This window comes from Diceros bicornis, unplaced genomic scaffold, assembly GCF_020826845.1.
Source record: "Diceros bicornis minor isolate mBicDic1 unplaced genomic scaffold, mDicBic1.mat.cur scaffold_92_ctg1, whole genome shotgun sequence".
In the NCBI taxonomy this organism is placed as follows: Eukaryota; Metazoa; Chordata; class Mammalia; order Perissodactyla; family Rhinocerotidae; genus Diceros; species Diceros bicornis.
The window spans coordinates 1,808,207-1,869,154 of NW_026691812.1; the positions used below are offsets into that span (position 1 = coordinate 1,808,207).

General features: G+C 45.8%; 1 long non-coding RNA gene across 2 annotated transcripts; it reads right to left on the bottom strand.

Annotated features, from left to right (window-relative positions):
* Nucleotides 1-32,452: 32,452 nt before the first annotated feature.
* On the bottom strand, nt 32,453-59,262 carry LOC131403848 (uncharacterized). Of its 2 annotated transcripts, none has more exons than XR_009219569.1 (3): nt 58,678-59,262; nt 52,324-52,386; nt 32,453-32,615 (listed from the first exon to the last, which is right to left on the bottom strand). It is a non-coding gene; the product is annotated as an uncharacterized LOC131403848 (long non-coding RNA). The 2 variants fall into 2 exon arrangements; XR_009219568.1 differs by having other exon boundaries at nt 32,454-32,612; nt 58,678-59,254.
* Between the last annotated feature and the right edge of the window lie 1,686 nt (nt 59,263-60,948).

A 60,948-nucleotide genomic window follows, 5' to 3' on the forward strand; every position in this document is an offset into this window, starting at 1 on the left:
TTCTGGGTGTTCCCCTGTCCAAAGCAACAGGCACCTTTGATTACTGGCATCCACGTCCACAATGGGAGCTGCTCAGAGGCGGGAGGGGACCCTGAGATCCTCTCATGATTCTTTCAGCTACTGTGGCCCCAGCACTCACCCTGAGCAGGGCCCATGTTAGTCCTGAGGGCAGTGCTGAAAGCACCCACATGGTCTCTGTCCTCCAGGAGCTCACAGCCTGGAGGTGGAAAGGACAAAATCATGAACAAATCCATGTGAAAAAGAAGAGAAGGTGCTACAGAGCAACGAAGCAGGGTGCTGGAGGAGGGAGGGCCTGGAGCCCCTAGGTGGGGGTAAAGGGCCCCCCTGGGGACATTTGTGCCCTGAGCAGAAGGACAAGAGGAGCCAGCCCTGCATCTGTCTGCAAACAGCGTGCTGGGGGGAAGCTCAAAGGCACAGAGACTTGGAGGCAGAAGAGGATTTGACGAGAGAGGAGGTGAGAAAAGAGCCAGTGTGGCTAGAGTGAGCTGGGGAGGAGAGAAGTGAGGGAGAGAGGATGGCAGGGCCAGACCCAGGCCTGGAAGGAGGTACTAGCTGTCTATGCTGGGTGACAGCATTAGCCTCACTTAGCACTTACGAGACCTATCATTGAGCATCTGACAGTGTCTCTACCAGGGTCCAGGCTCAGGTCAGCTGGGAGGCTCCCCGTCAAGGTCTAGCAGGAGGCTGGGGCTGTGTTCTCAACTGAAGCTCGATAGAGGCAGGAGCCATCTCGGAGATCATTCACAAGTATCGGGGCAGTGGTAGGATTCAGTTTGGATGGGGGGTTTCAGGCCTTTTCTGTCTGTGGGCCGGGACCCTCTGCCAGTTCTTTGCATTAGGGGGTGTCATAGGGAAGGAAGCTCATAATATCTGATATGGCTTCTCCTGAATAGTGGATCAGAGAGACAGAAAGAGGGAGAGAAAGAGAGACAGTGACACACAGAGATAGAAAGATGGGGAGGAGAGACAAAGAGAGTAGACACAGACAGAGACAGGGAGACAAAGAGAGAGACAGAGAGACAGGGAGAGACCAAGAGAGATACAGACAGCCAGAGACACAGAGACAGAGAGAGACAAAGACAGAGAGAGAGAGACAGAGACAGAGAGATAGAATGAACACAGGAGAGACAGAACCACACAGAAGTCACAGACTTTTCATTAAGCTGACCGTGGAAGTGACATCCCATCACTCGGCCCTATTCTATTGGTTAGAAGCCAGCCGCAAAGTCCATTCTCATAGAGGAGCGGGGATTACATAGGATGTGTGCCTAGGAAGTGGGAACGCTGGGAGCCGTTGTGGGGGCTGCCCACCACATAGGCTGAGATGACCACCACTCAGGCACTTGGACCTGAGTCTAAACATAACAGGAGGCCCTGGAGGGTTGCGAGCCAGAAGGAGATGATGTCTGAACGTCATTTCATTTCAACTCTCCCTAGGAACACTGGAAACAGGCAAGAGGGGAAGTGCCTCTCCCAGACGCCCAGCAGACCCAAGCCTCTTTGCGTTGTATTCTCTGCCACAGCCAGCCCTTTCTGTAATCCTTGCACTGCCAAGTCTGTGCAGGAGCTACGTGTGGGAGCAGCCCACGGGATTCACAGACTCTGAAGGGATCTCTAGGTCTATACACCTGATGACATCCCTAGGAAGTAGATGCTAGAATGACCCCCACTACAGAGAGGGACATGAACACAGGAGAGACCCTGAGAGGGGAGGCCCTGAGAGGCGCAGGGTTGTCCAGGGTGACATCACTGGCAAGAAGCAGGAGCGGGACTGAATTCAACTCTGTGTCCTCAAAGCTGGGGCCCTGGTTGCGTCCAGACCTCCCCAGAGGCTGTGGGGTGGACTGTGTCAGTGTGACTGTGTCTGGACAGGGTGTGGAGATGGAGAGTGAGCAGTCAGCAGCCCGGGGGGCCCTTAGGAAGGTCTTGTGTGAGGAGGAAGCTTAGGTAAGGAGATCCCAGGAAGTGACCTCACAGAGCCCAATAGAACTTGGAACCCTGGTAACTAGGCACCCACATCCTAAACACAGCCCCCAAGCGAGCTCACTTCTCTAGCAACATGTTTAGTTGCTGCTTCCCAATGACCAGGGGCCGGAGCCCCAGGAAAGCCCCCAAAGACCGATGCAGATGCTGGTGCCCCTCTCGCGGCCGACGGCTCTGGTCGTTTACCCGGAGGGACGGAAAGGTAACACCGGGAGGCCCAGGGAAGGCCATTCCAAACCAGACTACCACTGTGGTCCCATCTGGGCAGCCCTACATCCCCTCCCCATGTGTGCCTGGAAGGGCGGGTTCATGTGGGTAGACCACCGTGAGCAGGAGCAGTCGGTGAGGTGTTAGAAGCCTTGGGGGGTCGGTCAGGTTCAAAGCCCAGGTCAAGGCCGGCTGGGTGGGATGTGGAGTGCGGGGTGGTGCCCTTCTGCCTGAGGTTTATCCCAAGCCCCTGAGGTGTAGGTCTTTCCTCAGGGGTGGAATAATGTGCAGACACAGGTGTGTGCCTGATCTGGGAGAATTAGGACCAGAGGGCAGAAGAGCAGCAGGGACAGCTGGGCAGGGCTCTGATGCCTCTGGGACGGAGCCAGTCACTGTCTTTGCAGAGCTCCACGAAGAAGATCAGTGTGGAGCTGGCGGAAGGGGATATTCCATCCATCTCCCCGATGGAGGCGCCGGTGTCCCACAGGCCTGGACCAGCAGCTACCGGGAGACGGTCTGCAGTGACAGTGATACAACACTCAGAGCCACCAGAAGACCCAGCTTCAATCCCGGGAAAACCATCATACCCACCATGTCCTGCAGCAGCGCAGGAGGCAGCTGAGGCCACAGCCTCCGTGCAGGGAGCGCCATCCCCTGCAGAGTCTCCTGTAGCATACCAGGAGGCAGAAGAAGCCCAAACCTCTGTGCAGGGAGGGCCATCCCCTGCACAGCCTCCTGCAGGAGACGAGGAGGCAGCTGAGACCCCTGCCTCCGTGCTGGGACAGACATCTCCTGCACAGACTCCCGCAGGACTCCAAGAGGCAGCTGAGGCCTCAGCCTCTGTGCAGGGAGAGCCATCCCCTGCACAGGCTCCTGCAGGAGAACAGGAGGCAGCTGAGGCCCCAGCCTCTGTGCAGGGAGAGCCATCCCCTGCACAGTCTCCTGCAGGAGAACAGGAGGCAGCTGAGGCCCCAGCCTCTGTGCAGGGAGAGCCATCCCCTGCACTCTCTCTGGCAGGAGACCAGGAGGCAGCTGAGGCCCCAGCCTCTGTGCAGGGAGAGCTATACCCTGCACAGTCTCCTGCAGGAGACCAGGAGGCAGCTGAGGCCCCAGCCTCTGTGCAGGGAGAGCCATCCCCTGCACAGCCTCCTGCAGGAGAACAGGAGGCAGCTGAGGCCCCAGCCTCTGTGCAGGGAGAGCCATCCCCTGCACAGGCTCCTGCAGGAGAACAGGAGGCAGCTGAGGGCCCAGCCTCTGTGCAGGGAGAGCCATCCCCTGCACAATCTCCTGCAGGAGACAGGGAGGCAGCTGAGGCCCCAGCCTCTGTGCAGGGAGAGCCATCCCCTGCACAGCCTCCAGCAGGAGAACAGGAGGCAGCTGAGGGCCCAGCCTCTGTGCAGGGAGAACCATCCCCTGCACAGTCTCCTGCAGGAGAACAGGAGGCAGCTGAGGGCCCAGCCTCTGTGCAGGGAGAGCCATCCCCTGCACAGTCTCCTGCAGGAGAACAGGAGGCAGCTGAGGGCCCAGCCTCTGTGCAGGGAGAGCTATACCCTGCACAGTCTCCTGCAGGAGAACAGGAGGCAGCTGAGGCCCCAGCCTCTGTGCAGGGAGAGCCATCCCCTGCACAGCCTCCAGCAGGAGAACAGGAGGCAGCTGAGGGCCCAGCCTCTGTGCAGGGAGAGCCATCCCCTGCACAGTCTCCTGCAGGAGAACAGGAGGCAGCTGAGGGCCCAGCCTCTGTGCAGGGAGAGCCATCCCCTGCACAGTCTCCTGCAGGAGACCAGGAGGCAGCTGAGGGCCCAGCCTCTGTGCAGGGAGAGCTATACCCTGCACAGTCTCCTGCAGGAGAACAGGAGGCAGCTGAGGCCCCAGCCTCTGTGCAGGGAGAGCCATCCCCTGCACAGCCTCCTGCAGGAGAACAGGAGGCAGCTGAGGCCCCAGCCTCTGTGCAGGGAGAGCCATCCCCTGCACAGCCTCCAGCAGGAGAACAGGAGGCAGCTGAGGGCCCAGCCTCTGTGCAGGGAGAGCCATCCCCTGCACAGTCTCCTGCAGGAGAACAGGAGGCAGCTGAGGGCCCAGCCTCTGTGCAGGGAGAGCCATCCCCTGCACAGCCTCCAGCAGGAGAACAGGAGGCAGCTGAGGGCCCAGCCTCCGTGCTGGGAGAGCCATCCCCTGCACTCTCTCCGGCAGGAGAACAGGAGGCAGCTGAGGGCCCAGCCGCTGTGCAGGGAGAGCCATCCCCTGCACAGTCTCCTGCAGGAGACAGGGAGGCAGCTGAGGCCCCAGCCTCTGTGCAGGGAGAGCCATCCCCTGCACAGTCTCCTGCAGGAGACAGGGAGGCAGCTGAGGCCCCAGCCTCTGTTCAGGGAGAGCCATCCCCTGCACAGCCTCCAGCAGGAGAACAGGAGGCAGCTGAGGGCCCAGCCTCTGTGCAGGGAGAGCCATCCCCTGCACAGCCTCCAGCAGGAGAACAGGAGGCAGCTGAGGGCCCAGCCTCTGTGCAGGGAGAGCCAAGCCCTGCACAGGCTCAGGGAGGAGAACGAGAGGCAGCTGAGGCCCCAGCCTCTGTGCAGGGAGAGCCATCCCTTGCACAGGCGCCTGCAGGACACAGGGAGGCAGCTGAGGCCAATCTCTGCGGCCTGGGAGAGCTGGCTCAGGACCCTCCCTCATTAGCACCTCCAGTCCCACCTGTTCCACCTACTCCCTTACCACCAATTTCCTTCCCCATCCTCCTAATTGTGTTTCTCTATTTCTTGGTTTCTTTCATTGATTTTTTTTTATTGTTTATATCTTGATTATTTAAAATAAATTTCACTTTCATCTTTTAACAGTTTACTGTTTTTCATTTTAAATTGTACACTTCATGAGCATTAAGTACATTCACAATGCTGTGCAGCCATCACCTCTGTATGCGTTTAGAGTATTTCATTCTCCAAAAGAACACCCTGTTATAAAAGCACTCACTCCCACTTTCTCCCTCAGGCCCTGGCAACCCCTAATCTGTTTTCTGTCACTGTTTCCTTTTTTTTTTTAAATCTGTTCAGGATGTTTCCTATAAGTGAAATCATGCCATAGGTGGCCATGTGTTTTCTGCCCATTTATTTTCGCACGGCCTGATAGGTTTTCCTTTTCTGTTTTTATTTGAAATAGAATTTCTCTAATTTGATAGGAAAATCCCAGATGGAGTCTAGATTTGATGTATCAAAGAAAGCCCTTTTGGTAAATATGTGCATAATCTTGGGGTACAGACTGCTGTTCTAAGTGCGACACCAAAGCCAGAAGCCACACACGAAATGCGTTGCTCTTCCTGCAGCCTAAACAAAAACAAGAAAGGGTAGAAAGCTGGAAAGACAAACCAAGAGGCAGCTGAGGCATCAGCCTCCAAGCAGGGAGAGCCATCCCCTGCACTGGCTCCTGCAGGAGAACAGGAGGCAGCTGAGGCCCCAACCTCTGTGCAGGGAGAGCCATGCCCTGCACAGGCTCCTGCAGGAGAACGAGAGTCAGCAGAGGGCCCAGCCTCCGTGCAGGGAGAGCCATCCCTTGCACAGTCTCCTGCAGGAGACAGGGAGGCAGCTGAGGCTACAGCCTCTGTGCAGGGAGAGCCATCCCCTGCACAGGCTCCTGCAGGAGATCAGGAGGCGGCTGAGGGCCCAGCCTCTGTGTAAGGAGAGTCAAGCTCTGCACAGGCGCCTGCATGAGACAGAGAGGCAGCTGAGGCCAAATTCTGAGGCCTGGGAGAGCTGGCTCGGGAACCTCCCTCATTAGCACCTCCAGTCCCACCTGTTCCACCTGCTCCCTTACCACCAATTTCCTTCCCCATCCTCCTAATTGTGTTTCTCTATTTCATGGTTCCTTTCATTGCTTTTTTTATTGTTTATATCTTGATTATTTAAAATAAATTTCACTTTCATCTTTTAACAGTTTACTGTTTTTCATTTTAAATTGTACACTTCCTGAGCATTAAGTACATTCACAATGCTGTGCAGCCATCACCGCTGTATGCGTTTACAATATTTCATTCTCCAAAAGAACACCCTGTTCTAAAAGCACTCACTCCCACTTTCTCCCTCAGGCCCTGGCAACCCCTAATCTGTTTTCTGTCACTGTTTTGTTTTTTTTTTAATCTGTTCTGCATGTTTCTTATAAGTGAAATCATGCCGTAGGTGGCCATGTGTGTCTGCCCATTTCTTTTCGCACGGCCTGATAGGTTTTCCTTTTCTGTTTTTATTTGAAATAGAATTTCTCTAATTTGATAGGAAAATCCCAGATGGAGTCTAGATTTGATGTATCAAAGAAAGCCCTTCTGGTAAATATGTGCATAATCTTGGGGTACAGACTGCTGTTCTACGTGGGACACCAGAGCCAGAAGCCACACACGAAACGCGTTGCTCTTCCTGCGGCCAAAACAAAAACAAGAAAGGGTAGAAAGCTGGAAAGACAAACCACAAACCGGAATGTATTCCTCATGACACAAGGCCAGGGAAATGTTACGCATCCTTGTGGTCCAAAAAAACACTCGAAAGTCAGAGTTTTAAAAAGAGATAAAGAGCAAACACATTCAACGCCAACGAGAGGTGATACACAGGGGCAGCATGTGTCAGAGATGCGCGAGCTCCCCGAGGAGGAGACGCGCACATGGAGACACTGTGGAGAGGGCACTGGGCCCCATCAGACGGGCTGGGTTCCAGTGTGGTGACGACCAGACCTGGTGACAATGTGAGGAAGCAGAGGCCCCAGTAGACCCCTAGAGACAAGTGTGAAAGGACACTCCTCTCTGGAGACCAACCTGCAGGACCCATCGCAGTCCCCAGGGGCACGCCTGTGCTGGCGGTACTGATCCCAGGACTTCATCCCACAGAAATTCCTGCCCAACTTTTCAAAGATGTATTTTCCAGACTATTCATCACAGCACTGGTTGCAATAGCAAGCAATTGGAAGGAACGCTACTGTCCATGGCGAGGCGATGGGATCCATCTGTCCCATCTGTAAGACCACTAATATGTGATATCAGCCAGAAGACATGCATCTAGGAACATGAATCTGTGTGTGAGAGAGCGACAGAGACAGACAGAGAAAGAGAGAGACAGAGCCAGAGAGATACGCACCAAATCATCCATGGGGCTCACCTCTGGGGATGGGAATTGCCACTCGCTTCTCTTCTCCTTTAGAGGCCTGCGTGATGTTTCAACTTGATAGAATGTGCCTCTATTCCTCTTATAATTCTAACAAGATTAAAATCACATGTTAATGTTATCCATTTATCACTCATCTTTGGACTGAAGTACATTATTTCGTTTTTCTTTGTAAAGGTTTTTATTACAAAGACAATGTACGTTAATTACAGGAAAAGAATGAATTCTAAGGGAATTAAGAATTAAGTGGAAACTGAGGAGTGCCCTTAACAGGCAGTGTTCACCGTTTCAGTCCTTTGCCTTTGTATGCACGTGTGTGTGCACGTGTGTGCATGTGCCCATTCAGCTGTGTGCATCTGTATGCACATGGGTATGTCTATGTGCAAGTGTGTGTGGGTGTGCACTTGCGGCTATCGTGTGGGAAGGACTGCAGGGAGTGTGCTCTTCTGGAACCTGATTTCCCCAGGGCTGGACCCTGGCCAGTCAATCCTCTTCCTCCTCTGCGTCGGCCTCAGAATTGCCTAAGAGCCTCTGCTGGGCAACACGGATCATTTCTGATTTTTCACTCCCGTCATCGTGCTGAAAGGAACACCTGCATCCATAAATCTCTACTTCTTTAGGACCGATCCCTAGAGGCGGAGATTCTGGCTCATACTGTAAACGTGATGTTAAGGTGTTGGTCACAGTCTCTGACACCCAAGGTCTCCTTCTACCCTGTGATCTTGTTTGGGAACAGGGAGTCCAGAGACCCTGAAACAGAGACCTGAGGGAGGGAGGGAGAAGGAGGAGCAGCTAGGATGCAGGGGATGAAGGTACCTGGGGTGACCTGCCCAGCTGGAAGGCCTCGCTCCTGTTGCTTCTGTCCCTCCCACTCCCCTCACCCCTGGCCCCGCCCCTAACACACCTGACCCCGCTTTGGCCTTGCCCATGCCCCTCCTGCTCCCTAACTCACCTGAGCTGAGCAGCCTGGCCTGCCATCCAGGACAGATGATGATGAGGGTCTGGACACTCCTGCCTGCTCCCTCTCCCTCCAAGCAGAGAGCCCCATCCTCAGTCAGGAAAGTACATCTAGGTCAGTGCAGTGAGTCACAGGGACCTCCTTGAACATGCTCCCTCCAGGGGGAGTTCTCAGTTGCAACAGCAGGACCCACTTGAGCTTGTGTGAGCAGAAGTGACTTTTACAAGACAGAGTGGAGGTGTCATAGAAGGTGCCAGAAGGTCAGAGCACGGGGCTAGAGGCTTTGGAGAAGGTCATCGTGCCCAAAGCACACCTCAGGGTTTTCCAGGAGTGATGGCTGCCTCAGGCACTGTGCCAGCCCCAGCCCACATATCCAGCACATTCAGCCTCTGCGATGGAGGGGCCCTGCTCAGTGGGGATGAGGGAGAGAGCCCTGGTGACCTCGGAGAGGCACTGCCATTGGAGCCTCGGTTTCCTCCCCTGTGAAGTGGGGTGACAGCCGACCTTTCATGGTGGTGTCAGACAAGTTCGCTGAGGCTGCACCTGGAGCGCCCTGCACCTTCTCAGATCTCAACAGCTGCTAGCTCTAATGAAGAGGAATCAAGAGAGGAGAGATGGGGCTGGGTCCCGGATCCCCACCTGGCTGGCTGACTGCCGTGGGACAAGATGGGGTGGAGAAAGGCATTCCAGAGGAACAGCGGAGTCAGAGCGAGTAGGGCATGCCTGGTGGGAGATCAGAGTGGGCAGAGGCAAAGGGCCCCAGGGGGCTCTGAGTGGGGTGACATCAGCAGGAACAGCTCGCGGTGATGAGCACTTACCGGGGCCTCTGTTCTCCTCTTGAGCTATCTCCTTGAATCCTCCCCACAACTCCTTGGGGGAGGAGCAATTATTGTCTTCATTTCACTGATGAGGAAACTGAGGCTCAAAGAGACTTGCCCCCTCTGTGCCCTGCAGAGTGGCAGAGCCGGGATTTGAACCCAGTGCCTCTTAGACCCCTTGGGCCTGCCTGAGAAGGGCTCCCCCATGCTGAGAGAGGGACCTCTTTTCCCTAAAGTTCTGAGAACTTTTGGTCCTGATGCCCAGAGAGACCTCACTCTGCGGGGGGATAGGCTGGTCCTTGCTACTGGGAGAGCCCACAGCGCCCACAGCTGGCCATTCCTCGGCCACCATACCCAGCCCCAGGCAGACGGAGTGGCCCTGTCCCTTTAGTTCAGTGATGGCTGGAGGCCAGAAGGGTGCAGGCCCCAGGGAGGCCAGGACCCCTGAGCCCGAGGAGGCCACAGTGCAGGACAGTGGTTTGGAATGATCCAAAGTCAGAGAAACAGGGGTCCTAGTCCCTGCTCAGCCTCTTTCTAGCTGGTGATGCAGGTGAGGCTCTCAGCCTCAGTTTCCCCATCTGTACAATGAGGAAATAACTTGGCCTCCTGATGGGCTGTTGGGAGACTTCCCTGAGGAATTGCTTGAGCATCTCTAGCCTGGTGCCCGGAGCGTGTTAAGAGCCCCCTGCCAGGCAGTCACAGTGGTCCTCCAGGGCGCAGGGTCTGGGAAGTCCCTCCTCAGGTTCCCTTCCTGCTGCTCTGCTCCCGGGAACATTCAGCATTGTTTGAAGAGGAGCTGAAGAAGATCCAGGACCACACTGTGTTGCAGGTGACGGAGGCTCAGCGCTGGGAGGACAGCTGGACATGCTCCATGCCACCGTCCAGGGCTTGTGCTGTGACCCCCTGTGAGCCCCCCACAGATAAAGGCTCCTCCTGTGTGGATCCAGCTTCTGTGGTTTACTCACTTATTGCTTCATTCACCCAGTCATTCCTTCACTCATTCCTTCACTCACTCACTCCTGCACTCATGTACTCATTCATGCATTCGTTCATTGTTTCACTCACTCATTCAGCCAATACGTTCTGGTCCCTGCCGTGGGCCGAGCACTGTAACTTCACCAGTGAGTATGACCCCACGTGGTCCCTGCCCACCTGGAGCTCACATCCACTGTGTGACCTGAAAGAGGGCTGTCCCTCGGGTTAGCAGGGGTGATGAGCACCAGGAATCCACTTCTGAAAATAGAGGCCACCCATGCAAAGAAAAGAACGGAGAAAACCCATGCTTGGCACTTCATCGACCAAAAAAAATAATTAAAAGTTAAGAAAAATAAAGATATCCTACATTTAACAAAATGTGGGTTCTAATCACAAGTGTGCACTCATTCCGACAGCCAATGAGAAGTAATCCAGAGTGGACTGGGTGTTTGTAACACATTCTTCCGGCCAATAATAGCATTTCAGTAAACATGTTCCAGGGCCTCATGATTTTCCTAAGGCCTCTGTGATCCTCCAACACTTAAATCTTTCTCCTTGGAAGCGTCTGTCCTGTCCCCCTCCTTGTCGAATGGCTCTTCCACTGTCCGGGGGCCTACCCTGCACGGCCACACTCGTCAGCGACTCTCCACGTTGTGTGGACAGGCTGCCCGCGTTCCTCCCGCAGCCTCGCGAGCTCCTGTTGCTTTGGCAAGGTTGGGGTTTTCCCTGGGTGATCAGCGGGCGTCCTTCTTTGCAGCGGTGTGCGTCTCCCCACGCTGCGTCTCCTCTGACGACTCCGGGAGGCAGGCCTGTGTCCCCATCTCACAGGTGAGGAAGCTCAAGTCCAGAAGGCTGGACGGCCTGCTCCACGTCACAGCTAGCGTGCAGCCTCCGCAGAGTCTGGGCCCAGAGCAGACCAGGACGTAGGGCGAGTGGTTTGTCTGCAGGTGAGGGAGGAGGCCCGAGGGAGGCCATGGGGAAGGGAGCCTGGAGGAGGAGCGCCAGGGCGGGGCCTGACGAGGGAGCACTGAGGTGAGCATCCATCCTAGTCCTGTCGGGAGACGAGATCCCACCCGGACTGGCTCTGTGCCCGTGGGTGGAGGGTTTACCCCGGGTCGTGAAGGCTTCTGTGCTACAGGCTGGCACAGGCTCGCAGGAGAGGAAGCTCCCGGTGCAAGAGAGAGCCCTCAGGCAGAGAGTGGATGCAGGTGCTCCAGGGGGACACTGTGGGCCTGCTGGGGACTGGCTCCCAGGGACTGCAGGGACTCAAGTGGGCTGAGGGAACTGAAGGGCAGCAGCAGCAATGTCTGCAGCGGGGGCCTGCACACATGTCCCACACGTATGCCCCGAGAAAGGCTGCTCTGCATCGCATTTCTCCTCCCAGATGCGTAGTTGGCCCAAACCGCCCCTCCACTCCACACTCCCAACTCCTTTCCACTCGTCTCAGGTTACTAGAAATTCAGAATATTTTAGTTGGTGTTGGAGCCCAGAGACTTTTGTTTGTCCTGCCCATGTTCTAACATTGCTGGCTTTTTAAAGATCTCAGGGCTTTGACTCCAAAACAGCAGGATGATGAGGATCCCAGAGAGCTTTCTGGAAGCAAGACTTTACGCTTTGCAATACTGCCATCCCACCAGCTCTTCTCAAAATCCCTCCAGGACACAGACTCACAATCTTGGGTCCTCAGATTGCTGAAAGGATGCGCCTTCAGAAAGTGATCGGCGTGGGTCGGCAGGACGCACCGAATGGTTGAGTGAGGAGTTCAGCCAATCCTCTTCCCGGAAAGCCATGATCACACCGGACGTGCTGTCAGAAAACAAGCTCTGGGAAGAGACCAAAGACATACAACCAACTGAGGAGCATGTGAAGCTGAGGGAAGAACAGTGAGAGTCGTGGTGTTTTTGCCCAGGGCAGGTCCCGTCCCCACCCCCTCAGTGTGACGGCCCTGTGAGCGGCGCAAGCCTGAATGGGGGTGGCTTCACTGTCAGAGGTTGCCCACTTGATGTCGCCATGCGTGGGCAAAGCCCGGCCCCTAAGCATTTCTGGAAACAGTAGCCATCTCAGTGGCAAGCTGACGTGGAAGGTCAACTTTGCAGCCGCCTGAGGTTGGATCTAGAACAGAGCAGCGAATCAGCCAGGAAGGTGAGACGGACAACCACACGATGAGACAGACACAGCGGCCTTGATGGGCTGCACGTAACCCCAGGGGGTCTGAAAGGTTGTGTGCTTGTGCAGGCCTGTGCCCAATCAGGTGAGACCAGGAAGATGGGCATTGTGGGGATGCTTAGAGACCTGCCCCCAGCCTAGGCCCTGCCCCCAGGGGTTGCTGCCTCCCAGGAAGTCCAAGTTGACTGAGGGGACAATGCCCAGCCCTGTCGAAGGTCCCTGTCCACTCTGGGGCTCCCATGGAGAGAGGCCTTCCCACCTGGAAACTTCTCCCCAGGTCTTCTTCAGAGGCTGAAACGAGGTGCTCTCAGAGCAGAGAAGATGGTGAGCAGTGAGGAGAGGCTCCTGAGGAGTCGGCCCTCCTGGGGAAGGAAGCAAATGAGCTGGGAGGGTGGAGTGGTCCCTGCCTGCTCTGGCCTCAGCCCCCTCAGTGTACATCTCCCTCCTGGAGGGGACAGGAGCCCAGGGAACCCGGGAGAGCACACCCGGGCCGCGATGAGCAACACTCCCAAGGAGGAGGATCTGAGCTCAACGCAGGATCAGCCCAGGTAGGAAGGGAGCCTTTCGCCACCAGGACACTCGAGTCAAGGTCAGCGTGCCCCTGCAGGGATGAGCTCCCTGCCTGTTCTATACGTCCCTGTGGACCACTGACTGCTTAGGGACTGGCTTCTGACCAGCAGACCCAGCACAAGTGACAGGACGACCCTTCCCAGATTCCATCACCGAGGCTGTCATTCTCTCTCACTCACTCTCTTGTGTTCCCTCTTCCCTCTCCCCTTGTTCCCCTCTCTCAGTCTGTCTAACCCCTGGACCTGGGGACATACATGGACGTCCTGAGCTCCCCTATGCAGAGGCCCACGCAGAAGAAAACCAAGGGAGTGCCCTGGCCAACAGACAGAAAGGAGCCAGGCTCTCAGTGAAGCTGATCCTGACCGAGCCCACAGGAGTAAGCTTGACAGCACATCTCACCCTGGTCCAGCCTCGGTGGAGGCCACAGCCCCAACCTGGAAGTCGTCATGAGCAGAGGCTCCAGCTCAGTTGTGCAGGAGTCCTGGTCCACAGAGATGGAGAGAAAGTGAATATTTGCGGTTTACAGATGCAGGGTGGGGAGCAGTGTTGTCAGAGAGGAGGAGACACCTCACACCATCTCCCAGTTCCCAGGTCTGGCCTGCCCTTCTCCCTCCTCTCCCCTCCAGGTTCTCTGCAGCCACAGTGCCCACCTCTCTAACCTCCTCTGGCCAAACTCACTTCTGCCTGGGTGTCTCCACACCAGCAGTGCCTTCTCCCTGGCACGCTGATCACAGGTGAGTGCAGCGCTGGGTCCTCATGTCATTCTGGTCACAGCAAATGTCACCTCAGTCAGGCCTTTCAGACCCTCCTACCCAGTGAGACCCCAGCCCTCCCTGCAGGACACTCTTTATTTTCATTCCAGTTCATGCTCTTCTCTTTCACGTGTCTCTGATTTTGTGCTTTTGTCCATCTGCCTCCAGACTGAGCTCCTGGTGGGCAGGGACCACTGGGTAGATTTCAGCACCACCCTTGGGCCCACCAGGGCTCCCAGCCCAGGGTGATGGCTTGGCACATAGCTGCCGAATGAACAAATAGGGGCATCTTGGATCCCTCCTTCCTGCTTTTGCTCCACTCAGTCGGTGAAGAGGAACACTAGTAATAGGAAGTGCAAGTGGGTCCTGAGGCAGGCGGAGGGTCAGCATGACTTCTGCATGAATCCTCCTCTCCCCAAATTGCTCCAGCAAAGCTCAGTGGGCACCACTGACACAGGAGGCTGCCACCTGATGGCCAACACAGGAACTGCAGCCTCAGGCAGGGACAGCACAGCACCAAGCAGGCATGTATCTCTTGTGGAGAAATGCCTATCCAAACGCATTGCCCATTTTTCATTGTGCTATTTGTATTTTATTGTTGAGAGGGGAGAATGTATTATATATTCTCAATAGTAGACCTTTATCAGATATGTAAAGATCTGTAAACACATTCTCCCCTTCTGTGAGTCGTCTTTTCGCTTTCTTGATTGTGTCTTTCAACGCACTCAAGTTTTACTTTTCATGAAGTTTAATTGATCTGTTTTCCCTTTGGTTGCTTATGTGTTGGGTGCCACAATTACAAAAACATTGCCTAATCCAGGGCCATGTTTTCTTCCAAGAGTTTTATAGTTTTAGGTCTTACATTTACATCTTTGATGGTAAGAAGATGTAACATTTTTGTATATGGTGTGAGGTAGGGGTTCACCTTTATTCTTTCACATGTGGATATCCACCTGTCCCAGCACTACTTGTTGAAAAGATTATTCCCTCCTCATTGTCTTGGCATCTCAAATAATTCTAGAATCTGTGGTTGTTGCAGGTGGTGTGACTTACAGTTCCTTAGAATTTTTCTTTACATGAAGGTTGCTTTTCTCTGGCCTTGTGGACTTTCACCCACTGCATATGTAGACTGATCATTAGCGAAATAATCATATCAGGTATTTGGACTAGTTTTTTCTTTGCTTGCGGTGGGTATGTAAGTCCACACCCTGTTACTCCCTGATGGCTGGGTGGACCACATTGCACCATTGTTCTGGCCTGGATTATCGCTCTATCCTTCTAACTGGTTTCTCTGCCTCTATATTTGACCCGCCATCTATCCTCAATGCACCAATTGGAGTGACCCTTTAAAACCAGATGTCACACCCTGACATTGTGAAATCTCTCAAGGGGCTCTCCATTTCTCTCAGGGGGAAAGTTCAAGTCCTTATGATGGACCTCAAGCCCAATACAGTTGGTCCCACACTCTCTCTGACATCATCTTTGGCCAGTCATCCCCTGTACCATTTGCTCCAGTCCCTCTGCCTCCATTATGCTCCTGGTACATGCCAGGCACTCTCCCACCTGTAGACTTGTACTCTATGTTCCTTCCACTTGGAATCCTCTTCCATATGATGATTTCATGCCTCATCTTCTTCACTATCTTTAATTCTGTGTTCAAATGTCATCTTGGTGAGGCTGTATTGACCATGTCATTTAAAATATAAACTATCCTCTTGTCCTGACACTCCCTATACAACTTGTTCCCCTTTCATTTTTCCCCTTAGCACTAACACCCTATAAAATAATATATAATGATAAGAATCAGTGTTCAATCAGGACACGGAAACCAACCAATAGATTGAGCAGGGACAGTTTATATAATGAACAATTAACCATAAACCTTTAAAGGGAACTATAGAGAATAGCCCAGAATTACAGTAGAGTAGTTAAGAAAGAAACAAATTTGGGAGAGGACCCCCTCGCCAAGGCTGCCTTCAGGCCTTGTTGGAGAAGGAATGATTGCAGCACAGGGATGGTGGAGAAGATTGTCATGTTTCCCAAGGCCAGTACCAGTCCCTGGTCAGGGCAGAGCTCAGCAGGTAGGGAACAGCAGGCTGAGACCGGCAAACAGGAAAGCCCTGTCCCCTCCCAGGGGCAGGTAGGCTGAGGCTGGATTCACTGGGATTCCACTTGCAGCGGTGCCACTCATTCTCCTTATTAAGCCATCCAAGGGGATCCACTGAATCCACTGTGGATCACCCACTGTGGGTGAGTCCATGTAGACACCCCTGAATTGTGCCACTGCTGGTTGTACTGCAGGAGAAAGAAAAAGAAAAGAATGGAAGCACCCTGGAATTAGGATGGAAGGCCCTTTGTCCTAAACCTTCTCTGACAAAAGCTTAAGCCCTGCCAGGTGCAAAAGAGAAATGTCTACTGGGTGCAGCTCCATTATTGCAGAACAGACAACAGAGGGCAACACTCTGATGTTGTTACACAGGGGCAATCCATTGATAACTGGCACCATAATTCCCTTATTATTTTGTTTATGTATTCCATGCTTTTACTTCCAACTTGCCTCTATTGCTTTATTCGAAGTAAGATTTTGAAGACAGCATATGTTTGTATCAAGGTTTCTAAAAAAAGGTATTTTGACCCCCCAAAATGCCATTATTAGATCAAAACAACAGAAGAATTAAAAGTACAAAGTAGCTATACTATCAGTATATGCCTTAAGTAAATAGTTTACTGTCAAATTCCTCTTATATAAGAAAGCACCATGCAGTTTCATTTTAATGATGTTAGCCTCAATAATCTAGTATAATAATAAACTCCTTTGTAATGAGTAACTATATAAAATGTAGTTACAATAATTTACAATTTACGTCTGTGACATGACCCAACTACTCTCTACAAGCACCACTGAAATCTTGATTGATGCTTGGCTACCTTGTTCTACTAGAACTAATGGGAATATTTCACTGCCAACAAATTCTGTTTACCTACTGTGTAGTTTATAAGGGTTGAATTCTTCTCTACTTGAAAATCACCATTTTCATCGCTCCATATGGATACCTGCTTATTGGTAGATAGCTTTGCAGCCAGTATAGTTTTTTTCAGGAGAGTCTTATATAAGAAGTCATGAAATATGAGTATAAATAACTTACACTTAGGCAATTTTTCTTTTTCTTTTTTTTTCCCTGCTTGGAAAGATTTGCCCTGAGCTAACATCTGTTGCCAATCTGCCTCTCTTCTTTCTCCCTTCCCAAAGCCCCAGTACATAGTTCTATATTCTACGTGTAAATCCTTCTAGTTCTTCTACATGAGCCACTGCCACAGCATAGTCAATGAGAGACGAGTGGTGTGGTTCGCGCCTGGGAACTGAACCTGGGACTCCGAAGCGGAGCGTGCCAAACTTTAACCGCTAGGCCATCAGGGGTTGCTCCAGGAAATTTTTCTAGAAAAATATTGGAATCAAGATGTATGATTTATTTCTAAAAATTTCATAGCATACTTTAAAACATGAAATGCTCAACATGTTTAAAAGCACTTTACCACTCAGTTTACCTTAACAAAGATATAGCAAACATTTTGAGAAATATACTTTCAACAGGAAAGTCCAATTGTAGCTTTATGCTTTTGTAGACCACTCCCAATAATGTGGCTTAAAAAATATAACTGTAAGATTCTCTCAAGAAAATGTATTTCATTTCTATAAAAATCGTTCTTTACAGTGTCTCAATGTTTGTTTCCTACTAAGCTTCTCAATGTTCTTTAGGCTTAACAATATAGTAGAATCAAGCTCCTATAATCTAGCTTTTAATCCCACAATCCGGAAAGCTCTATCTCAAGGTCATCAACGACCTCTTAAATCACTGAATAATATTATTCCCATTTTATAAGTGCGAATACTAGGTTTGAAAGAAGTCAAGTTCATGCCCAATATTGTTTAGCTAGTAAGAGGCAGAGCCTAGATATGACTGACTCCTGCTGTCTGATTCTAAAATCCATAAGCATAACCTCTAGGTATACAGCCAAACATAACACTCTGTATTCTTGCAACAGAATAAATGCATTTGCTTTTTCTTTAATATCTGTAACACGGTTCTTAACTATTCCAATACATTGGTTTCTCCCTTTCTGTAAATGAGAGTGTTCTTCAAAGTACCTTCCTTCCTCTCTGCTCTTCTCTATACATTCCCTCCACTCCCAGTTCTTGAATTCATTTAACAAGCATTTATTTTATTGAGTCCATACAATTCCAGACCCCATGGAAAAACAATGAAAAAAAACCAGTCCCTGGCCTTGAAGGATTTACAGACTACTAGGGGAGAAAGCCCTATAAGCAAGTCCAATACTATTTTCAAAACAAAAACACAAGTTTGAGTCTGCACAAACACAGAAGGCTATCTATGCCACATAGCACGGGTTTTCAAGCCTTTTCTGAGGAGGACTACAGTTTTTTAAGAAATAGCGTTTAAAATTTCCAAAAGAGCACGCAAGACCTAGAACTTCCCTGATCCACTGTCCCCTTCCCACTACAAGCCATGTTTTTTCTAAGACTCTTAATAACATCGTTTGAAAACCACTATATTCTAACATCTTAATAGTTTTGCCTTTCATGCCTAGGTCTTTAATCTACCTGGAATGGATTTTTGTGTACGGAGTAAAGTAGGGTTCCAATTTGAATTTTTTCCATACTGATATCTAATAGTCCCAGGACCACTTAAAGAAACGCCCCTCCTTTGCCCTCTGCTCTGTAAGAGCACTTCTATTAAAAGAAATCAAGTTTCTGGATACACGTGGAACTGGATTTGTGTTCTCTACTGTTTTCCACTGGTCTAACACTGTGCTAATACCAAAGTGCTTTAGTTACTATAGCTTTATATATAATAAATCAGGATATCTCATAGATCAAGTCTTCTCACCTTGACCTGCTGCTTAAAAAATATCTTGGCTATTCTTAGTCCTTTGTATTTCCATATGTATTTCAGAAAAGACACGTAATTTTGAGCTCTGTAATTTCCTGGTAAACTGGTAAAATACCCACAAAACAAATCTAGATCAGTGTTTCTCGACCAGGGCAATTTTAACACCCCCACCTCCCACCCCAGGGACATTCAGCAACGTCTGGAAACATTTTTGGTTGTCACAAAGTGGGGGGTAGGTACTACTGGCCTCTAGTGGGTTGAGGCCTGGGAGATGCTGCTAAGCATCCCACAGTGCACAGGACAGCTGCCACAACAAAGAATTATCCCATTCAAATTTTAATAGTGCCACTTTTGAGAAACCCTGTCCCAAATAAATCAAGGGGCAAATTTGCATGGGCCCATTAAAGACCAGGGAACGTCTACCAAAAACAATAATTTAGTTTTAGAAAAACTGAACTGCCATGTGCCAAATGAGATTTACCCCAATTCATTAAAAAAAAAAAATCATATTATTTGCATAGACCAAAAGGCTTATCTTCCTCTTCTCTATAGCAGGGACATTTGCAGGAAGCTTATTGGAGGGGTTAAGTCTTTAAAATACAAAGTTATAAAGAAACAAGACATATCCAGAAGATATTAAAAAAAAAAAGAAACTCATAGAAATCAGTAAGAAACAACCCAATAGAAATATGGGCAATCTAAATAGGCAATTCACTAAAAGGAATATTCAAATGACCGATAAACATATAAAAAGACACTCAACCTCATTAGTCACCAGAGAAATACCAATTCAAACTCACGAGAACACCATCCATGCACCAGAATGGCTAAAATTTTAGAAGACTGGACATAGCAAGTGTTAACAAGAATGCTGAACAACGTAATTCCCATATACTACTGGATGTAGGGAAGGGGTTGCATAAACTGGTTCAACCACTTTGGAAAATGTTGGCAGTCTCTACTATAGCTGAACATGTCCATACACTATGACCAGCAAGCCATTCCTAGGTATATATCCAACAGAAAATACTTACCTATTTGCAAAAGAATGAACAAGAACGTTCATAAAAGCATTAAAAGCCTAATGTAGAAACCATCCAAATGTCTAATAACTGCAGAAGGGATTAATAAACTGTGATATGTTCATAGAAGTAAATAATATACCACAACAAGAACTACTACTATATGCAACAACACAAATGAATCCCCAAAATACAATGTTAAGCAAAAGTACACAGACTCAAGAGTACAGATATCACTCCATTTCTATAAAGAGGCAAAACTCATCAATGGTGACAGAAGGGAGGATAGCCAATACCTGTGGAGAGAAAGGATAGTGACTAGAAAAGAGCATAAGAAGGGGCTGTAGGGTGTTGGTAATGTCCTATTTTTAGCTAGGTGGTAGATACACGAGTGTGTTTACTTTGTGAAAATTCATCAAGCTATACACTTAGGATTTGTATGCTTTTCTGTATTTAGCTTATATCTTACTAAAGAATTTGCTTAAAAATGGAAAGAATCCAACCCTGATTTATCGCATCTGATGCTCCAAGAGACTATTCTAAACAGCCCAAACTCACAATGATGCTAAAATGCAAGTTGTGTATATATTGACAACTGATTTTTTACCAAGGAACAAAGGCAATGCAGTGGATAAAGGATAGCCTTTTCAATAAATGGTGCTGAACAATGAGATATCCATAGGCAAAATAAATGAACTTGGATCCATACCTCACACCATATACCAAAAATAACTCGAAATGGATTTTAGACCTAACAGTAAAACCTAAAACTATATTTGATAGAAAAACACTTGTATTCAAAATATATAAAGAACTCTCAAAACTTAACAATAAGAAAAAAAAAACAGGCAAAAGTTTCAAAAAGACATTTTATCAGAGAAGATATACAGATGGCTCATAAGCACATGAAAAGACGCTCAACATCATAAGTCATCAGGGAAATGCAAATTAAAACCACAATGAGATACCACACTACATGCCTATTAGAATGGCAGACAAGACTGACCATACCAAGTGTAAGCAAAGATGTAGAGAAATGGGAACTCTCCGACACTGCTGGTGGGAATGTAAAATGGTATAATGTATAAACACTTTGGGTAACAGTTTGGAAGTTTCTTAAAGAGTTAAACATAAGTGATCCACTCATTCTACTCTTATGTATTTGCCCATAAAAAGGAAAGCACATGTCCATAACAAAGACTGACATACAAATGTTCATAGCAGGTTTATTTGTAATAGCCCAAAACTAGAAACAACTCACATATACATCAACATGTGACTGGATCAACAATTTGTAGTATATCCATAGAACAGAACCTTACTCAGCAACACAAAGGAACAAACTGTTGACACACACAACATGGATGAATTTCAAAAGAATTATGTTAAGTGACAGAAGCTAGACAAAATTGGTGTACAAATTGTCTGATTCCATTTATATAAACTCTAGAAAATGCAAACTAATCTATAGTGATAGAAAGCAAATCAGTGGTTGTTTGGGGAGAGAAAGTCACAGAGGGGTGGGAAGGAGGGATAACAAAGGTGCATGAGAAAACTTTTGAAGGTAATGGGTATGTTCACTATCTTGACGCTGACTGAAAGTTTCATGGAGGTACACCTTATGGTGGAGGCCATAACTTATCAAAGCGTACCATTTATTTTATTTTATATTTTTTCATTTATATATTTTTATTTGGAAATGTTTATATCAGTACAGTGAAACTAAATTTTAGAGACACGGGATGTCATTAGTTTGGATATCATTAGTTTATTATAAAAGAGAGACATGGAAATTATTTACATGATGAAAGATTTCAGTACTTCAGTGGAATGGGCAGCTTCACGTGATGCCATTTCAATAGTAATTCATTTCAGTCTACATACTTTCCAAGAATGTCACCATCTCTAAATAAGAAATAATCCTTGTCGTCTAGAGCTACTTTGGTGACTCCCAACTCTAGGAGAAGAACTTTATCTCCCACTTTCACACTAACTGGTTGAATCTCTCCACTCTTTCCTTTAGAGCCCGATCCAACAGCTACTACTGTTGCTTGCAATACTTTTCCTTGAGATTTTTCTGGAAGCATAATGCCTCCTTTGGTTACAGTTTTGGCTGCACTCCTTTCAACCAAAACTCGGTCAAAGAGGGGAAGAGACTTTCTAAATGCCTGTCCTGCCATGACTCCGGCCGCCGCAGCCCACGCTCCGCTCTAGCGCCGCCGTTGCAGAGACCCGCAGTCCCACCCTCGAGACACGAGACACGTGAACTTGGGGCAAGGCACCCTGCGCGCAGGCGCGCTCGCCCCCGGCCCCGCCCCTCCCCGCGCGAGGGGGCGGCGAGGCAGCGGGCGCCGCGATTCGCCAGGAGGGCCCTGCGCAGGCCCTGACGTGAGGACCCCAAAGCGTACCATTTAAATAAATGCAGTTTGTTTTGTCAAGTACGTTTCAATAAAGCTTTTCTAAAAAAAATACAGGTTGTATATAAATATTATAAACCAGAGTTTCTATAATTAGCTCAAAATCAACTCCATTCATTCACACAACAAATAGTTATCTAGCACCTACTATACGCCAAGCACTCTGCCAGGTTCCAGGGTTACAATGGTAAGCAAACTGACATGGCTCCTGACCTCATGGAGAACACAGTCTGCTAGGGGAAGCAGAGATCAATAAAAGATGCACACAGACACATGGATAATAAAAACTTCACAGACAAGTGCTGTGAAGGAGACAAACACAGTGAGATGACACAAAATAACAGGGAAACCAAATCTGATCTAACGGAAAGGTCAGCATGGCTCCCTCAAGGAAGTGAAATTTAAGTGATACCTAATGGAAGAGGAGGATCACAAGTTGAAGATGTAACTTTCCTCAGAAGAGACACTAACACAAGCAAAGGCTCTGAGGCAGAAGAAAGCATGACCCTTTGAAGGAATGGAAAGAAAGTCAAAAGGGCTACGGGTCAAAACAGTGTAGACAACACTATTGGTCACCTCTCCAGTAACTATTCCATCTCCTCTTCCTCACTCCTAACAGAATCACACTTGGGTTCCAGCAGCCACCCTCCTCCACACATAGTCATGTGCTTTAGAGGAAGACGACTCCATTCTTGATTTTAGGAAGTGGATACGTTGAGACTTAAGTCAATCATGGCCACCTCTTTTCTCCCTGCCAGTGATCAGTTAAAGAATGGCATGAGTGAAAGCAGGAAAAGAAGTTATTGCATGCTCTAAACAAGAGATGGTAGTTTGGACCAGGGAGTTGTCAATGGAGATAGAGATTTGCACGGAGAAATAAGGTAGAGCAACGTGTACAGGATGTCTCCTAGGTTTCTGGCTTAGGCAAATAATGACCAATCTTTTCCATATAGTCAAAGCCAGAGAAATATTTTTTAAAAATTAAGAGTCTTATGTTATTCTTAATATATTTCACTTAAATAAATCTAATTAGAACTATTCAAGGATCATACCTAAAACATATCTCATCCTCAAGCAGGATACTGGCTTCAGAAGTTCATGCAAACTTATCAAGAATGAATGAGGCTAACTAGATTTTGTCTTACAATACAAATCAATGTTTTCTAAAATCCTAACTTATAATTAACAATCCTGCCTACAAATAACATCAATTTCTGAATATCATTTATTTTGCCTTGCCTGCTTCAAAAAATGATTTAAGCTAGCAAAATGTCCAAATCAATTAAAAGCCAAGCCAAGAATAAAGTAGTCCAAGGATTTCTGACCACTCTTGTGTTATCTAAAAATAATTCCAGAGAAATTAGATGGAGGTACCTAATGAATTATGCTCATCAAATTTATCAAATTAGGTCTCATAACAACAGTAATGAAGGTTCCTATTACACATACCAACAGACCCAGGCAAAAATATAACCTACCTTGACAAGTTGGTGAACTGCCATTTCTTTCAGAAGGTGGTGTACTTGGACTGTTGAAATGACGTGAAGCTCCTCGGTCCTCGCCATCGTTTGTAACACTCTTTGAGTGGCACGTACAACGACGTGACAATGGCACTTCAGCTTTTTCGCTTAAGCTTTCATCCGCTGGCTTCCCTCAAAGTGAAAGAACCTCTATTCATAATATTTCTAATTAAACAAACATTCATCATCCTCTGCAGCTAGAGTGAGCAACCACTCGAATTTGCCCAGGATTGGGAGGTCCCCCAGGCTGTAAGATTTTCAGGGCTAAACCTGGGAAAGTACCTGGCAAATCTGGACAAGTTGGTCACCCTATCTGTAGCATCAAATTAGGACAGGAGAGAAACACTTATGCTGTCAGAGACATTTATAGAGAAATGATCATCAATTTACATAACTTACAAAAAGATAATAGTCAAAGATTAATAATGTAATAAAGGCACAACCACTTGAGTATTCGTTTATATTGAGATTCATTAAAATATCAAGCAGAGAGGATTAAAAGAAAGACCAAAAGTATATTCTTAGTTAATGCTATTTCCTTAAATGAATCATTCTGGATAAAAAGTACTTTATTATATTTTTTTCAAGTCCCAATAATCAAGCTGAATATATCAACCAAATACTTACCACGAAGAAGAGACTGTTGCCACGCTAAAGCAGCACAAAGTAAGACTAAGCTTTTCCCACTTCCTGTAGGGCTCTCCAACAAACAATGGGGCTTACTTTTTAATCCTCAGACAATCTATTGACACAAAAACAATAAAAAAAAAATCAGTAAACAATTTACTTCATTAGGGTCTGTCTGCATCACAAGTACAAACACAACAAGCAGTAAAGTTGTACTTGAGGGAACATAGCCATAGCAGAAGGGAGAATTAGTATTTCGTTCAATCTAGACCTTATTCCTTTATCTTTCTCCCTAAAATTATGTTGGACTTAAAAGCATATAGGCATAAAGAAATGAACAAAGCAATTTGTGCCTTAAGGATGCAAGCACCATCATTTCTGTAAAACTAGAGTACACTAATACCTTTGAAGACAACTTAATGGAGGATACTGCTAGAGAGTGTAAATCACTACAACCACTTTGGACAGAAATTAACAATTTCTAGCAAAGTTGAAGATACCCAACACCAGGAAGTCCAGTCCTATGTATATATCCAAAACCTTTCCCACAGGAATATAAGGAAACATGCATAAGAAAGTTCATAGCAGCATTGTTTAGAATTGCAAAAGAATGTAAACAACTTAAATGTCTGTCAGAAGGAAACTGGATAAAAAAATTCTGGTACATTCATACAATGGAATACTATACAGCAATTAAAATAGATTAACAATCAATAAGGCTACTTCTTAAAAATAATGTTAAGCAACTAAAAAAACATCTGAACAAATATAGGTACAGTATCATATCATTGTACAAAGTTTAAAAACAGGTAGAGTAATGCTCTATATTGTTTACAGATACATACATATGTAACAAAAGTATAACAACACGTCTAGGAAAGAAAAAGAATAAATTCAGCATACTAGTAATGTTACTTGCAAACAAGGTATAAAGTAAATATGGCAAAATATTAAGATGAAACAACTCTGGAAAGTTGGCTTACTCATTTGTCTATTAATTTTCTATATGATTGAAACATCTCAAAAAATATGGTGAGAAACATAGTATTCTGTGTAAAAGACAGTAAATACTTTGTAGAAAGTAGTAATTCCGTAAAGTAAATAGAAGTTCCAAATGAGCTGAGAATAGTTTTCAGAATATTCTCCTTTGCCTCCTAACCATATACAGTTTATAGCGATCAGGATCATTTTTCGAAAGCTTACATGTTCTTCCATAAACCCAGCAAATATTTTCAATCCATTTACTATCTGAGAAAATGAATGTAGTCACAGATTCAGTATATGTTATGAATTATCAGCATCTTTATCTTAATAAAGACTTAACTGCTGAAAAATCCTTGCAGAATTCATTATAGCAAGCTATGATGGACAAGCTTTACAAGGAAAGTTCATCTTCACCCCACCAACTGCACATTCAGACCATATTGAAGAGTCATGCTTTCTTGTTTACTTAGATTCCTAACTGCAGCAGAAACGAAAATAAAGACTGAAACAATGCCAGTCAAAGAAAACCAGATACCCAACTAGACTAGGACAGAAGTCTAGAAATAAAAAGGGGATTCCTAAATGTATAAACAAAACAAATGCAAGTAAAAGAATTTCCTAGTCTTAACCATCACAGTGGGTGAGAACATGTCTCGGAATCTGACAAATCCGGATTTGTATCCCTACTCTGCCAAAACTGTGGACCAGGAGGTAGAAGTACGAGTTCTAGATCAGGTTCCCACAACTCAGCTGTGTTTCCTTGATCATGTCTTCACTTCTCTAGACTAAGATCCTTATCTGTAATAATCCCTAATTGAAAAACTGTTGTAAGGGAGAAAATGCCTTGGCACACAGTAGGTGCTTGATAATTCTGATGTAAAGGTCAGAAGGGTATAATGAAAAGAAGATGGGCTTTGGAGTAAAGCAAGCCTAAGTGTGAGTCCCACTGTGTGAATCACTGAACCTCAGTCTGTTTCTTCATCTGTGCAATGGAGATAAGATTATCTACCTGATAGAGTTTTGACGAAAATTAGCCAGGCATTGAGATAAGAAGTAAGTAAGGTAATGGATAGAACGTGCCTAAACTCCAGTACTTGACACAGAGGAGGTGATCTACTTTAATCCCCACCTCTTCTAAACCACCTATGCTTAGTCTGGGATCCAGAGACGGAAGTCAGAGACTGTGCTCTCTTGCTATTGCGTGCAGAAGTCTTGGTACATGACTGCGTTTCTCTGAAGAGAATGTCCGTGGATTTCTCATTCCCAGAACTATATCCTAATAAAATAACTGAAAATAGAGGGGAGACTGATATGCACTGTTATCAACTGAGGACTTCCTTGCAATAGTGAAAAAAAATGGCAAAGTCGACCTGGGGATGGAGGGATGGCTAAAAGAGCAACTCAACAGCTTATGAAGCCAATTATACCCTGACCCCTAGCCTATGTGTTCCCAAACAAGCTAAGAACCACTATTCTGAGGTATTTCCCAGTTCTAATATTCTGTGTTTCTATCTGTGCGACTCTTGAGAAGAGATTTGGTCTGGATTTGGGGGTGCGGGACTTATGGCTGCAGAGCCATCTCCTCTCCTTCATCCAGGGGCCCTGGCTGGGAGGGAGTGAAGGTGCAGAGAGACTGCTGGGCTCGGGCGGGTGGGGGCCCATGGGGCAGGGTGGGCAGAGGTCCAATCTCCATGCCCACCCATTCCCCACAGCCCTGAGCACCCCTTTCCCTCCTCACCTGATCTGCTGTGCACACAGCGGCCCCAGATGCTGCAAACAGGGAGAATCCACCCCTAATTACTTGCTGTCCATCATGTTACCAGTCCCTGGTGACCCGTCACTTCCCAGGTGGCCTCCAGCAATGTAAAGAGTGGAGGGACCTGTGATGGCCGATTCTGTGACCGGGAGGAGCCTCCCTCCGTCGTCGGTCACTTCACCTGGCAGGAACCGGAGTCTCTTCTCCCCAAACGCACGCACCTGTTTCTCTGCGTTGGAACCCGGAGCGTCCCAGGATTGCTGACTGTCACCCGAGAGGAGCCGATGGCCTGGCTCCCAGGCCTGGCAGGTGCGGGGGGCCTGGCTGGGACAGGGCCCGGGAATCTGGGGGAGATCCTTGCGAGCTGGAGAGCAAAGTGTGCTCAGGGGCCTGGGAGCTTCTAGTCAAGCTCTGGAAAAGTCCTCCAGGCCCCAGGGCGGAGGTAGAGCCAACCCCCAGAACGGGTGGGCGTTCCAATGGCAGCCGGGTCACAGAGCTTCACTCAAGGGACGTCTCCGAGGGCGTCCCTCATCCAAACTGGGGGCTCAGTGAGGTGGGGGCTTGTTCCCAGTCTAGGCCTAGTGCCTCTGGGAGGCAGGAAAGGAGGGAGGAGGGACGTGGGAGGAGGGAGAGGGAAGAAAGCACTTCCGTGGGTCTTTATGAGGCACCAGGCCACCAGGCTCCACCACCTTCTGCTTCACAGTGGTGCCTGAGGTGTAGGACCACCCTTCCTGGTCTGACAGTTACTCAGGAAGCCTTGGGTTCTCTGGGAAGACAACTGGCCTGGGAATGAGACCATCTGGGGTGGAGTTGAAGCTCAGTCATCACCATCCCTGTGGCCCCTTGACCTTCAGGTGAAGCCCCAGGTGAGCTCCAGGTGAGCCCTGCACAGGGTCCCCACCTGCAACTGTCTGTCCTCTGCACACCCCACGCTCTGCCCAGGGTGACGTGGGCAGAGGAGGGCCTGCCAACTCTGGCCAGGGAGGAGGCCTGCCCCCGAGTCTCAAGGTTACCATGGAAACAAACAGAAAGGGGACAGGGCTGAGCTCCTCCTCCCTGGCAGCTTGGAGACCACCACGAAGGCAGTGGCCCGTGTGTGCCGACATGTCCACTGGCAAAGGGCAGAGGGCTGCCACTTGTCACCCAGAGGGACAGGGCCCTGGGCTCCCACGACTGTCGAGCATGTTCTGGACGCTTCAGTGCTGCTGATGGGGAGAGCTTCTGGGGGGAGGTGTCAGACCGTGGACGTGTTAAAGGTCAGGGGTGTGAAATTACTGCACACGGATAAACCCTGGACACAGTTGCCGAGAAGGCTCTTTAGGTTGGCAAATGTGCTTTGAGGTCATGAGTCAGGGTTTTATAGGCCATTTCTTAGCTGGGCCCCAGGAGGGCTGACGGCTTTGCAGAAAGGCGGCGTCATGTTTAATGAACGACAGATGCTATCATCACCCTCCGCACTGTCGTTCTGGTGACAGGACTGTGGCAGCCCCTGTGGACGTGGCCCCGGGTGGTACCTACAGGCAGAGCCTGGGGTCTGGCCTGGAGTGAGGATCCCTGGACAGTGCTCATGAAGTTTGTACCTCCCTCTGATGTTCCTGCTGTCAAGTCACCGCAGCGAGAGCATCCCTGGGGCCCCTGGTGTCCGGTGTGGCCCTGACGCAGGCCGGCCTTGCAGGATTGGCGGTTCTCCAACGGGACCTGGAAGGGCATCTGTCCCAGGCCCTGGTCCTCCCTCCTCCCTCCTGTCTCCACAGGCATCTGCAGGAACATCCTTGTCCAAATCCCATTCTCCTCGTCCATTCTTATCTTTTGTTTTTTCTCAGCCCCATAATCTGGGCCTGACATTTAGGGGCGAAGGCTGTACGTTCTGCTCTCTGCGGCTCACGCTGATCACGGCTCAGATCTGCCCCAGTCCTGCTTCGTTGCAACAGAATTATTTTTAATAAACAGATTTATTTCTCAATCTGGGAGAAATCACTGCATTTGGCCAAAACAGACATGATTTATGTTTTTAAGATCAGCTCTGCTCTGCTCAGAAAATGTTTAAAGGAAAGACGGGCAGAGACATCTGGGCTCTTAGGGTGAGACTCCAGGGAGAAGGCGGGGATGAGAGCCAACCCAGGACCAGAGGGTGGTTTCCGAGCGGGTCACAGGGCGATGAGTCAAGGAGCAGAGATGCGATGAGTCAAAGCCACAGCTTGAAACTCTAGCCAGGCATCAGCTGCTGTGGTGCTGCTGGAGCCCGGCCCAAGGGGAGCAGGGGTCGGGGGTCAGGGGTCAGGGGTGCAGAGGGGTCAGGGGTGAGGGGGCAGAGGGGCAGGGGGTGGGGCTGCGTCTGTCTGTCAGGTGTGAGTCAGTGTCCTGTACGGAACCCAGTGCCCAGGGCACCAGCAGGCCTGGCTTCTTCCCTGAGTCCTGGCCAGCAGGTGTGGGCAGGTGAATGAAGCTATGGGGACACTCCTGTCCTCTTCGTCTGGGCGGGAGAAGCACAGAGGAGTCTGTTCAGGCCAGGAGAGAGCTGCTTCAGTATTCTGGTTAGTTCCGTTTTTTTCCAGCACCCCGTGAGTCACACGGTCAGCAAGGCATGGACCGCCTCTGACATCCTGCTCTGAGCCTCCCAGACCACCCCCCTAACAGCCTGGTGACATCTCCCGGCCCTTCTGAACAGGGCCTGCTCCAGGCCGCTGCCCCGCAGACAGGTCTCACCGTGGCCCTCGTGGGTGCTGTCCAGAGTGGTCTGTATTTTCTCAGTAGAGCCAGGGAAGAGGCCCTGGACAGGCTGTGGGAACCCCAAGTCCTCTGTAGAAAGTGACTTGGCCAAGCCCTCAGGAGACCCGAGAAGGCCCCAGCTTCTGCCTCAGAGATGGGGCGCTGTTCTCCTTGACACCTCCTGGAACAGGCAGTTTCTCCTCTCCTGGTGTCCTCCTCTCTCTCCTTGTTTCAGCTCACACCTTCCAGCTGCAGGAGTGTGACGGAGACCTGGACACAGGCCAGGGCTGGGCTGGCGTTCCCTCGGGAACACTTTCGGTGAAAGGGAGCTGTGAGTGTGCGTGCGTGCGTGTGTGTGTGCATGTGCGCACATGTATGTCACTTATAAGCATGCCTAAGCCAGCAGTGGCACACAACACACACACGTGCTCATTCTGAGGGTGGGCCCAGTCCCCCTCACGATGCCCAGCGTTTCCCACCGCCTTGACTGTGTCCGCCAGCTTCAGACAAGTGCAGTCAACCGTCAAGAAGAGAGCGCTTGGGTCCCATAGCTGCTCCTGAGGGGACCAGGATGCAGACAGTTGGAGCAGAGGCTCCGCACGCATGTTCCAGGAGCGCCCGCGTGTGGCCAGCCTGGCTGCTCCCCACTCAGGAGCCACACGGCCGGACCAAGTTCTTGAGCGGCTCCAGTCACAGCGTCGCGTCTGTATGGGGGGCAAGCACCCCCACGAAGCTCGTGTCCTGGCCCTGAGTCCCGGCTGTGGCGTGGCCAGCAGAGCCAGCAGCATCCCCCTCATTTCCTCCCACCGCGTCACCCTGTCAGCTCACCAGGACCATCCGACACCCCCATGGGGTCTACAGGTCACTTCCGGGAGGTGGTCAGAAGGGGAGGTGGTGCAGGTGAAGCACGGCAGGAGCGTGTGCTCGATGCACGGTGGCTGCTGTTACAAGATTTACTGTCTTCACAACAGTGTGTCCGGGTTCTGGGGCCCTGCCGCCCCATCCACAGGAAATGAGTGTGCAGGGGAGAGCTCCAGCCCCTAGACCATCACCTGAACACTGAGCCCCCAGGACCGACCTGCACCCGCTTTCCTGTCCTGGCAATGCCCCTGGCTGGGCTCCCCGTCAGTTCCCTGCTCACCCCGCCCTCCCGTGCTGGAGCTCTCCACCTCCTCTCAGCTCCAAACCCGGGACCACAGCCCTCCCCCCTGCACTTGGTGGGGAAATACTGCCGCCGGGATCCTTCTGGCTCGCGTCTGCCCCTCTCTGGAGACGCACTGGGCGTGCCAGGGGCGGAGGCTGGATGGGAGCTTGTTAATGCTGAGTGAAAAGCAGTCGGATCACAACGCTCCTAGCACAACACTCCTCGGTGCCCCAGCTCCTGCTGCCTGCAGAGTGAGGACCACCCTCCTTCTGTGGCACAAGGGGGCCCCCCAACTTCCCTCAGGTGTAACCTCCTCTGTCCTGACCCTCACCCATCTCCCTCTCACCTGGCGTCTGTTAGCATGACTATCTCTGCTGAGCTGTGAGGCAGAGACCAGACTGCTCAGTGGTGTGTCCTTGGATCCTGGGCCCACTCTGACCAGTGGGCATGTGTCAGGCTGACACTGAATGACTGGTGGGCATGGTGTCAGGCTGACACTGAACGACTGGCGGGTTGGTGGGGATGAGGGGGGAGAAAAGGAGGTTGGCTTTATTTTTCCCTAAGGACATAGAAAGAAAGAGGGGAGGTGGCTTCTGAGCAGGAGCAGACAGCTGTGCTGAGACAGGGACTCTGAAAACAGAATAGGCTCCAGCTGTCCTCTCCTCCTCCCTCCTGTGGTAGCCGGCCCCAACCCTCGTCTAGTGCACCCGTGGCTATTCTGGGGTTCCGTTCACTACGCTGCACTCATGTCCTCTGGAAGATGGTAATCTATTCAAGTCCCCTGCAGTGAAGCTATCTCGACCTTTGAAACAGATGAAAAGTACACTTTTTCCAAATGTGACTCAAAGGATGTGAGGTTCGTGCACAAGGCAGTTCTAAAAGTGGACGGGTAATTACTGGTTCTGCTTCCTGTAATGATTTTGTGAAATCACGCCACACTGCCTCCCCCACAGAGAACAACTAGAAAATCTGTACATAACGCAACCAGGAGCCGCTTGACGGCACTGGGGAGTGAACAGCAGCAGACAGATTCCGGGGGAGTAGTTTGAAGTGAATTCCTGTGGCTTCCAGTCTGGGGCCATGTGCAGTCAGAGCAGGGCATGGGAGGCAGTGGCTCTGGGAAAACCACAGTCTTCACAGCCCAAGAACAAGAAAAATGAAACTGGGGGGCTGTGGTTGTTACCAAACCAAGTGGGCTTGTTACCGAACCAAGTGGGCTCGCCTCCTGGTGAGTTAAATAAGACTATACCAGTGGAAGTTGTCTCACAAAGTAAACTGTATTTGCAGCAAATAGGAGGCCGTGAGGAATCATTTCCAAAGTCATGGCGTCCCAGAACTAAGGGAAGCAGGAACTTTTATTTCAGTTGGGGAATAATATTCAAAAGGGAGAGGTGGGGGTATTCACTTACACAGGCTCAGTTGGAGAACATGCTTCCACATAATGAGGCCTAAGCTCCTCCTGGAGAGATCTTTGTATTAAAAATAAAGCAAAGGTCATGGGCACAGCTTTTGTGGTGAGGCTTGGTCAGTTTCAGGATGGCTGGTGGTTACATCTCCCTTGAGTGCCTCATTTGGTCAGTTTCAGGATGGCTGGTGCTTACATCTCCCTTGAGTGCCTCATTTGGTCAGTTTCAGGATGGCTGGTGGTTACATCTCCTTAAGCTACAAAAGGAAAAGAAACAGCTTGGAATAACAGTTAATTGCTTCCAAACCCACCTTTGAGTTTCTCCAGGCACCTAGTCCCCGACATGGTCACTGAAGAGGGAGGGGGATTGCAGGAGGGGAAGAAATGTGCAGGGGAAACTTCAGACTCTGCCCTCACCTTTCTGACGGACTGAACCACGCATGCGCAAGCCACTCGCTAACAACAGAAGATCTGAACTGAGGCTGGAGCTGCAGCCAGGAGCCAGTTTGCGGTTCAAGACCAGCTGAGATCACTACCTGCTGAACCAAGAGACACAGTCATTGGTGGAAAATAACAGAATCCAGAATTTCACCACACCACATTCATAATGTCCAGGACACAGTGCAAAATCACCCAACATCCAAAAATCAAGTAAATGGGACACATTATTAAGAGAAAAGAGGATCAACTGAGATAGATCCCAAGATGACCCAGGTGTTGGAACTGGCAGATAAGGATTTTTCATGTGCCATAAAGCTCGGTTATTAGGTGCATGAACAGTCTGTATTATGTCTTCTTGATAATGGACCCTTTTGTATTTCACAACGACCTCCTTTATTCCCGGTCATATTCACTGTGCCTGAAATCTGCTTTATCTAGTATTAGTATAGCTTCTCCAGCTTTCTTTCAACTAGTGTTAGCATGGCATGTTTTTCCAATCTCTTTATTTTTAATTTATTTGTGTTTTTATATTTAAAGTGGGTTTGGGGTAGGCAGCATGTAGTTGAGTTTGCTTTCCTATTCAATCTGACAAATTATGCCTTTTAAATGGGGTTTTTAGACCACTGTCATCTAATGTTACTGCTGATAATAGTTAGATTTGAATCTATCCTGCGATTTGTTTCTTATTTAACCAATCTGCTTTTTGTTTGCTTTTTCCTCTTAGACTGCTTTTTTTTGGATAATTTAAGTATTTTTTATGATTCCATTTAATCATCTTTTTTGGCTTATTCTGGATAAGTCTTTGCTGTGTGCCTGCGTGTGTGTGCATGCCTTAGGGTTTACAGTAAACATCTTTAACTTTTCACAGTTTATCTTCAAATAATATCAGACCACTTCATGACGCCTGAACAACCTCACAACAGTACTCTCCCACCCCCACTGCAGCCTCCGTGTCCATGTTGTCACACGTTTTATTCGACATGTTACATACCCCACAGAAAGTGTTCTCTATCCCTTTCTTCACATAAGGTTTCCATATTGTGTCATTTTCCTTCAGCATCTCTCAGCGCTGATCCGCTGGTGACCGTGAATTATCTCAGCTCTTGTGTGTCTCAGAAAGTTGATATTTTATCTTATTTGTACCCTTTGCTGCCAGGCATAGAATCATAAATTAGCAGCTTTTTTTCTCAATACTCTGAAGACCTTGCTTCACTCTGCTCTGGCCTCAGTTCCAGTAAGAGATCTGCCTTCATTCTAACCTTTGTTCCTCTGCACTCAGCAGGTCTTTTTATCTCCTGTCTGATTTCATGATTATCTTGTTATCACCCTATTTAAGCAATTTAATTATGATGTGCCTTCTTCATACTTCTTAGACTTGGGGTTCATTAAGTATCTTGGATATGTGGGTTTATAGTTTTTTTTTTTTTTAATAAAATATGGAAATTTTTCAGTCATACTTTCCTCAAATTGTTTTTTCTGTTTTCTTCTCTTTCTCTTTCTGGGGCTCTGATTACATATATTTTAGGCCATTTGAAGTTGTCCTGCAGTTAACTTTCTGTTCATTTTCTTTGGTCTATTTTCTCTCTGTATTTTATTTTGAATAGTTTCTATGGTATGTCTTCAAGTTCATTAATCTTTTGACGGATTTGCTCTTAATCTCATCTAGTAAGTTTTCATCACAGATGTTTAATTACAGACATTTCATCTCTAAAAGTTTTTGGGTCTTTTTCCTATCTTCCATATTTCTACTTAACATCATCAGCCTTTTCTTTTTTTTACTGAAGTATTGACATACAATATTATGATAGTTTCAGGTGCACCGCATAGTGATTTGACATTTATATACATTATAAAGTGATCACCATGATAAATCTAGTTCCATCTGTCACCATACAAAGTTATGACAATATTGTTGACTTTGTTCCCCATGATGTAATCCCATCCCCATGACTTATTCATTTTATGACTGGAAGTTTGTACCTCTTATCCTCTCACCTATTTCACCCACCCCCGACCCCCTACATTGTCAGTCTTGTCTCTAACTTCTTGAACATGTGGAATATGATGACAGTAATAACATCCCATCTTTGTCTATGAATTACGTCATCTGTGCTATTTGTGGTCAGTATCAATTGAGTGATTTGTCTCCTCATTACATGATGTGTTTTTCTGCTTTTTTGCATACCAGGTAATTTTTGGTTGGCTGGTAGACATTGTGTATTTTTCCTTGTTGGAACCTGGATAGATTGTACTCCTAAAAATATTTTTGAGCTGTTTCCTGGGACAGAGTTGTGTTACTTTGAAACAACTGGAAACATTCAGGCTGATTCTAAGCTTTGTCAGGTGGGATCTGAGTCACCTTTAGTCCAGGGCTGACTGTGTTCCACCACTGAGGCCACTCTGAATACTGGACACAATCTCCTGCGAGTTATGGGGCTTTCCTAAGCCATGTGTGGACTGGTTGAACCCAAACCATTCCTGTCTGTGTGAGCTCCAAGAATTATTTCCTCTAATTTTTTGGTGTTTGATTCTGTAGTGTTGGGTAGTTTCCTCACATGGGTGCACTGGTCATTACTCAGTGGAAGATGCAGTGGGCCCACGGAGAATCTGTGAAGTTCTCTCTTGCTGCAGTTCTCACTTCTTGGGTGGTCTTCCGTATGTGCTCTAGTCACCTCAGCCTCCCAGGACATCCAGTGCCATCTCTTCAACTCAGGGAGAGCTCAGGGGTCCACCTGGGTTCTCCTTCCCTGTGCTGGAGCCTGGAATTCTCTCTCCAGGCAGCAGGGCCATCACAGGGCCCACCTTGTCAGTTCCAAGTCTCTCAGGGGTCACTGAACTCTGCTGCCTGAGACCCACTGTGTGAAAACTACTGTTTCATACATGTTCCCCAAAATTTTCAGTTGTTGTGGGAAGAAGGGTAAATTAGTTCCCTGTTATTTCATCTTGGCTGAAAGCATAAGTATTAAACAAAGATTTTAAAGTGATTGTCATAACTATCCTCCGTGAAGGTAAACAAACATGCTTGTAGCAAATGAAGGAATAGGAAATCTCAGCAGAAAAATTTAAAAAAGAAAATTTTAGAATTGAAAAATACAATATTAGAAATAACAAATTCTTTACATGGAATTTAAGTAGAGCAATAGAAATTAACATGGAAAATAGAAAGAAAAAAGGGTGGAAAAATAACAGAGCCTCAGTCACTCTTAGGTAAGATCAAACTTTAATATACATGTGGTCGGCTTCAAAGAAGGAATGGAGAGAGAGAATGTGCAGACAAAAATACTTGAAGAAATAGTGGCTGGAATTATCCAAGTGATGGAAGATAGACATTTGCAAATATGATGCTCAACTAACACCAAGCAGAATGAAGACAGTCCCACATAGAGACACATCAGATCAAGCAGCTGGATACCAAGGCTGAAAAGCAAATGTTGGAAGCAACAGAGAAAAATGACACTTCACACAGAGGGGAATAATGATTTGATTAATAGCTGACTTCTCATCAGAAACTATGGGGACCAGAAGAGAATGAGAAAAGAGATTTAAAGTGTTGAGAGAGAGAGAAAAAAAGACCTGTCAATGCAGAATCGTATATCCAGCAAAAATATCCTTCGAAAATCACTGTTGAAAGACAGCATTTTCAGATTTAGAGAAACTAAGAGAAATTATTACCAGCAAATCTCTACAATAGAAGATGCTAAAGGAAATTCTTTAGAAGGGAAATTATACCAGAAAAGGAATCTCAGATCCTCAGAATGGAATAAGTAGCTTCAGAAATGGTAAATATCTAAGTAAATGTCAAAGGCTACTCATTTTTTCTGCTTTCTCCTTCTAACTTTTGTATAATACACACAACTTACAGTAAAAACTGTAATATTATGGGGAGGGTAGAAGGATGAATAGGTGAGCATAGAGGGATTTTAGGGCAGTGAAACTATTCTGTATGACACAGTAATGGTGGATACATGTCATCAGACATCTGTCCAAACCCACAGAATGCACAACAGCGAGAATGAACCTAGTGTAAACTGTGGACTTTGGGTGATGATGACAAGTCAGTGCAGGTTCGTCATCTGTAACAAATACACCATCCGATGGGCAAAGTTGATAGTGGGGGGGCTGTTCATATGGGAGCAGGGCATATATGTACCAAACACTCAATTTTGTTGGGAAACAAAAACTGCTCTAAAAAAATAAAGTCTTTAAAAATGATAATATTTTCTTCTGAGGTTCATAAGATATGTAGATGCAGTACATACAGTTACTACAGCATAAAGGATGGGCGGGGTGGCCCAATATGGCTGCACTATTTCCATATTTTACCTGAAGTACTAAAATGTTCATTGTAAGTGGAACAGGAAAAGTTAGAGATGGAGATTGTGAACCCTGGAGACATGACAGAAAAAAAAAATAGCCAATAGGACAAAAAATAAAACAATGTAATCCACCACATCACCAGAGTAAAGAAGAAAATCATGTGACATGCAGAAAATGCATTTGAAGAAATTCTACATCCATTTATAAAAGTCCAGGACAGTAGAAGTAGAGGGAACTTCTCTAACTTGATACAAGGCGTCCCTGAGAACCTGCAGTCATCACAGACAGTGAGACTAAAGGCTTCCCCTGTAAGTCAGGATCAAGGCAGAGACATCCGCTCTCATTGTCCCCAGTCAACACCACACTGGATTCTTAGTTGGTGTGAAATAGCAAGAAAATCAAATAAAAGGCATACAGATTGGAAAGGAAGGAGTAAAACTGTCTTTTTTCACAGATGACATGACTGTCTACATAAAAAATCCTTAAGAATATAACAAAAAAAAAAGGCTACTGGAATTCATAAATGAGTGTAACAAGGTCATAGGATACAAAGTCAACATACGAAAATCATTTGTATTTCTATACAGTGGCAATAAATGATTGGAAATTGACATGTTTTTTCTTTTGCTTGAGGAAGATGGTCCCTGAGCTCACAACTGTGCCAATCTTCTTCTACTTTGTATGGGATGCTGCCACAGCATGGCTTGATGAGCAGTGTGTAGATCCATGCCCAGGATCTGAACCCGAGAACCCAGGGCCGTGGAAGCGAAGTATGCGAACTTAACAACTGCGCCACCAGGCCGGCCCCCAGAAACTGACATTTTTAAAGTGCAACTTACAATAGCAACAAAAATCATAACATATTTAGGAATAAACCCTATAATATGCCTGTAGAATCTCTATGCTGAAAACTACAAAACACTGATGGAAGAAGTAAAAGAAAACTTCAATAAGCAGGGAAATGGTCTTAGTCTATTCGGGCTGCTATAAAAAAACCCACAGACTGGATAGCTTATAAACAACAAACATTTATTTCCCACAGTTCTGGAGGCTGAGAGTCCAAGATCAAGGCGCCAGCACGGTCACATTCTGGTGACAGCCCGCTTCCTGGTTCATAGCTGGTGCCTTCTTGCTGTGTCCTCACACGGTGGAGGGGACAAGGGCTCTCTCTGGAGCCTCTTTTGTTATAAAGGCACTAATCTTGTTCATGAGGGCTCGACCCACATGACACAAGCACCTCCCAGAGGCCCCACCTTCTAACACTCTCAACCTTGGGGGTTAGGATTTCAACATGTGAATTATGGGAGGACATAAGCATTCAGACCCCAGCAGAAATATACAGTGTTTGTGGATTGGAAGACTCAGTATTTTAAATATTAATTTTCCTTAAGTTGATCTATACCAATTACAATTCCAGCATATTTTTGGTAGAAACTATGAAGTTGATTCTACAATTTATTTGAGTAGGCAAAGTAATTAGAATAGCGAAAACAATTTTGAAAAGAAGAACAAAGTTGGAGGCCTTAAACTACCTGCTTTCCAGGCATATTATAACATTACGATAATCAATAGTGTGCTGGTGAACGAATAAACACACAGATCAGTGGAACAGAAGAGAGAATCCAGAAACAGAACCACACATGTATGAGCAATTGATATTTGACAAAGTTGCTAAAATAACTTAATGGAGAAAGAATGGTATTTTCAAAAAGAGGCACTGGAAAAATGGAATATTCATATGCAAAAATATCCACCATAATATATAACTCAAAACAAAACAAAACCCCAAAATCCTTGGACCCATGTCTCACACCACATACAAAAATTAACTCAAAGTGAATCATAGCAGTAAGTGTAAAATCTAAAACTATAAATCTTCTAGGAGAAAATATTCATGACCTTGGATTAGGCAAAGACTTCTCAGGTATGAAACCAAAAGCACACCCATAACAAATTTTGTTTAGTTAAACTTTATCAAAACTAAGAACTTCTTCTCTTCAAAAGACACTGTTGAGAGAAGGAAAACAAGTCAAAAACTGGGAGAAACCATTTCTGCAACACACATCTGTGAAGGCTTTTTATTCGCTGTATATGAAGAACTCTTCAATCTGAATAACAAAACAAACAACCTTGTAACAAATTGGCAAAAGATTTGAAGAGGCACTTCCGCAAAAATGATACACGAATGGAATGAAAGTACAGGAAAAAATGCTCAACATCATCAGTCATCAGAGAAATTCAAATTAAAACCACAATGAGATACATGTGTGCACCTTTCAGAATGGCTTAAAAAATTAGCAACAATATCAAGTACTGGCAAGGATGCAGAGCAACCAGAATGCTCATACACTCCTGCTGGGAAAGTAGAATGTTTCAGCCATATTGGAAAACATTTTGAGAGTTGCTTGTAAAGTTAAAGAAATGTTGACCATGTAATCTTTCTGATCCAGTAATCTTATTCTTGGATATATGTCAAAGAGAATCAAAATGTTACGTTCACACAAAAATCTGTATGTTGATGTTTATAGCAGACTTATTCACAATTTCCAAAAACTGGAAACAACCCAAACAGACAAACTGTAGATATAAATGTTCTTCAGCTAGTAAATAAGTGGCACATCCATCCAATGGAATATTATTCAGTAATGAAAAGGAATAAGCATTTTATATGTGAGACGAAATGGATGAATATCAAATACAATCTGCTAAGTAAAGAAGGTAAAGCTCAAAAAGTTGTTACATAGTGTGTGATCCCATCCCTGTGAGATTCAGGAAGAAGCAGAACTACTGATAGGGAGCATATCAGTGTTGGCTAGTGGGGAGGAGGGGCTGCCACAAGGGGCAGACAGGGAATTTTGGGAGAAGCAGAGCTGTTTTCTGTCTTGATTTCTGTGGTGGTTTATGAATGTATGTGTTCATAACAAATAGTACTGTAAAATAAAAAAACTTGACTCTTATGGCATGTGAATCATGCCTCCATTACTTCCTTTCAAAAAACCAGTAGGAAAGTTTTAAAAAGACAAATAAAGGGGAAAAAACTGGAGGAAACGAATAGAAAAAAGAAATAAAGTTACAGACCCAAACTATGTCAATAGCTATTTATTTTTAATTTTATATATTTTTAATAAAAATTATATATTTTAAAGTATCCAATGCTGATTTGATGTACATATACGTAGTGAAATAACTACTTCAGTCAAGTTAATGGACACCTCATCTCCTCACACAGTTACCATTTTTTTGTGATGAGAGCACCCAGCTACTCTTTTAGCGGATCTCAAGTATTCAGCACAGTAGTATTAACTGTGGTCATCATGCTGTACGTTAGATCTCTGGACTTATTCAACCCGCATCACTGCAGCTTTGTACCCCTGACCACCATCCCCCCCCCTCAACCCCAGCCCTGGTAACCGTTCTAATCTCTGCTTCTATGAGTTCCATGTGTTTTTTTGTTTTTTTAGATTCCACGTATAAGTGAGATTATACCATATTTGTCTTTCTCTGTCTGGCTTGTTTCGTTTAGCTTAATGTCCTCCAGGCTCGTCCGTCTTGTCACAAATGGCAGGATTTCCTTCTTTCTCATGATTGAATAATATTCTGTTGTGTATATGTACCACATCTTCTTTATCGATTCATCTGTCAACGGACACTTGGGTTGTTTCCATATCTCGACTACTGTGATTAATGCTGCAGTGAACATGGGGGTACAGATATCTCTTTGAAATACTGATTGCATTTCCTTTGGATATATCCCAGGAGTGGGACTGTTGGATCACGTGGTAGTTCTACTGTTAATTTTTTCCCTTACGTTCTTTTATCATATATGTGCAGATCTGTTTTATGTACAATGATTGGTTCTATCAATCATACCAAGGTGTTCTATTGATACTATTGCTAATTTTTTGAGGAAGCTGCATACTGGTTTCCGCAGTGGCCACACCAATTTACATTTCCACCAATGGTGCACAAGGGTTCCCTTTTCTCCACATCCTCAACAAGACATGTTATTTTTTGTTTTTTTGATGATGGCCATTCTAACAGGTGTGAGGTGATATCTGATTGTGGTTTGGATTTGCATTTCCCTGATGACTAGTGATGTTGAGCACCTTTTCATGTATCTGTTGGCCATTCATATGTCTTCTTTTGAGAAATGTTTATTCATATCCTTTGCTCATTTTTCAGATGAGTTACTTGTTTCTTGCTATTGAGTTGTATGAGTTCTTTATATATTTTAGATATTAACCCCTCATCAGATTACAGTTTGCAAATATTTTCTCCCATTCTGTAAGTTGCCTTTTCACTCTGTTGATGATTTCCTTTGCTGTGCAGAAGCTTTTTAGTTTGAATGAATCCCATTAGTCTACCTTTACTTTTGTTGCCTCTGCTTTTGGGGTCATGTCCAAAAAAAGCATTGCCCAGACCAATCTCAAGTTTTTCTCCTATATTTTCTTCTAATAGTTTTATGGTGTCAGGTCTTAAATTTAAGTCTTTAATCCATTTTGAGTTAATTTTTACATACGGAGTGAGGTAAGGGTTCAGTTCTTCCATGTGTGGAAAACCAGTTTTCCCAACACTATTTGTTGAAGAGACTATCCTTTCCCCATTGTGTATTCTTGACAACTTTGTCAAAGATCAATTTACCATAAATGCATGGAGTTATTTCTGGGCTCTCTCTTCTGTTCCATCGGTCTGTGTGTCTGTTTTAATGCCGGTGCCATGCTGTTTTGATTACTATGGCTTTGTAGTATACATATATATATTTTGGTGAGGAAGATTAGCCCTGAGCTAACATCTGTTCCCATATTCCTCTATTTTTGGTATGTGGGGCACCACCACAGCATGGCTTGATGAGCAGTGTGTAGGTCCGCGCTCAGAATCTGAACCTGTGAACCCTGGGCCTCTGAAGTGGAGCAGGCGAACTTAACCACTATGCTACCAGGCTGGCCCCCATAGCTTTGTAGTATATTTTGAAGTCAGGAAGTGTGATGCCTCCAACTTTGTTCTTTTTGTTCAAGGCTGTTGCTGAACAACCTGTGCTTGAAACTCCTATCCCACCATCTTGTTTGCTCATCATTTTACACATTAGTGGACCGAAGAGTTCAGTTAAAGGCCGAGATTCTCGGGAGGGATATAAAAATAAGACCCAAATGTATACTATCTACAGAAATTGCACTTTAAATATAAAGGCACAGACAGTTTGAAATAAAATAAAAATAAAAATCACAACAATTGGAAATGCAGTAGAGTTGCCTCTTTATGCCTCTTTATGCAGATAGAATCATACATGAGGAAAAATCCGAAGAAACCCACAAACAGTTAGTACAGGTGCTGGAACAACTGGACACCCACATGCGAAAGCGTGAAGCTGGACCCTCACCTCACACCATCCACAAAATGAGTTCAAAATGGATCCAAGGCCTACATATAAGAGCCAAAATTATAAAACTCATAGAAGAAAACATAGGAGTAAATCTTTGTGACTTGAATTTGGCAATGATTTCTTAGATATAACACCAAAAGCACAAGTAACAAAAGAAAAATTAGACAAATTGGACTTCAAAATGAAAAACTTTTGTGCATAAAAGGAGAATATTAAGAAGGAAAAAAGATAATCCACAATCCAAAATGGCAGAAAATATTTGCAAATCCCACATCTGATAAAGGTCTAGTGGCCACCAGGCCAGCCCCCTCTGCCTGGCAGGATGCCCTGAGTGATAGAGGTCTCAACCCCACAGCACCTGGACACTGGTCATCTTCCGCATTGCCAAGGAGTAAGTGCTGGACTGTTCTGACTTATTCAGAAACAGTGACGGAGCCCAAATTCCTTTCACAATCACCCTAGAGGTCAACGGCTTCAGTCTGCTCCTAAAGAACACACGGTGTTTGCGAGTCTGAGAACCAAAAGAATTGTCTTCACTTTTCTGAAAAGTGTGTCTTATTATTTCACATTAGTGACCATTTTCAAACTGGCTCCCAGTGGTGCCCTCCCACTTTGTTTATTTCTCTGAAAGTGGCCGTGGCGACTTGGCTGTTCTCTGTTCCCAACCCCCACGGTGTGACAAGGCCGATGACATTCGATTCCTGGGATCCTGACCTAGGTGGAGATTAACTCAGCCTCAGCCTGTGATGGGAAGTGATGGTCCCAGCTCTTCCTCTTCTCCCTCCCCTGTTCTCATCCTCCTGCTCTGCACAGTCTCAGAGTTGCCTGACATCACCACTGACAAGCCCTGCAGAGCCCAGAGATTTCTCTTTGAAGAAAAGAAAAACTCTGGAGAAATCAGAGGGATAAATAAGGAATGTACCCAATTCCTGCCTTGTCCTTCTCCCAGACTAAGCCTGCTGATGGCCAAGAGGATGAACAATGAGAGAGAGTGGTTTCTCTCATTAGAATTTTAAAATCCTCCAAGTAATGGATCATTTTGGAGCATCCTGTGTTTTCCTGCTTGTCCCAAGAATATATTATTACTAAACTTGAATAATTTTAATGGGGGAAATTCTTTATCTCATAAAAATGCTAAGCAGGGGATCCATTAAAAAAATGTTATCAAGGTAACTCCAGGGGTTTACAAGGAACAAGGAGCCTACACCCTTGTGTTCCAGACATCAGCTGAGACCTTCTTGCCAGGAGCCCGGGCCCTTGGAGGGAGGGGTGCCCATGACCCTCCTCCAGCAGGGCGGGCCTTCTCAGGTGCGTCCCCCAACATGGGCGCACACACCACAGGATCCTAGATTAACCAGTGGCAGGCAGCCAGCTAGGGATATGGGGACAAGCGAAAACTGCTCACTCAGACTGGGACACCCCCGGGCTAAACTCAGGAGCAAGGTGTGATCCAGGCCCGTAGACCCACAAACCTCACCATGAGTTCTTTCCATCTGGATACGGCAGTGGAAAGGAGAAGGTGCTGGGTGGGGAAAAGCATTACGCTGAAAAGAGCTCCTGCCTCTGCCACTCGCCTGGAGTTTGGTCTCCAACAAGCATGGGTTTTCTCACCTTTAGAGAAACGAGGGGTGGAAGCCATCGAGTTTCCTCAAGTGCTTGAGGGGCCTCATTTTCAGAACTGCTCAGCTCCCTTCCCTGCCCGTAGTGCGTCCACGGGACCCCAGCCCACGGCCCCTCCCTTCCGATCTTTCCCTTTGGAAGCTTCAGATGTGCCCACTCAGGCACCTAGTGGTTTGGGGTACTGAGCTGACGCAATTTTAATGAGTTTCCATCATTTTCAAAGGGAAAAATGGGAGGGAGGTGACTTGTTACTGAGACAGATCGCAGCGCACCTGGAAGGACAGGACACTCATTTCCATTTACCTCGTCTGATGACCCTCCAGTTCCATCAGTGGTTGAGTGAACGCGGCCTGTTCTTCCCAATCACGGTGCAAGTGTGTAATTTCTCCCAGTGGAATTTGATTTTAATGAGAGGCTAGCTCATAGGAGAGAGTCATTATTTAGATAGCATGCACGCGTCAGGTTAATTTTAAATCAGCTTTTAGGTCAATCTGTATTAATTATTCCATTAACTGTTTTTGACTAGCAATTTCAATAACTGTTTTAGCATAATACTTGGCAGTGTAATTGCTTTTTGGAATCTGTTCATTGAGATGTCAGAGTCAGATCCGGGGCTCCCTCCCTGTGCCCGAGTGTGTGTGTGTGTGTGTGTGTGTGTATGTACAAGCATGTGGGGGGTGCTTCCTCTGATTATTAATGAATGCATTTTCACGAGGCTTATTGATATCAGGGAGCCCTGCCTTTATATTTAAAAAATTGTTAAATAAAATTTTAATGTTAGAATAGTTTTAGATTTACAGAAAATTGTGATGATAATACAGAGTTCCCATATACTTCACATCAAATTTTCCCTGTGATTAGCACCTTACATTAGTATGGCCCCTTTGTCACCATTAAAAAACAGTAGAAAAGATCAATGAAACAAAGAGCTTGTTCTTTGAGAAGATAAACAAAATTGACAAACCTTTAGCCAGACTTACTAAGGAAAAAGGAGACAAGGCTCAAATAAATAAAATTAGAAATGAAAGAGGAGAAATTACAATGGACACCACAGAAATACAAAGGATTATAAGAGAATACTATGAAAAACCATATGCCAACAAATTGGACATCTAGAAGAAATGGATAAATTCTTAGACTCATACAACCTTCCAAAACTGAATCAAGAAGAAATAGAGAATCTGAACAGACAAATCACATGTAAAGAGATTGAAACAGTAATCAAAAACCTCCCAAAAAATAAAAGTCCAGGACCAGATGGCTTCTCTGGAGAATTTTACCAAACATTCAAATAAGATTTAAAACCTATCCTTCTCAAACTATTCCAAAATAGAGGAAGATGGAACACTTCCTAACTCATTCTATGAGGCCAACATCACTCTGATACCAAAGCCAGGCAAGGACAATACAAAGAAGGAAAATTACAGGCCAATATCATTGAGGAACATAGATGCAAAAATCCTCAACAAAACATTGGCAAACCGAATCCAGCAATACATTAAAAAGATCACACAGGGCCGGCCCCGTGGCTTAGCGGTTAAGTGCATGCGCTCCGCTGCTGGCGGCCCGGGTTCCGATCCCGGGATCGCACCGACGCGCCGCTTCTCCGGCCATGCTGAGGCCGCGTCCCACATACAGCAACTAGAAGGATGTGCAGCTATGACAGACAACTATCTACTGGGGCGTTGGGGGAAAAATAAATAAAATCTTTTAAAAAAAAAAAAAAAAGATCACACACCATGATCGAGTGAGATTTATACCAGGGACACAGGGATGATTCAACATCCGCAAATCAATCAACGTGATACACCACATTAACAAAACGAGGAATAAAAACCATATGATCATCTCAATAGATGCAGAGAAGGCTTTTGACAATATCCAACATCCCTTTATGATAAAAAGTCTCAGCAAAATGGGTATAGAAGGAAAGTATCTCAACATAATAAAGGCCATATATGACAAACCCACAGCCAACATCATACTCAATGGGGAGAAAGCCACCCTTCTGAGAACAGGGACAAGACAAGGGTGCCCACTCTCACCACTCTTATTCAACACAGTACTGGAGGTTCTGGCCAGAGCAATTAGGCAAGAAAAAGGAATAAAAGGAATCCAAATAGGCAATGAAGAAGTGAAACTCTCGCTGTTTGCAGATGACATGATTTTATATATAGAAAACCCTACTAAAGAATCCATCAGAAAACTATTAGAAATAATCAACAACGACAGCAAAGTTGCAAGGTACAAAATCAGCTTACAAAAATCAGTTGCATTTCTATACTCTAATAACGAACTGACAGAAAGAGAACTCAGGAATACAATCTCATTTACAATCGCAACAAAAAGAATAAAATTTGGCTTATTATGATTTCAATCTTCTGAAATTTATGGAGGCTTGCCTTGTTTCCCAACATATGGTCTATTCTCGAGAATGTTCCATGAGCACTTGAGAAGACTGTGTATTCTGCTGTGTTTGGATGGAGTGCTCTCTATATATCTATTAAGTCCATCTGGTCTAGTTTTTCATTTAAGTCCACTATTTCCTATTGACTTTCTGTCTGGATGACCTATCCATCGATGTAAGTGGGGTGTTAAGGTCCCCTACTATTATTGTGTTGTTGTTAATATCCCTTTGAGGTTTGTTAATAGTTGCTGTATGTACTTTGGTGTTCCTCTGTTGGGTGAATATATATTTATAAGTGACATGCCTTCTTGGTGGAGCGACTCTTTTATCATTATATATTGCCCCTCTTTGTCTCTCATTACCTGTTTTATCTTGAAGTCTACTTTGTCTGAAGTATGGCAACAGCTGCTTTCTTTTATTTGCCATTAGCTTTGAGTATCATCTTCCATCCCTTCACTCGGAGCCTGTGTTTGTCTTTAGAGCTGAGATGTGTTTCCTGGAGGCAGCCTATTGTGGGGTCTTGTTTTTTAATCCATCCCGCCACTCTGTGTCTTTTGATTGGAGAATTCAATCTATTTACATTTAGAGTTATTATTGATATATCAGGGCTTAATGCTACTAGTTTATCACCTATTTTCTGGTTCTTCTGCACTTCCTTTGTTTCTTGTCCTGTGTGTTTTGGACTACCAATTCAGTTTGGTAGTTCTCTATGATGGTTTTCTTAGTTTTCTCTTTATTTATCATACATGTCTGTGTTCTGATTATTTGCTTAGTAGTTACCATGAGGTTTGTATAAAAAATCACATAGATGAGATAGTCCGTTTTCTGATAGTCTCTTATTTCCTTAGACTAAGTCAATTCCATCCGTTTCCTCTTCCCCTTCTAAGTTATTATTGTCCCAACTTATTCCATCTTGTGTTATGGTTTGTGGTTAAAATGACAAGATTATATTTATTTTTGGTGTTTTCCTTCCCTTTATCTTTGCTGTTATAATTAAGTATTTGCTAACCTGTTCTGATAGAGAGCTTCAATTTTTCTGATTTTGTTTACCTATTTTTCTCCTTGCTCACGGATTTGTATCTCCCCCCTTTTTTTTTCCAGGTATGAGGGCCTTCTTGAGCATTTCTTGTAGTGGGGGTCTTGTGGCAATGAACTCTCTTAGCTTTTGTTTATCTGGGAAAGTTTTTATTTCTCCATCATATCTGAAGGATATTTTTGCTGGATATTCTTGGCTGAAAGTTTTTGTTTTTCAGAATTTTGAATCTATCATTCCACTCTCTCCTAGCCTGTAGAGTTTCTGCTGTGAAATCCGCTGAGAGTCTGATAGGAGTTCCTTTGTACCTTACTCTCTTCTGCCTTGCTGCCCTTAATATTTTTTCTTTGTCATTGACTTTTGCCAGCTTTACTATTACATGCCTTGGAGAGGTTTGGAAAAACTTCAAACTTCCCCAGGTTTGGACTGTTCTCAGTTATTATTTCTTTGAACAAGCTCTCTGCTCCTTTTTCCCCTCTCTTTTCCTTCTCGAATAGCTATAATCCTTATGTTGCATTTCCTAAATGAGTCAGATATTTCTTGCAGAATTTCCTCTCTTTTTTTTTAGGCTTAGTTCTGTCTTCTCCTCCATCTGGAGCATTTCTGCATTCCTATCCTCTAGATTTCTAATTCTATCCTCCATACTCTCAGCTCTGTTCTTTAAAGATTCCAGACTTTTCTTTATCTCCTCCATTGTGTTTTTCATCTCCAACATTTCTGACTGGCTTTCTTTATAGTTTCAATCCCTTTTGTGAAGAAGTTCCTCATTTCATTCAACTGTCTATCTGTATTTTCTTGTAACTCATAGAGCCTTTTTATGATAGCTATCTTGTGTTTTGTTTTTCTTTTGAGGAAGATTGGCCCTGAGCTAACATCCGTTGCCATCTTTCTCTTTTTCTTTTTTATCGCCAAAGCCCCAGTACACAGTCATATATCCTAGTTGTCGGTCCTTCTAGTTCTTCTATGTGGCATGCAGCCTCATCACGTCCTGAGGAGCGGTGAGTAGGTCCGCGCCCAGGATACCTACTGGCGAACCCTGGGCCGCCAAAACAGAACATGTGAACTTAACCGCTACTCCACTGGGCCAGCCCCTATGATAGCTATTTTGAATGCTCTGTCATTTAGATTATAGGTTTCTGTGCCTTCAGGATTGACTTCTGGGTGCTTGTCACTTTCCTTCTGGTCTGGATATTTAATATATTTTTTCACACTGTTTGACAGGTGTGGATTTGTGTCTCCGCATGATAGTATCTGGTTGCAGCTTCCACCTGCCACCACTGGGTGGGGGTCAAGAGCTGTATATTCTGAGCCCACAGTGATCCATGGATACTTTGGCCGACTGGCTGTGCTGGAGCATGGGACAGGGGGAGGGATGCTTTCTTTTGCCTGCCCAATCCCAGGGGCTTCTCGCTCTTCCTTTGCTATCTGCTCTCCTGGGGTGCTAGCTTGATGAAGATACCCCTCAACAGTTCAGTCACCTCTGTGTGGGGGTTTCCCATGGGCTGTGAGCGAACTTGGAGAGTCACAGTTTTCCCACAGAGGGTCGCCTCTCCCCCTCTCTCTGCAAGCCACGCGGTCCCGAGGTCACTGCCATTGGGGAGCAAGAGGAGCTCTCCCTACCTCCTTCCACTTCCTCTGGGGGGGTGTCCAGCACCTCCACGTTCAGATGTATAGCTGGGTGGGTCTCTCAGATGTCTTTTGTGTTGTGTGAGTGTCCTCTTTTGGTATATGAATGTCCTTTTTGTTGTATCTTAGTGGGGAGAGTCCAAGGGGAGAGCTCGCTCCATCATGATGCTGACGTTATCTCCCAAATATTTTATAATAATATATGGACTGTAACTTTACTCAAATTGTGAAAAAACCTTTAGAGACTGTCATCAAAAGTGTAATGCTGCATAGCTCAAGTTGTGCAGCCCATTCTTCTCAAAGAACCAACACTGCTAATTCTAGCTCTTTCTCCTTTACAAGTATTTAAATCATAAAAGAGTACCCGGTATGTAGCATTTCTATTCTTGGCTCAATAAATTATTCAACATTCTTTTAGCAAGCAAAAATAAGTTAAATACCACAAAAACGTTCACCCTCAAAACACAGATTTGCAAAGATACTGGAGACGTCCAAAATTAACCAACAGGCTACCCCTGGGCCAATAATTTTTAAAAACTTCCTTACCATGCTAATACTGTGCTTTAATCTTGGTTGGCTGTTCCCATTTTTCCTTCTGAACAAAAAACCTGAGACTGGTTTTACTGCTGCCCATATCTGCCATTTTCGACACAAGCAACAGTAATGGAGGAAGACCCAAATGTACTATCTTTCACATGCAGGCACTTGGTAAAGCTGCCAGGGGTGGCCAGTGTCCACCTGGAACAGGTACAATAGTAACCATGCCTTCTCCATCCAAATTCTAGTTTCATTCTTGCCTCCACAATAACCTTCAAAGCTGACTACATAAGCAACTCATCCACGCATCCGTGCAATCATTCATATATTCAGGGCTCTGAAGATGAATATGAAAGCCACTCAGCTAGGGTCAACAGGGAAAACAATCAGGTAAGTACAATACCTGTCAGGGACCCTGACAGACTGGACACCCTAACCTAGCAGAAGGACTCAAGGAGGATTTCACAGTGGAAATTACTTTTCAGCTAAGACCTGAAGGATGGGTAAGAGTTAACCCAAAATTGGGGAAAGCAAGAGTAAAAAGACGAGAGGAGAACATTCAGGCAGGGGAACTAGCATGTTAGAAGGCTCGAAAGTAATAAATAAGAATAATGATGATATTGACAAAAATAGTGATGAATAATAAATTATTGACTCTCTGGGTCAGACACTGCTTTAAGGTTCTATATGTATTAACTCATTAAGTTCTCATAAATATCCTTATCCCCATTTGACAGATGAAGAAATGGACGCAGAGAAAGTTGAAGTAATCATCCCAAGGTCATAGGGCGAAGAGGTGGTGGGACTTGGACTGAACTGAGGCGCCTGAAGACAGAGCCTACCTGCTTACACTGTGCTACAAAAGATCTGGTCATGCTTCAGAAACTGGAATTTTGGTCCATGAAGAATTTTAGGGGGAGGCTGGCAAGGGTGGTGATGATGAGAATTAAACAGGGGCAGATAATGGAGGGTCTGGGAAGCCCCTGTACCAGACACCTCTCATGTCCTCCTCACATCCTCCTGGCCCACCTTTTCTTCTACCAGCCACAGCTGCAGCAACCTGCTGTATGCAGTGACCTTGGCAGCACCTGCCTCAGGTGCATCAGGTGCTACCAGGGCTGCAGCACGGAAAGCCTGGATGTGAGGAGTCAACACCTCCTGGGACAGCCCTGACCAACAGGGGTCAGGAACCAGTAGGTAAACAGCCCCCTCTTCCTTGCCTTCAGTGGACACTTGTGGGGAGAAGAGGGGCAGACTACATGGTTCCTCTGAAAACCTGGAGGATGGAACCCTAGGTTCCCACAGCAGTGATCAGCTCCTACTTCATTCTGCCCAGCCCTCCTCTTCAGTTTTATGTGACTACTTCCTACAAATTACCACCTACACGCAAACCCTCCTCTCACACTCTGCCTTCTGTGGGGAACCAGATTGAAACAGCCATGTTAGACAGTTTAGATTTTATCCTTCGGGCAGTCAAAGACAGCATATTTTTGGCAAATCATACCTTCTCTCTTCCAGGAAGCAACAAGAGGCTGAGCGAGGGGAACAAACTCAGCAAAATGATGGCTTGGTAAAGGTTCCCATTCTTCTCTCACCTCACCCCTCCCACCACCATTACACCAGGAAGCCACCCAAGAACAGGCTGCAGGAAAAGTCTAGACCCTGTCTTCTGCTCCTTTAGCCAGAGGCTAGAAAAATGGCAGCTGTCCTGGACTCCTTCAGCCTGGGGCCCACTTCTGAGGCCATGGCATCTACAACACTGCTACTTCTTCCACCATCTCACTGGCTCTTCTTGTCTCCTCTAGACCTACTAGAGACATATGGCTACCTGACTGGTACCTTTGGAAGTACACTAAATCTTAAAACCAAAGAATAAGCTTGAAGATGAGGAAATAAATGGAATAGATAGATGATTTGGTTTTAAAATATTCTTGGCTTCTCTCTCTTCTGGATGAGATGTTTTCATTTCTCACTCATATTATGATGTAAATAAATCACAGATTAAATGCTATAATAGCCAGACATTTTTCATATGAACAATATTGGAGGTAACACCATACATCTGGCTTAAGGATGAAGTTCAGTTTCTATAAAATAGAATTAAAAATATTAACATTTTGCTCTTAATATTAGATTAAGTAACATAAAAAGGATAACGTATATTATCCACTGCTCATAGTAATTTTAACTGTCATTACCATATATCCAGGAATAAGTGCGACACCATGTAACCCTGCCTACAGCAGTTTGTTGAAGGGCCAGCTACAGCAATTACGCCTTAATCAATACACAGGCTCAAGGTGTTTAAATTGTGGCCAAAAAGAAAGAAAGACCACAAGGCGTCTTTCTTTTTTTTTCAAATTTTCTTCTTTAAATTTATTTATTTAATTAATTTATTTTCATCCCCAAAGCCCCAGTACATAGCTGTATATCCTAGCTGTAGGTCCTTCTAGTTCTTCTGTGTGGGACGCTGCCTCAGCACGGCTTAACGAGCCATGCGTAGGTAGGGCTGCCCCCAGGATCTGAACCAGCAAACCCCGGGCTGCCGCAGCGCAGCACGGAAACTCAACCACTACGCCACTGGGCCGGCCTACAATCCATCTTATTCTTAAGACATTTAAGCAAAATAGATTCCTGAGATAACACAAATACTGAATGATGAAAAGAAGATAATTTTTATCTTATACTAATTTTAACCAAATTTATTCTTACATTTGACAGTGATTATACTAAATTGCAATGTTTAGGTGAAACTGCTACACATTAGAAATAAGAGAATGGTAAAAGTACTGTAACTATGGTATTTCTAACATATATTAGGGTTAAATGTTTATTGACTAACATATGCAAATTGGTTTAAAAACTGTTACCGCTGTCCTTTCTTACCTGCATATGTCAGATTGATTATGTTCATAAAGTTTCTTTTCCAGGTCCAATCTCTTCTTTTCACTATAATACAGAAAGAAAATGTTTTATGAATAATTACACTGATAAGTAATAGGCAGTTGGATTTAGAACATGATCTCCTTTGAAATCACACCTTTGTAAGAATGCTTCTCTGGCCTCTCTCAGAAGCAGAAAATGCCAGCTGCGTTTGAAACTCAAGACAAAAATACTTAGCAGTCATCACGGAAGTCTAAAAAGCAAAAAGGACACTGAAATGAAGCAAAAACAAGATTCTCAAAGTAAATGGGGAAATGCAGTAAGAAAAGGCTGGGAAGCAGGTTCAATCACTCAGCAAGTATTTCTTGAGTGCCATGATGAGCCAGGCACGGTTCTAGGTCTGGAGACTAATCCGGTGTACACCAACCAAGGGCCCTGCCCTCAGGCAGCTGACATTCTAGGGGGAAGGAGAGACAATACACAAGATAAATATGTAAAATATGATATGGCCAGACTTCTCTGAGACGGTGACAGTTGAGCGATGGGGATCCCACCAGGTCTGGACACAATGCCTCCACAAATCCACCCTAGATTGAAGACTGGTGGCTTGCTCTGTTCCCAACTAGACAAGCCTGGGCAGAGCCAAGTAGCTGAGTTAGGAAGAGGTCTCTGAAAAGTAGACCTGCCCTCACTCACATTTAATGAAGACTAGGCCCCCTAACACTATTACTTCAAATTTGGGGGGATTTCTTTTTACAACTTTGTAACATCGCCGTGATTTGTCACTGACTGCTATCCTGTGATGATCAGGTGAGTGCTGGCAGTCAGCTAGAGGACAGAGCTTACCCTGCACACCCAGCCTGGGCAAGAGGTAGGGGAAACTGGGCAGCAGGGGTGGTAGCAGCCAAAACCAAGGGGCTAGGGGTAAAATTGCTAAATGAGAAGCCATCTCAGTCCCAAAAAGAGTCCTTGGGAAGTTTAACCAGAGAGGGCCCCGCTCAACCACCACCAAAGTACCAGCTTCAATCCCATCTAACTGAAGCCAAACTGCGAATCTAAGTTAACAAGAACTAAAGGCCGAAAGAGAAATCACATAATGTCTGAGAGAAAAATGCTAAAGAAAAGACTGAATCAACGACAAGGAGTCCAACAGAAGGTGAGCCTAGCTTGGCCCCCTGAGGGACAGGGGCTGAGCCCACATTCCATTTGTGAGCTCTTAATTATTAGTTTCCGTTTTCCTTCAGAGAAAAAAAAAAGCCCAAAAGTTACTCTGTTAGCTAAATTATAGGTTAAGTAAATTTCTTTGCTTAGCATAATCTAGAATGGAAACCATCATTTAACCAAAATTCTTTTAATGGGAAAATGGGGTCCAAAATCCAAACACTGAATCTTTGCTTGGGGAATAATCTCTTCCTCAGTTGGGGTATGCCTACGTTAAAAAAAAAGGAAAAATAATTAAAAGAAAAAATTTTTAATCTAATAGCTTCACACAGATCTTTATTTTCTCATTAAGAAGACTGAACTCAGAAGAGAAGTGAAAGAAACATGGTATAATTGCTTCCATGTTAGAAATTTTTATTTGTCACTTTCCTCCCTTCTAAGGTTCAGTGATCAATAGGATACTTAGTTCATGAAAAATGAATATCCAGACAGAGTGAGCAATTCGTCACTAAATTATGAGACAGACCCTTAAAGGCATCTATGACCTTGTGCCTCTGATGTCATGCTTTACTTCTGTGGAATTTCTGCCAAGAAAGCATGACTGGAATCTGGTCATGAAGAAACATCAGATGGACCCAGCTTGAGGATCACTCTCCAGAATGAAAGCTGTTCTCTATGAAACTGTCAGGAACATGAAAGGCAGGGAAAGACTGAGGAATAGGTACAGATGGGGAGAGACTGAAGAGACACGGCAAATGGGTTCACAGATGGACTCCTGGACCAGACGATAAAAAAGACAGTGCTAGGACAGTTGGTGAAATTTGACTGGGGTCTGTGGATTGGTATATCAGCATTGATTTCCTGACTGGGAGGGTTATATGGTGATCACAGAGAGAGCATCCTTGCTTTTTGGAACTATGCACTGGAGTGCTTAGGAGTGATGGGGCATCATATCTGCAGTTCTCAAATGGTTCAGAAAAGATTAATAATTTTAGATAGAAAGAGAAAGAGAAAATATAACAAAATGTTAAGAGTTGAGGAATCTGGGTGAGGGAAATATTAGAGGTCTTTGTCCTCTACTTGCAACTTTTCTGTAAGCTTGAACTCATTTCAAAATAATTGTAACAATTTACCTCTGACTTCTAGTGAAGAAGGACCACAGTCTCTTTGGGAATCCACCACCTCACGAGCAGCAAGTTCTTTTTAATAAAGAACATAAAACCTCTTTGTTCTTGCTCTATCTCCAGTAGGGACAGACTGGTCAAACTTCTTCTCTAGCATGACACTTCCTACACTGAAAAACCACAAACACCTCTTGGCCTTCTATTCCAGGCAAAATGATGCTAATCTCATTCACTCTTCATCACAGGCCCATTTTTTAACCTCATCATCCATGCAGCAGTGCCTCTGAGTGCTGTCTTTCATATGTTTTAAATTTAAGACTTAAAACAATATGTCTACCCCAATAAAAAGCCAGAGAAAGGATTATTGGGAGGATCATCTTGCAATTCCTACGGATTAAATCTCTGTTTCAGAATCTTTGGAACATCCAGCCCCGGGATATGTACCCACTGCCAATGGTTTCAGGCACCTGCACCCCTCACTCAGACCTTTCGAAGTTTTACACAGCTGGGTGGTCCTTAAAGTGTAGTATGTGGTTTAGTTTCCTCCTCTTAAGCCACCTGTTATTCAGTTTTTGTATCAATATCATCTTCAGCTTTACTCAACTAATACCTCAGCATCAATTTCTGGACCTTTACGATATCTCACCCTGAATCAATACTGGTATTGAAAACACTGGGGCTGGTTAATGGGCCTTTTAAACAGATGTTTTTATATAATTGTGTCAACTCCACTTACATGTTTCTACCACACTTGTGGCACTATATGCACTGTACAGAGTCATTCCATCAGGCTCTTGTAGATTCAACGACCTTCCCACAATGCAAAGAAAACACTGATACAAAAAGGAAAAAATTCAGAATATAAAATTACATCTATGTGTGACTACAGCTAAGACAATCTGGGCTAGAAACACACCAAGTACAAGGGAAAAGCCCAGTTATTAGACCAGCTAACATTGCAATGACCCACCTCTAAGGGGGCTGAGAAAGGGCAGGTTGTTTTTCTCTCTCACTCCCAGGAAATCTGTGGACTGACAAAGCAGCTGTGACTGCCCAAGGTCGCAGCCTGTAAATTTCTGGAGCTTCAGGAGACAATGGTCCTTGTGGTCAGCGGGATTGGTTGAGAAAAACAGGCACATTCAAACACTCAAACAGGGTACAGACAATGATAGTCATTATCTGTTGCTTCACAAACTACAGCTTTCAACTCTTTTACTTTGAGGCTCTTTATTTACTAGAGAAAAAAAAATCTGTGGCCGTACTTCACGTATTAGTCAAGGCCTCTCATTTCTGTGAGGAACCAAGGTTCAGAGAGGCTGAACCACCTGCTCAAGGTCACACAACAGTTCACAGACTGGAACCCAGGTTTCCATGTTTCCACCACACTTTTCTGTGTATCCAAAATTATTCGCCTCTGTACTTATTAACTATGCATTAGAGTTAGTTATGGACTTTTAAAATGAAAAACGAGTACACACAGCAACAGATCTGTACTGACTTAAAAGTAAAACCAACCTCCAAAGGCAGAACCATGAATAGGCTATAAAATTTGACTCAAATTCCTTATACAATTTCAACAGCCTCACCTTGCTTAATAGTTAAAGCATTAAGTGTTAAACATTAAGTAATAATCATTACACAGTTATTATACCATAAGGACTATAAACAGCCAGGTGTTCCTAGCACAGGAAGCAAAAATGATAACTCACAATTAACTTAGTTCAAAAAGAATGCCATTTGAACCAGTGACATTTTAAAATTTAGAACTTGGGCTAAGAGATACAAATAACTAAAGGCCTGGGGTAACTAAGCTACTATTCTAAGAGAACAGAGTCAAAAAGCAGTTAAAAAAAAAAAACTCAAAAAACGAACACATACACAGTACAGAGAACAGATTGGTGGTTACCAGAGCGGAAGAGGAGTGTGGGGAGGGTGAAAGGGGTAAAGCAGGACATGTGTACAGTGACAGATGGAAACTAGACTTTGGGGGGTGAACATGATGGACTCTATACAGAAGTCGAAATATAATGATGTACACCTGAAATTTATATAATGTTACAAACCAACGTGACCTCAATAAAAATAAATTAGTAAAATGTAAAGAAAAAAATTACACCCACACCCAGAGGTGAATTTGTTTTATTATTTGTTTGTTTGCTTTTTAACTTGGAGCTGGACTTCAGTATAAGATTTCACTCTGGGGATGGGACAATAGCTTAAATTGGTTTGAATCTATAAACCAAACTTTAGTTTTTCAAAATGGTTAAGGAACCTTGGAGCAGAATTGAAATTTTAAAATCTATTTTAGGGGCCGGCCTGGTGGCGCAAGTGGTTAAATGCGCACGCTCCACTGCGCCGGCCCGGGGTTCGTGGGTTCGGATCCCGGACGCGCACCGACGCATTGCTTGTCAAGCCATGCTGTGGCGGCGTCCCATATAAAGTGGAGGAAGATGGGCACGGATGTTAGCCCAGGGCCAGTCTTCCTCAGCAAAAAGAGGAGGATTGGCAGATGTTAGCTCAGGGCTGATCTTCACACACACACACACACACAATTATTTTATTATTCTTATTGTTCTTCCCCCTGGTGATTTCTTTTAATGTATTTACTCTTATATAATGGGGTTTTTTTTGTGTGTGTGTGTGAGGAAGATCAGCCCTGAGCTAACATCCATGCTAATCCTCCTCTTTTTGCTGAGGAAGACCGGCTCTGAGCTAACATCTATTGCCAATCCTCCTCCTTTTTTTTTCTCCCCAAAGCCCCAGTAGATAGTTGTATGTCATAGCTGCACACCTTCTAGTTGCTGTACGTGGGACGTGGCCTCAGCATGGCCAGAGAAGTGGTGTGTCGGTGCACGCCCGGAATCCGAACCCCGGCCGCCAGTAGCGGAGGGCACGCACTTAACCGCTAAGCCATGGGGCTGGCCCCAATGGTTTCATTTTAAACACAACATAACAAACAACATTAAAGAAACTGGTTTTTTTTTTCTTTTAAAAAAAAGCACTTTAAGCGTACTGATGCACAGAGCAATGTCTTGTCTTTTAATTATCAAGTATATGCAGACACAACATCATCTTTGAAATATCACACTGTCCACTCTTCCTGGTTGACTGGAACATGGTCATTATTTAGTGGCAATGTGTGGCTAGTGTTCTATACAAGACATTTATACCTCCTGGACATTAGCTGGTTGACTTGGGATTTCTTCCATTCCTTGAACAAACATATATCAAGCTCCTCCTCCACCTAAGGTACTCTATTATCAGCTAAAGCTTCAGCTAGATATGGTTTCTGAGCTCCTGGAATTCTCCATCTAGGCAGGGAGCAAGTCACTCAAGCCACTATCTAGAGTCCTTCAAGAATGCCGAGGTTGCATGAATTAGGGAACAGGCTGATCAATACTTGGCACAGGGAAGGCAGTGAAGGAAGCGATTTTTTAAAAGCTGGAGTTGAGGAGGTTCCTGGGGTGGGTGAGTGGCAGTACATCAGAAAGAAAATAGAATGTAGAAAAAGATTAAAGAGTAAAATATGGTGAGGACAATTAAGGAGGCCTGTTGTAGATGCTCTATAAATATTTGACAAAAATTAAATCTAGCATAAAACCAATATAATTCCTTTTCAAAACCACTTACTTCTGCCTTTACCTTACACGTAACTATTGTTGTCATTTTAACATTGTTACACACACACAGCTCTCTTCACTAAAATGATTTTGTAACTTTAACACTCATTAAACCTTTTGTTTATCAAGAGATCCAAACATCTATTTCCTTTCTTGTCAACTAATGAGATTTCCAACACCAATTAATTTAGCAGCTAAATAATAGTTCCAACAACTTATCTTTTATGTGGTTATTTATAGCAAAGTGCTTTTTAATTTTCTTTCTGTATGTGCTCTTAGATCTAGCTGTCTTCAGCGGTTCTCATCTTTCATGTCTTAATCAAGGTATCACGCATACTCCAGAAGCTGGACTTCTCTGTCTGGAAATTTCATCCCTTCGCTGGAACTATGGCCCTCAGAAAGTCTCCCGCATTTAAATAGGGCATATGTTTGACAAACACACACACACTCACCTGCCTGCGTTCCTGGACCTGTCACCACTGATGCAGTGCAGCTGTCAGGGTGGGATGACAATTTGAAGAGACTGCGGAGGGGGCGTGTAGAGGGAACGAGAGAAATTCACGAGGCTTGACTGAGAGTGACAGGCAGGAGAACTCCTACTCCCCCTTCCGGGCAAATTCAGCGACGCGGCCGCGTCCTCCAGCGGGAGATCTCCAACACGGGGGTCTCTCTGGTAAACTCTGTCCTCCAGGCCCCAGTGGGAGCTTGGGGGCCGTCGCGGGCGGACCCAGGCCCAGGGGAACCACGGGCGGGGCGAGTGGGAAGGACAGACGGCAGGGCACCAGCCGACCCTCGGCGCCGGCCGATGCCCGCCCCCGCCTCGGGTAGGCCGTACCTGTCCCGCAGCCCGCGCTGGAGGCGGCCCAGCCTCTCCTAGTAGCCGGGGCTCGCCAGGGGCGCGGACCGAGCGGAGGCCTGGCGCATGCCGCCGCCGCCACGCTCGCCCCGCGCCGCCTCGGGCCAGCGCGCGGAGGGGAGGGGCGGGTTGTCGGGGGCGACGGCCCCACCATGCACCGCGGGTGAACACGGCGCCCCGACGCCGTGCAGGGGGCGGGACGGGGCGCCGTGAATGGGCGGGGCAGACGGCCGTGGAGGGGCGGGCCCCGTGGAGGGGCGGGGCGGAGGCGGGGTGTCGTGGGAGAGGTTGACAGCCGCCTTGGGGGGAGCCGGCCCAGGCTGCACGCTGCGGGATGGGCAGGGGTCCTTGGGGGTTGGGTGCCGAGGGCTCTCTGCCCGAGACTGGCGTCTTCCTTCTCCCTAACCGTTCAGAACTCTCACGGGACAGACCCTGGCCTTCCTCCAGGCGGAGCCGTTCTCTGAGGGTCAGTCAGAAGCCCACTCCTGATCCCCACCATGGGTAAAGGATGGAGCGTGGCTGGGAGCAAGTCACGTGATCATTTTTTGTCCTGGCATGAAACTACATTAATTTTGCAAGATGCATTCTCTTTCCCTCCCGCTACCTCTCCCTCTCTTCTCCCCAGGATATGCTGAGTGCCACGCACTGTGCTAAGCTTGGTTTCCTACCAGCACTTAAAAGCAAAAGAAAACACCACAAAAAAGACAAAATTCTAAGCAACTGTGTTCGGCCCTGACAGCAGAACAATCCCTTACCTGTAAATCCGTGCTGACCATAAGGATGTGGTTAATGCTGTAGGTCACATTACTAGTTGGTGAGGAGAGGAAAGTTGCTAACAAGTTGCTTGCAAAGCAGACATTTGTTTGTGCAGATATAGAATCCTGCAGCAGGGACTTGAGCCAGGCTGCCTAGACTCAAATCCCCTCTTCCACTGCCCAACTGTGTGACCAAGTGCAGGTCACCCTCCTGAAGCCCAGGGTTCCTTATTTGTAAAACCGGGAAGATTGTTACTGCAGGCCCTAGCTATGCCATTGCTATAAAGATTAGATCTGTTAACGTGTGTAAGTGTTTAGAAGAGGGCCCAGCACATAGGAAGCATCAGTTTTTATCAACATCCTCACCAACTTGGGGGAAAAGCTTCCTGAAGAAAGACAACCATACTCCAAAACCTGCAGGGCAGAAAAAAAGAAATTATAGTTTCTTTAGTCTCTTATTCTTCATTTCTTTTGGTTTCTTTTCTCAGTCATTAATTTCACTTACTTGCAAGGTGTGACTTAAACTAGTAAATCAATCATTAGCAAGAGAGATGGACTACTCAAAGGTCGATAATATAAAATTATAATGTTACTTAGCCTTCCCTTCACATTTGCCAGGGCCAGGGCAAGAGTGTGAATGGACGCCCTCATACCATCTGTCAAAATATTAAACAATTATAAATCAAGATGACAAATTGTAGATAAAATATGTTCTCTCCTACCTTGGCCAATGTGCCTTCATAAGAACCTGGAAAGCCAGAGGGAAATTTAGTTCTCTGACTCCTTCCCCAGCCCACTTTATTTCCCACCCTGGGCCCAGTCTTGCACTGTGAGGGGCCTCACACGCTGGCAGGGATGTGTGTGTCTCCCCAACGCCGCCACCCCAGTCTACAAGTCCTAGCTCTGTCCTCATCCCCACCTCAGCCTCCTCTTGGCCAATCCTCAGGCCTAAGGGCGAGCACCTTGCAGGAAGTGATAGTCACCCTTGCAGGAAGGGTCCAGGAAAGAGGTCTTTAAGGGCCTCAGAAAGGAGGTTAGGGCCCTTTGAGCAGGGATTGTCAGGGTGATGGGTACCTGGAATGTGTTGCAGAATGGTGTGTGTTTGTGTGTGT